The sequence below is a fragment of the Argopecten irradians genome, chromosome 3 (assembly GCF_041381155.1).
Source record: "Argopecten irradians isolate NY chromosome 3, Ai_NY, whole genome shotgun sequence".
Taxonomy (NCBI): Eukaryota; Metazoa; Mollusca; class Bivalvia; order Pectinida; family Pectinidae; genus Argopecten; species Argopecten irradians.
Window position 1 is genome coordinate 40,537,165 of NC_091136.1, and position 61,282 is coordinate 40,598,446.

General features: G+C 34.0%; 2 protein-coding genes across 2 annotated transcripts; both read left to right on the forward strand.

Moving 5' to 3' along the window:
* Window positions 1-11,433: 11,433 nt before the first annotated feature.
* Window positions 11,434-31,889, forward strand: LOC138318601 (ribosyldihydronicotinamide dehydrogenase [quinone]-like). Its single transcript, XM_069261105.1, is given in 4 exon segments — window positions 11,434-11,617; window positions 29,245-29,492; window positions 29,769-29,870; window positions 30,140-31,889. Coding segments are annotated over 4 exon segments (810 nt in total). The 3' UTR covers window positions 30,416-31,889.
* Window positions 31,890-34,614: 2,725 nt separating this feature from the next.
* On the forward strand, window positions 34,615-48,048 carry LOC138318596 (ribosyldihydronicotinamide dehydrogenase [quinone]-like). The gene is made up of 4 exons (XM_069261099.1): window positions 34,615-34,879; window positions 45,984-46,231; window positions 46,516-46,617; window positions 47,671-48,048. Exons 1-4 carry the CDS (start codon window positions 34,696-34,698, stop codon window positions 47,950-47,952), a joined length of 816 nt encoding a protein of 271 aa, XP_069117200.1. The 5' UTR covers window positions 34,615-34,695; the 3' UTR covers window positions 47,953-48,048.
* Window positions 48,049-61,282: the final 13,234 nt, after the last annotated feature.

A 61,282-nucleotide genomic window follows, 5' to 3' on the forward strand; every position in this document is an offset into this window, starting at 1 on the left:
TACGAGATATATTGTTATACATCCTAAGCTTCTAGTGGAATTCAAGACATATATATGTTGAAGTATAGGCAATAGTATAACGATAAAAGTTAATAATATCGTATGGTTTAACTCTGATTGTCGGTTGATGCCACGGATATCAAAAGGAGCATTGTTTTACAATACAAATATTTTATTCTCCCCAGCTGAAGAGTGATATGTGCCCTGGGGTCAACTCCCCGAACAATATTGTCCTCGCACAGGAGAGTTCTCGCACAGTATGCAAGAATCTAAATATAATTTTTACAGATAAATTTTGAAAGCAATTATAGTTAAAAGGACATAACTTTTTCAAATGTTCAAAAAAAAAATTAAGAAAATTCATGTGTATTGAATATTCTGGTAACATAATGAATTGGTATTTATTGTGTGGTTTAACAATGTGGTTATATTTGTATAAACAAACAAAAACTAGCACAAAAATACACACACACGAAGAATTATAGACAAGATACAAACAAACCTAAAACGATTCGAATCATACATATTTAAGCATTTCAACATAAACATCATACAAACATTGATTGGCATATTTTATATCTACTCAAAAATATCTTTCCAATTTATCCGTTTTTGATCAAATTTCTCAATACATCTATTTTTAATTGACAGATTTTTCCAACATCACATTTTGTGTACAAAAACACACTCAAAACTTCCATAACTAATTTTTTTTTGATACAGAAAAAATGTAAAACTTCATACAGAAAAACAAAATTAAGCGGTATTGAAAAAGTTTAATATTACTCCATGTGACTGTATTGTGTACAATCTTCCAAACTACCAACAGATACACGTAGAGAATATTTTATTGCTTTTCTTGAAATCTATTGTGCATATCAAGAGACTATTATCTTTATTGTACAGATTTCATATCATTAGTTATTTACAAAGCAGTCATTGCATATATCTCATAAAGGGAAGTTATGTTATTCATTCGTGTGTGTAACTAGTTTTGTATACAATTTAGTAGCATATAGTGAATCATTGTTTTACATACCATATTTATGCAATCATGAATTGAACATTAAAAAAATCAACAATAGTAAAATATATCGTTTGCATCTGTAATACCATTCGGGCCATTCTCAAAATGTACATTAATTTTCCTTTGTAACATTCCAGATTCAGCACTGTCTTACAATTTGTTGTATTTCAGATTATTATGTCACCTGTTCTGGATTCCTTTTTTTATGGCTATTGATGCCAGTGTTTATTGACAGTCAGTAGATTTAAAGTATGCATCATTCCATACCAGCTAGGGTTTCTTTTAAAGAAGCTTTCGATTGTCGTTGGTAAGGGATTACCCTGTATCTCTGGTATTTGTGTTGCTGTAACAGATATGACAGCCCTCATTGTATTATTTTGAATTATTGTTATTATATTATTTTTCTATGTAATTGCATCCTAGCAGCGCTTTGTTTACTTCACCTTACAAAAAGATGCTCCACCGCTGACAAATGGTATTTTTCACTATCAAGAAGCAGCAGCACACGATATATATAGTATTTTACTTCAGTTACAAAAGTTACTTCCTTTACACCATTACCACTATTGAAAAGTTTAAGCTACTAATTTTACCTCAAGTTTAAATATGAAAAATAAATCATCAAATAAAAATAATTAATTGCATCCTGAAAAACATCCGTGGCACCATATCCCATATGAAGTACTGATTGCGCATGCACCAAATGCAAAATGAATAAATTATCTTTATATGATTTAGTTTGTTAATTAGACATATATATATACACGATTAAACACCAATTATTGTTCAAATGATGAATATCTATATTTTGTATTTTGTATTGCATGTTGCTGACTCTAGACTCAAATATCTACATTTGAAATCAAATATGTTCTCTGTATTTCATTTGAACATCTTTACCCATGAAAGGATGATACCTTTCCATATAATGTTTTTTGTGTGATGAAATATCTTGATTCCTATTCATAGTCACAAGGATCAAAAAGCAAAAAACTCTTTGCAATAAGGAAGACACACAAAGATAAGAAATAAGGCATGTAGAATGTTAAGATAAACAGCTACCATATTTGTCATTTTTAATTGCAATTGTGTAAGGTGAAGTGTAGTCAGATAATCGCTAAGGCCCTTTGGGCCTCTAGTTTGAAGAATTTACATGTTGCGTGAGAAATAAATTATGTAACCTAGGTCGCTAGAAGTAAAAAGAGGCAACAAAACGCCTAGTCTGATTGACGCAAGCTATAAAGAAATAAGATCCCTTAGTCGCCTTAACTGGAGCGATGGTAACATTGATAGTCCCGTGTTGCAACAGGCAAGAGGTGCATAAAGTCACAATGGATTGTTTTACATAATGGTTATGCAGGTTTTGACCTGCAATATGGCTTTCTGTATACATGGACGTTAAAACACAATCACGAAATACGCAGCGGATCATTACCCTCTATTTAACAGTGTAATCTCAGTAATTTGACATTAAGGCAACAACAGGGGGTTAGACGAAACTAAAGAAAAAAACTTAGCATATCCAGTGATTCAGCAACTTAAGCTGTGTATGGTGAACCATTGATATCTTGAATATGTTTATTTTAGGGTATTCGTATGTGTAGTGTCTGTCTTACTTATTCTTTGCTTGTTTGTTTGTTTGTTTGATTAATTAACGTCCTATTAACAGCTATGGTCATGTGAGGACGGCCTTACATGTATGCTGTGTGTTGCGTGTATGTTGTTCGAGGTGCGTGTTTTGGGAGACTGCGGTATATTCATGTAGTGTCTTCTTGAATAGTGGAACTGTTGGCTTTTTTTATAGTGCTATATCACTGAAGCATTCCGCCGAAGACACCAAGCAACACAACCCACCCGGTCACATTATACTGACAACGAGCGAACCAGTTGTCCCACTCCCTGTATGCTGAGCGCTAAGCAGGAACAGAAACTACCACTTTTATAGACTTTGGTGTGTCTCGGCCAGGGGACAGAACCCAGAGCCTTCAAAAAATGATCAATGATTTTACTGTGACCTATATCATATAAAAGCCCCAATGGGTTTTTTATTTACCAGAGTCAATATAGGGTGCGCTGTACTCATAATAACGGTCCAATCGGAAGCATTATAGGCATATACGTATACATGGAATTAACTCGTGGGTGGATTTTCACGCTATATGTGACTCCTTTATGACTTATGAAAGTTCAGTACCATGTTTAAATATGTGTGCTAATGTGAACAAAGGGAATACATATTATTGCCTATTTAAAGACAGTGACCGCTACTCTTCCAAGCATTAAAATATGATCTGAATAAGTTCATCGGGAAAACAACTATAGATTTCGTCTTTGGTTTGTTTGTATTTCTTGTAGCGTCTGCTAAACACTAATAACGCGCTGGCCGATATAGAACATCGTACATGATACCATATTATCTACCTCAATGTAACACTCGAGCAAAGACAAGCAGATGACACGGGAGTAACTACTTTGCTTCCAAAATCAATATGGCTAAGCAAATAACGCAAAAATCTGCCCTCATCGTTTATGCCCATCAAGAGCCGAAATCTTTTAATGCAGCTCTGAAGGATACAGCAGTTGGCACTTTAAAAAGGTTAGGGTATACAGTGCAGGTGTCGGATTTATACGCTCAGGGATTCGACCCCCGGGCCACCAACGATGACTTTACAGGTTAGTAAGATGGGATGTGTATAGGATACTCTTAAATCATTTTGATTTTAATTCATATCAAAATGGATGATCATGTTTAGTCACTCTGATTTGTATTTGTTGTTTTTATCTTACAAAAAAGGTACTACACTATTTTGAATGATTGTATATCATCCTCCTTGGTTTTTCTTGTTAATCAAGCTCAGCTCAAAATGACACATAATAATGTATACTACAAGTATAGGCAAAATATTTTCTTTGACAACATAACCATGTACGAGATATATTGTTATACATCCTAAGCTTCTAGTGGAATTCAAGACATATATATGTTGAAGTATAGGCAATAGTATAACGATAAAAGTTAATAATATCGTATGGTTTAACTCTGATTGTCAGTTGATGCCACGGATATCAAAAGGAGCATTGTTTTGCAATACAAATGTTTTATTTCCCCCAGCTGAAGAGTGATATGTGCCCTGGGGTCAACTCCCCGAACAATATTGTCCTCGCACAGAAGAGTTCTCGCACAGTATAAAAGAATATAAATATATTTTTTACAGATAAATTTTGAAAGCAATTATAGTTAAAAGGACATAACTTTTTCAAATGTTTAAAAAAAAGTTTTAGAAAATTCATGTGTATTGAATATTCTGGTAACATAATGATTTGGTATTTATTGTGTGGTTTAACAATGTCGTTATATTTGTATAAACAAACAAAAACTAGCACAAAAATACACACACACGAAGAATAATTATAGACAAGATACAAACAAACCTAAAACGATTCGAATCATACATATTTAAGCATTTCAACATAAAAATCATACAAACATTGATTGGCATATTTCAAATCTACTCAAAAATATCTTTCGAATTTATCCGTTTTTGATCAAATTTCTCGATGCATCTATTTTTAATTGACAGAATTTTCCAACATCACATTTTGTGTACAAAAATACACTCAAACCTTCCATATTTAATTTTTTTCTTGATACAGAAAAAATGTAAAACTTCATACAGAAAAACAAAATTAAGCGGTATTGAAAAAGTTTAATATTACTCCATGTGACTGTATTGTGTACAATCTTCCAAACTACCAACAGATACACGTAGAGAATATTTTATTGCTTTTCTTGAAATCTATTGTGCATATCAAGAGACTATTATCTTTATTGTACAGATTTCATATCATTAGTTATTTACAAAGCAGTCATTGCATATATCTCATAAAGGGAAGTTATGTTATTCATTCGTGTGTGTGTAACTAGTTTTGTATAGAATTTAGTAGCATATAGTGAATCATTGTTTTACATACCATATTTTTGCAATCATGAATTGAACATTAAAAAAATCAACAATAGTAAAATATATCGTTTGCATCTGTAATACCATTCGGGCCATTCTCAAAATGTACATTAATTTTCCTTTGTAACATTCCAGATTCAGCACTGTCTTACAATTTGTTGTATTTCAGATTATTATGTCACCTGTTCTGGATTCCTTTTTTATGGCTATTGATGCCAGAGTTTATTGACAGTCAGTAGATTTAAAGTATGCATCATTCCATACCAGCTAGGGTTTCTTTTAAAGAAGCTTTTGATTGTCGTTGGTAAGGAATTACCCGTGTATCACTGGTATTTGTGTTGCTGTAACAGATATGACAGCCCTCATTGTATTATTTTGAATTATTGTTATTATATTATTTTTCTATGTAATTGCATCCTAGCAGCGCTTTGTTTACTTCACCTTACAAAAAGATGCTCCACCGCTGACAAATGGTATTTTTCACTATCAAGAAGCAGCAGCAGACGATATATATAGTATTTTACTTCAGTTACAAAAGTTACTCCCTTACACCATTACCGCCATTGAAAAGTTTAAGCTACTAATTTTACCTCAAGTTTAAATATGAAAAATAAATCATAAAATAAAAATAATTAATTGCATCCTGAAAAAAATCCGTGGCACCATATCCCATATGAAGTACTGATTGCGCATGCACCAAATGCAAAATAAATAAATTATCTTTATATTATTTAGTTTGTTAATTAGACATATATATATACACACGATTAAACACCAATTATTGTTCAAATGATGGATATCTATATTTTGTATTTTGTATTGCATGTTGCTGACTCTAGACTCAAATATCTACATTTGAAATCAAATATGTTCTCTGTATTTCATTTGAACATCTTTACCCATGAAAGGATGATACCTTTCCATATAATGTTTTTTGTGTGATGAAATATCTTGATTCCTATTCATAGTCACAAGGATCAAAAAGCAAAAACTCTTTGCAATAAGGAATACACACACAGATAATAAATAAGCCATGTAGAATGTTAAGATAAACAGCTACCATATTTGTCATTTTTAATAGCAATTGTGTAAGGTGAAGTGTAGTTAGATAATCGCTAAGGCCCTTTGGGCCTCTAGTTTGAAGAATTTACATGTTGCGTGAGAAATAAATTATGTAATCTAGGTCGCTAGAAGTAAAAAGAGACAACAAAACGCCTAGTCTGATTGACGCAAGCTATAATGAAATAAGATCCCTAAGTCGCCTTAACTGGAGCGATGGTAACATGGATAGTCCCCTGTTGCAACAGGCAAGGGGTGCATAAAGTCACAATGGATTGTTTTACATAATGGTTATGCAAGGTTTGACATGCAATATGGCTTTCTGTATACATGGACGTTAAACACAATCACGGAATACGCAGCGGATCATTACCCTCTATTTAACAGTGTAATCTCAGTAACTTGACATTAAGGCAACAACAGGGGGTTAGACAAAACTAAAGAAAAAACTTGGCATATCCAGTGATTCAGCAACTTAAGCTGTGTATGGTGAACCATTGATAACTTGCATATGTTTATTTTAGGGTACTCGTATGTGTAGTGTCTGTCTTACTTATTCTTTGCTTGTTTGTTTGTTTGTTTGATTAATTAACGTCCTATTAACAGCTATGGTCATGTGAGGACGGCCTCCCATGTATGCGGTGTGTTGCGTGTATGTTGTTCGAGGTGCGTGTTTTGGGAGACTGCGGTATATTCATGTAGTGTCTTCTTGTATAGTGGAACTGTTGCCTTTTTATAGTGCTATATCACTGAAGCATTCCACCGAAGACACCAAGCAACACACCCCACCCGGTCACATTATACTGACAACGAGCGAACCAGTTGTCCCACTCCCTGTATGCTGAGCGCTAAGCAGGAACAGAAACTACCACTTTTATAGACTTTGGTGTGTGTCTCGGCCAGGGGACAGAACCCAGAGCCTTCAAAAAAATGATCAATGATTTTACTGTGACCTATATCATATAAAAGCCCCAATGGGTTTTTTTATTTACCAGAGTCAATATAGGGGGCGCTGTACTCATAATAACGGTCCAATCGGAAGCATTATAGACATATACGTATACATGGAATTAACTCGTGGGTGGATTTTCACACTATATGTAACTCCTTTATGACTTATGAAAGTTCACTACCATGTTTCAATATGTATGCTAATGTGAACAAAGGGAATACATATTATTGCCTATTTAAAGACAGTAACCGCTACTCTTCCAAGCATTAAAATATGATCTGAATAAGTTCATCGGGAAAACAACTATAGATTTTGTCTTTGGTTTGTTTGTATTTCTTGTCGCGTCTGCTTAACACTAATAACGCGCTGGCCGATATAGAACATCGTACATGATACCGTATTATCTACCTCAATGTAACACTCGAGCAAAGACAAGCAGATGACACGGGAGTAACTACTTTGCTTCCAAAATCAATATGGCTAAGCAAATAACGCAAAAATCTGCCCTCATCGTTTATGCCCATCAAGAGCCGAAATCTTTTAATGCAGCTCTGAAGGATACAGCAGTTGGCACTTTAAAAAGGTTAGGGTATACAGTGCAGGTGTCGGATTTATACGCTCAGGGATTCGACCCCCGGGCCACCAACGATGACTTTACAGGTTAGTAAGATGGGATGTGTATCGGATACTCTTAAATCCTTTTGATTTTAATTCATATCAAAATGGATGATCATGTTTAGTCACTCTGATTTGTATTTGTTGTTTTTATCTTACAAAAAAGGTACTACACTATTTTGAATGATTGTATATCATCCTCCTTGGTTTTTCTTGTTAATCAAGCTCAGCTCAAAATGACACATAATAATGTATACTACAAGTATAGGCAAAATATTTTCTTTGACAACATAACCATGTACGAGATATATTGTTATACATCCTAAGCTTCTAGTGGAATTCAAGACATATATATGTTGAAGTATAGGCAATAGTATAACGATAAAAGTTAATAATATCGTATGGTTTAACTCTGATTGTCAGTTGATGCCACGGATATCAAAAGGAGCATTGTTTTGCAATACAAATATTTTATTCTCTCCAGCTGAAGAGTGATATGTGCCCTGGGGTCAACTCCGCGAACAATATTGTCCTCGCACAGAAGAGTTCTCGCACAGTATAAAAGAATCTAAATATAATTTTTACAGATAAATTTTGAAAGCAATTATAGTTAAAAGGACATAACTTTTTCAAATGTTTAAAAAAAGTTTAGAAAATTCATGTGTATTGAATATTCTGGTAACATAATGATTTGGTATTTATTGTGTGGTTTAACAATGCCGTTATATTTGTATAAACAAACAAAAACTAGCACAAAAATACACACACACGAAGAATTATAGACAAGATACAAACAAACCTAAAACGATTCGAATCATACATATTTAAGCATTTCAACATAAAAATCATACAAACATTGATTGGCATATTTCATATCTACTCAAAAATATCTTTCGAATTTATCCGTTTTGATCAAATTTCTCGATGCATCTATTTTTAATTGACAGATTTTTCCAACATCACATTTTGTGTACAAAAATACACTCAAACCTTCCATATTTAATTTTTTTCTTGATACAGAAAAAATGTAAAACTTCATACAGAAAAACAAAATTAAGCGGTATTGAAAAAGTTTAATATTACTCCATGTGACTGTATTGTGTACAATCTTCCAAACTACCAACAGATACACGTAGAGAATATTTTATTGCTTTTCTTGAAATCTATTGTGCATATCAAGAGACTATTATCTTTATTGTACAGATTTCATATCATTAGTTATTTACAAAGCAGTCATTGCATATATCTCATAAAGGGAAGTTATGTTATTCATTCGTGTGTGTGTAACTAGTTTTGTATACAATTTAGTAGCATATAGTGAATCATTGTTTTACATACCATATTTATGCAATCATGAATTGAACATTAAAAAAATCAACAATAGTAAAATATATCGTTTGCATCTGTAATACCATTCGGGCCATTCTCAAAATGTACATTAATTTTCCTTTGTAACATTCCAGATTCAGCACTGTCTTACAATTTGTTGTATTTCAGATTATTATGGCACCTGTTCTGGATTCCTTTTTTATGGCTATTGATGCCAGAGTTTATTGACAGTCAGTAGATTTAAAGTATGCATCATTCCATACCAGCTAGGGTTTCTTTTAAAGAAGCTTTCGATTGTCGTTGGTAAGGAATTACCCGTGTATCACTGGTATTTGTGTTGCTGTAACAGATATGACAGCCCTCATTGTATTATTTTGAATTATTGTTATTATATTATTTTTCTATGTAATTGCATCCTAGCAGCGCTTTGTTTACTTCACCTTACAAAAAGATGCTCCACCGCTGACAAATGGTATTTTTCACTATCAAGAAGCAGCAGCAGCAGACGATATATATAGTATTTTACTTCAGTTACAAAAGTTACTTCCTTTACACCATTACCACCATTGAAAAGTTTAAGCTACTAATTTTACCTCAAGTTTAAATATGAAAAATAAATCATAAAATAAAAATAATTAATTGCATCCTGAAAAAAATCCGTGGCACCATATCCCATATGAAGTACTGATTGCGCATGCACCAAATGCAAAATAAATAAATTATCTTTATATTATTTAGTTTGTTAATTAGACATATATATATACACACGATTAAACACCAATTATTGTTCAAATGATGGATATCTATATTTTGTATTTTGTATTGCATGTTGCTGACTCTAGACTCAAATATCTACATTTGAAATCAAATATGTTCTCTGTATTTCATTTGAACATCTTTACCCATGAAAGGATGATACCTTTCCATATAATGTTTTTTGTGTGATGAAATATCTTGATTCCTATTCATAGTCACAAGGATCAAAAAGCAAAAACTCTTTGCAATAAGGAAGACACACAAAGATAATAAATAAGCCATGTAGAATGTTAAGATAAACAGCTACCATATTTGTCATTTTTAATAGCAATTGTGTAAGATGAAGTGTAGTCATATAATCGCTAAGGCCCTTTGGGCTCTAGTTTGAAGAATTTACATGTTGCGTGAGAAATAAATTATGTAATCTAGGTCGCTAGAAGTAAAAAGAGACAACAAAACGCCTAGTCTGATTGACGCAAGCTATAATGAAATAAGATCCCTAAGTCGCCTTAACTGGAGCGATGGTAACATGGATAGTCCCCTGTTGCAACAGGCAAGGGGTGCATAAAGTCACAATGGATTGTTTTACATAATGGTTATGCAAGGTTTGACATGCAATATGGCTTTCTGTATACATGGACGTTAAACACAATCACGGAATACGCAGCGGATCATTACCCTCTATTTAACAGTGTAATCTCAGTAACTTGACATTAAGGCAACAACAGGGGGTTAGACAAAACTAAAGAAAAAACTTGGCATATCCAGTGATTCAGCAACTTAAGCTGTGTATGGTGAACCATTGATAACTTGCATATGTTTATTTTAGGGTACTCGTATGTGTAGTGTCTGTTTCCTGATATTGTTTGTTTGTTTGTTTGTTTGTTTGATTAATTAACGTCCTATTAACAGCTATGGTCATGTAAGGACGGCCTCCCATGTATGCGGTGTGTTGCGTGTATGTTGTGCGAGGTGCGTGTTTTGGGAGACTGCGGTATATTCATGTAGTGTCTTCTTGTATAGTGGAACTGTTGCCCTTTTTATAGTGCTATATCACTGAAGCATGCCGCCGAAGACACCAAGCAACACACCCCACCCGGTCACATTATACTGACAACGGGCGAACCAGTTGTCCCACTCCCTGTATGCTGAGCGCTAAGCAGGAACAGAAACTACCACTTTTATAGACTTTGGTGTGTGTCTCGGCCAGGGGACAGAACCCAGAGCCTTCAAAAAATGATCAATGATTTTACTGTGACCTATATCACATAAAAGCCCCGATGGGTTTTTTATTTACCAGAGTCAATATAGGGGGCGCTGTACTCATAATAACGGTCCAATCGGAAGCATTATAGACATATACGTATACATGGAATTAACTCGTGGGTGGATTTTCACGCTATATGTAACTCCTTTATGACTTATGAAAGTTCAGTACCATGTTTCAATATGTATGCTAATGTGAACAAAGGGAATACATATTATTGCCTATTTAAAGACAGTAACCGCTACTCTTCCAAGCATTAAAATATGATCTGAATAAGTTCATCGGGAAAACAACTATAGATTTTGTCTTTGGTTTGTTTGTATTTCTTGTCGCGTCTGCTTAACACTAATAACGCGCTGGCCGATATAGAACATCGTACATGATACCATATTATCTACCTCAATGTAACACTCGAGCAAAGACAAGCAGATGACACGGGAGTAACTACTTTGCTTCCAAAATCAATATGGCTAAGCAAATAACGCAAAAATCTGCCCTCATCGTTTATGCCCATCAAGAGCCGAAATCTTTTAATGCAGCTCTGAAGGATACAGCAGTTGGCACTTTAAAAAAGTTAGGGTATACAGTGCAGGTGTCGGATTTATACGCTCAGGGATTCGACCCCCGGGCCACCAAAGATGACTTTACAGGTTAGTAAGATGGGATGTGTATCGGATACTCTTAAATCCTTTTGATTTTAATTCATATCAAAATGGATGATCATGTTTAGTCACTCTGACTTGTATTTGTTGTTTTTATCTATCAAAAAAGGTACTACACTATTTTGAATGATTGTATATCATCCTCCTTGGTTTTTCTTATTAATCAAGCTCAGCTCAAAATGACACATAATTATGTATACTACAAGTATAGGCAAAATATTTTCTTTGACAACATAACCATGTACGAGATGTATTGTTATACATCCTAAGCTTCTCGTGGAATTCTAGACATATATATGTTGAAGTATAGGCAATAGTATAACGATAAAAGTTAATAATATCGTATGGTTTAACTCTGATTGTCGGTTGATGCCACGGATATCAAAAGGAGCATTGTTTTGCAATACAAATGTTTTATTTCCCCCAGCTGAAGAGTGATATGTGCCCTGGGGTCAACTCCCCGAACAATATTGTCCTCGCACAGAAGAGTTCTCGCACAGTATAAAAAGAATATAAATATATTTTTTACAGATAAATTTTGAAAGCAATTATAGTTAAAAGGACATAACTTTTTCAAATGTTTAAAAAAAGTTTAGAAAATTCATGTGTATTGAATATTCTGGTAACATAATGATTTGGTATTTATTGTGTGGTTTAACAATGTCGTTATATTTGTATAAAAACAAAAAAACACAAAACTAGCACAAAAATACACACACACACGAAGAATTATAGACAAGATACAAACAAACCTAAAACGATTCGAATCATACATATTTAAGCATTTCAACATAAAAATCATACAAACATTGATTGGCATATTTCAAATCTACTCAAAAATATCTTTCGAATTTATCCGTTTTTGATCAAATTTCTCGATGCATCTATTTTTAATTGACAGATTTTTCCAACATCACATTTTGTGTACAAAAATACAATCAAAACTTCCATATTTAATTTTTTTCTTGTACAGAAAAAATGTAAAACTTCATACAGAAAAACAAAATTAAGCGGTTTTGAAAAAGTTTAATATTACTCCATGTGACTGTATTGTGTACAATCTTCCAAACTACCAACAGATACACGTAGAGAATATTTTATTGCTTTTCTTGAAATCTATTGTGCATATCAAGAGACTATTATCTTTATTGTACAATTTTCATATCATTAGTTATTTACAAAGCAGTCATTGCATATATCTCATAAAGGGAAGTTATGTTATTCATTCTGTGTGTGTGTAACTAGTTTTGTATACAATTTAGTAGCATATAGTGAAATCATTGTTTTACATACCATATTTATAATGCAATCATGAATTGAACATTAAAAAAAATCAACAATAGTAAAAATATATCGTTTGCATCTGTAATACCATTCGGGCCATTCTCAAAATGTACATTAATTTTCCTTTGTAACATTCCAGATTCAGCACTGTCTTACAATTTGTTGTATTTCAAGATTATTATGTCACCTGTTCTGGATTCCTTTTTTATGGCTATTGAATGTTAGAGTTTATTGACAGTCAGTAGATTTAAAGTAATGCATCATTCCATACCAGCTAGGGTTTCTTTAAAGAAGCTTTCGATTGTCGTTGGTAAGGAATTACCCGTGTATCTCTGGTAATTTTGTGTTCGCTACGTAACAGATATGACAGCCCTCATTGTATTATTTTGAATTATTGTTTATTATATTATTTTTCTATGTAATTGCATCCTAGCAGCGCTTTGTTTACTTCAACCTTACAAAAAGATGCTCCACCGCTGACAAATGGTATTTTTCACTATCAAGAAGCAGCAGCAGACGATATATATAGTATTTTACTTCAGTTACAAAAGTTACTTCCTTTACACCATTACCACCATTGAAAAGTTTTAAGCTACTAATTTTACCTCAAGTTTAAATATGAAAAATAAATCATAAAATAAAAATAATTAATTGCATCCTGAAAAAAAATCCGTGGCACCATATCCCATATGAAGTACTGATTGCGCGCATGCACCAAATGCAAAATAAATAAATTATCTTTATATTATTTAGTTTGTTAATTAGACATATATATATACACGATTAAACACCAATTATTGTTCAAATGATGGATATCTATATTTTGTATTTTGTATTGCATGTTGCTGACTCTAGACTCAAATATCTACATTTGAAATCAAATATGTTCTCTGTATTTCATTTGAACATCTTTACCCATGAAAGGATGATACCTTTCCATATAATGTTTTTTGTGTGATGAAATATCTTGATTCCTATTTCATAGTCACAAGGATCAAAAAGCAAAAACTCTTTGCAATAAGGAAGACACACAAAGATAATAAATAAGCCATGTAGAATGTTAAGATAAACAGCTACCATATTTGTCATTTTTAATAGCAATTGTGTAAGAATGAAGTGTAGTCATATAATCGCTAAGGCCCTTTGGGCTTCTAGTTTGAAGAATTTACATGTTGCGTGAGAAATAAATTATGTAATCTAGGTCGCTAGAAGTAAAAAGAGACAACAAAACGCCTAGTCTGATTGACGCAAGCTATAATGAAATAAGATCCCTAAGTCGCCTTAACTGGAGCGATGGTAACATTGATAGTCCCCTGTTGCAACAGGCAAGGGGTGCATAAAGTCACAATGGATTGTTTTACATAATGGTTATGCAAGGTTTGACATGCAATATGGCTTTCTGTATACATGGACGTTAAACACAATCACGAAATACGCAGCGGATCATTACCCTCTATTTAACAGTGTAATCTCAGTAACTTGACATTAAGGCAACAACAGGGGGTTAGACAAAACTAAAGAAAAAACTTGGCATATCCAGTGATTCAGCAACTTAAGCTGTGTATGGTGAACCATTGATAACTTGCATATGTTTATTTTAGGGTACTCGTATGTGTAGTGTCTGTCTTACTTATTCTTTGCTTGTTTGTTTGTTTGTTTGATTAATTAACGTCCTATTAACAGCTATGGTCATGTAAGGACGGCCTCCCATGTATGCGGTGTGTTGCGTGTATGTTGTTCGAGGTGCGTGTTTTGGGAGACTGCGGTATATTCATGTAGTGTCTTCTTGTATACTGGAACTGTTGCCTTTTTATAGTGCTATATCACTGAAGCATTCCACCGAAGACACCAAGCAACACACCCCACCCGGTCACATTATACTGACAACGAGCGAACCAGTTGTCCCACTCCCTGTATGCTGAGCGCTAAGCAGGAGCAGAAACTACCACTTTTATAGACTTTGGTGTGTCTCGGCCAGGGGACAGAAACCAGAGCCTTCAAAAAATGATCAATGATTTTACTGTAACCTATATCACATAAAAGCCCCGATGGGTTTTTTTATTTACCAGAGTCAATATAGGGGGCGCTGTACTCATAATAACGGTCCAATCGGAAGCATTATAGACATATACGTATACATGGAATTAACTCGTGGGTGGATTTTCACACTATATGTAACTCCTTTATGACTTATGAAAGTTCACTACCATGTTTCAATATGTATGCTAATGTGAACAAAGGGAATACATATTATTGCCTATTTAAAGACAGTAACCGCTACTCTTCCAAGCATTAAAATATGATCTGAATAAGTTCATCGGGAAAACAACTATAGATTTTGTCTTTGGTTTGTTTGTATTTCTTGTCGCGTCTGCTTAACACTTATAACGCGCTGGCCGATATAGAACATCGTACATGATTCCATATTATCTACCTCATATGTAACACTCGAGCAAAGACAAGCAGAGACACGGGGGGTAACTACTTTGCTTCCAAAATCAATATGGCTAAGCAAATAACGCAAAAATCTGGCCTCATCGTTTTATGCCCATCAAGAGCCGAAATCTTTCAATGCAGCTCTGAAGGATACAGCAGTTGGCACTTTAAAAAAGTTAGGGTATACAGTGCTGGTGTCGGATTTATACGCCAGGGATTCGACCCCCGGGCCACCAAAGATGACTTTACAGGTTAGTAAGATGGGATGTGTATCGGATACTCTTATATCATTTTGATTTTAATTCATATCAAAATGGATAGATCATGTTTTAGTCACTCTGATTTTGTATTTGTTGTTTTTATCTTACAGAAAAAGTGTTCTACACAATATTTGAAATGGATTTGTATATCATCCTCCGCATGTTTTTTTCTTGTTAATCCAAAGCCTCCAGCTCAATAAATGGTACACAATAAATAAGGTTATACTACAGTATAGGCATAAATAATTTCGTTTTGACAACAAACCCATGTGCCCAGATGTAATTGTTATACATCCTAAGCTTCTCATGGAATTCAAGACATATAAATGTTGAAGTATATAGGCACTAAGTTATAACGATAAAAGTTTAATAATATCGTATGGATTAACTCTGATTGTCAGTTGATGCCACGGATATACAAAAAGGATCATTGTTTTTGCAATACAAATGATTTTTATTTCCCCCAGCTGAAGAGTGATATGTGCCCTGGGGTCAACTCCCCGAACAATATTTTGTCCTCGCACAGAAGAGTTCTCGCACAGTATAAAAGAATCTAAATATATATTTTTTACAGATAAATTTTGTGAAAGCAATTATAGTTAAAAGGACATAACTTTTCAATATGTTTAAAAAAAGTTTAGAAAATTCGTGTGTATTGAATATTCTGGTAACATAATGATTTGGTATTTTATTGTGTGGTTTAACAATGCCGTTATATTTGTATAAACAAACAAAAACTAGCACAAAAATACACACACACGAAGAATTATAGACAAGATAAAACAAACCTAAAACGATTCGAATCATACATATTTAAGCATTTCAACATATAAAAATCATACAAACATTGATTGGCATATTTCAAATCTACTCAAAAATATCTTTCGAATTTATCCGTTTTTGATCAAATTTCTCGATGCATCTATTTTTAATTGACAGATTTTTCCAACATCACATTTTGTGTACAAAAATACACTCAAAACTTCCATATTTAATTTTTTTCTTGATACAGAAAAAATGTAAAACTTCATACAGAAAAACAAAATTAAGCGGTATTGAAAAAGTTTAATATTACTCCATGTGACTGTATTGTGTACAATCTTCCAAACTATCAACAGATACACGTAGAGAATATTTTATTGCTTTTCTTGAAATCTATTGTGCATATCAAGAGACTATTATCTTTATTGTACAGATTTCATATCATTAGTTATTTACAAAGCAGTCATTGCATATATCTCATAAAGGGAAGTTATGTTATTCATTCGTGTGTGTGTAACTAGTTTTGTATACAATTTAGTAGCATATAGTGAATCATTGTTTTACATACCATATTTATGCAATCATGAATTGAACATTAAAAAAATCAACAATAGTAAAATATATCGTTTGCATCTGTAATACCATTCGGGCCATTCTCAAAATGTACATTAATTTTCCTTTGTAACATTCCAGATTCAGCACTGTCTTACAATTTGTTGTATTTCAGATTATTATGTCACCTGTTCTGGATTCCTTTTTTATGGCTATTGATGCCAGAGGGTTTATTGACAGTCAGTAGATTTAAAGTATGCATCATTCCATACCAGCTAGGGTTTCTTTTAAAGAAGCTTTCGATTGTCGTTGGTAAGGAATTACCCGTGTATCTCTGGTATTTGTGTTGCTGTAACAGATATGACAGCCCTCATTGTATTATTTTGAATTATTGTTATTATATTATTTTTCTATGTAATTGCATCCTAGCAGCGCTTTGTTTACTTCACCTTACAAAAAGATGCTCCACCGCTGACAAATGGTATTTTTCACTATCAAGAAGCAGCAGCAGACGATATATATAGTATTTTACTTCAGTTACAAAAGTTACTTCCTTTACACCATTACCACCATTGAAAAGTTTAAGCTACTAATTTTACCTCAAGTTTAAATATGAAAAATAAATCATAAAATAAAAATAATTAATTGCATCCTGAAAAAAAATCCGTGGCACCATATCCCATATGAAGTACTGATTGCGCATGCACCAAATGCAAAATAAATAAATTATCTTTATATTATTTAGTTTGTTAATTAGACATATATATATACACACGATTAAACACCAATTATTGTTCAAATGATGGATATCTATATTTTGTATTTTGTATTGCATGTTGCTGACTCTAGACTCAAATATCTACATTTGAAATCAAATATGTTCTCTGTATTTCATTTGAACATCTTTACCCATGAAAGGATGATACCTTTCCATATAATGTTTTTTGTGTGATGAAATATCTTGATTCCTATTCATAGTCACAAGGATCAAAAAGCAAAAACTCTTTGCAATAAGGAAGACACACAAAGATAATAAATAAGCCATGTAGAATGTTAAGATAAACAGCTACCATATTTGTCATTTTTAATAGCAATTGTGTAAGGTGAAGTGTAGTCAGATAATCGCTAAGGCCCTTTGGGCCTCTAGTTTGAAGAATTTACATGTTGCGTGAGAAATAAATTATGTAATCTAGGTCGCTAGAAGTAAAAAGAGACAACAAAACGCCTAGTCTGATTGACGCAAGCTATAATGAAATAAGATCCCTTAGTCGCCTTAACTGGAGCGATGGTAACATGGATAGTCCCCTGTTGCAACAGGCAAGGGGTGCATAAAGTCACAATGGATTGTTTTACATAATGGTTATGCAGGTTTTGACATGCAATATGGCTTTCTGTATACATGGACGTTAAAACACAATCACGAAATACGCAGCGGATCATTACCCTCTATTTAACAGTGTAATCTCAGTAATTTGACATTAAGGCAACAACAGGGGGTTAGACGAAACTAAAGAAAAAAACTTGGCATATCCAGTGATTCAGCAACTTAAGCTGTGTATGGTGAACCATTGATAACTTGAATATGTTTATTTTAGGGTACTCGTATGTGTAGTGTCTGTCTTACTTATTCTTTGCTTGTTTGTTTGTTTGTTTGATTAATTAACGTCCTATTAACAGCTATGGTCATGTGAGGACGGCCTCCCATGTATGCTGTGTGTTGCGTGTATGTTGTTCGAGGTGCGTGTTTTGGGAGACTGCGGTATATTCATGTAGTGTCTTCTTGTATAGTGGAACTGTTGCCTTTTTTATAGTGCTATATCACTGAAGCATTCCGCCGAAGACACCAAGCAACACACCCCACCCGGTCACATTATACTGACAACGAGCGAACCAGTTGTCCCACTCCCTGTATGCTGAGCGCTAAGCAGGAACAGAAACTACCACTTTTATAGACTTTGGTGTGTCTCGGCCAGGGGACAGAACCCAGAGCCTTCAAAAAATGATCAATGATTTTACTGTAACCTATATCACATAAAAGCCCCGATGGGTTTTTTTTATTTACCAGAGTCAATATAGGGGGCGCTGTACTCATAATAACGGTCCAATCGGAAGCATTATAGACATATACGTATACATGGAATTAACTCGTGGGTGGATTTTCACGCTATATGTAACTCCTTTATGACTTATGAAAGTTCAGTACCATGTTTCAATATGTATGCTAATGTGAACAAAGGGAATACATATTATTGCCTATTTAAAGACAGTAACCGCTACTCTTCCAAGCATTAAAATATGATCTGAATAAGTTCATCGGGAAAACAACTATAGATTTTGTCTTTGGTTTGTTTGTATTTCTTGTCGCGTCTGCTTAACACTAATAACGCGCTGGCCGATATAGAACATCGTACATAATACCATATTATCTACCTCAATGTAACACTCGAGCAAAGACAAGCAGATGACACGGGAGTAACTACTTTGCTTCCAAAATCAATATGGCTAAGCAAATAACGCAAAAATCTGCCCTCATCGTTTATGCCCATCAAGAGCCGAAATCTTTTAATGCAGCTCTGAAGGATACAGCAGTTGGCACTTTAAAAAGGTTAGGGTATACAGTGCAGGTGTCGGATTTATACGCTCAGGGATTCGACCCCCGGGCCACCAAAGATGACTTTACAGGTTAGTAAGATGGGATGTGTATCGGATACTCTTAAATCCTTTTGATTTTAATTCATATCAAAATGGATGATCATGTTTAGTCACTCTGACTTGTATTTGTTTTTTTTATCTATTAAAAAAGGTACTACACTATTTTGAATGATTGTATATCATCCTTGGTTTTTCTTATTAATCAAGCTTAGCTCAAAATGACACATAATTATGTATACTACAAGTATAGGCAAAATATTTTCTTTGACAACATAACCATGTACGAGATGTATTGTTATACATCCTAAGCTTCTCGTGGAATTCTAGACATATATATATTGAAGTATAGGCAATAGTACAACGATAAAAGTTAATAATATCGTATGGTTTAACTCTGATTGTCGGTTGATGCCACGGATATCAAAAGGAGCATTGTTTTGCAATACAAATATTTTATTCTCCCCAGCTGAAGAGTGATATGTGCCCTGGGGTCAACTCCGCGAAAAATATTGTCCTCGTACAGGAGAGTTCTCGCACAGTATGCAAGAATCTAAATATAATTTTTACAGATAAACTTTAAAAGGACATAACTTTTTCAAATGTTCAAAAAAAAAATTAAGAAAATTCATGTGTATTGAATATTCTGGTAACATAATGAATTGGTATTTATTGTGTGGTTTAACAATGTGGTTATATTTGTATAAACAAACAAAAACTAGCACAAAAACACACACACACACACACATACACGCACACACACACACGAATAATTATAGACAATACACAAATAAACCTAAAAGGATTCAAATCATACATATTTAAGCATTTCAACATAAACATCATACAAACATTGATTGGCATATTTTAAATCTACTCAAAAATATCTTTCCAATTTATCCGTTTTTGATCAAATTTCTCAATACATCTATTTTTAATTGACAGTTTTTTCCAACATCACATTTTGTGTACAAAAACACACTCAAACCTTCCATATTTAATTTTTTTTCTTGATACAGAAAAAATGTAAAACTTCATATAAAGAATAACAAAGTTAAGCGGTATTGAAATAGTTTTAGTCTCGCCACAGAGTACTGTTTCTAATTTAAGTTCCACAACATTATTAGTTTTTTCATTTATTTTTCCTTTCATACCTTGTCAAAATTGACATTACAAAAAAACCGTGTTCAATGGTTTCAACTTCTATATTACAAATATTACATATATTATTTCAGTAATATTTATCGTTTTAAGTAATTATTCAAAGGTTTAAATTCAGATTCTTACATATTTTCTTGATGCAACCGCATATACTTCGGTAAAGAAAAAAAAATCTGATTCTATACAGAATCTTTGAAATCATTAAAAGAAAGAAATTTATTCTCTTGGTCTAATAAATCACAAACATTTTGAACACCCTTATCAAGCCATCTTTTGTTAAAAAAGATGTATTATCAATGCAAATAATAGGGTTGTAACATAAAGAAAGTCTTAAAAAAGAAGAAGTTCTGACATATACTGCTTCAGATACCTTAACCAATGCATGGTAAAACATACTTCCAAAATGCAATATTTGTTCTATAATTTTTGATAAAATCAGTTCCTATATACGATACGTATGATATTGGGAAATGTTGTGCTTCAAAAAATATTAATCCAGCATTTTCTATTATTTTTAATAGCCTTCGCATCCATGTAGATTTCAAACTATATATCAATTCGGAAATATCAACCATTTTAAGACCACCATTTTCTTAATTTGATATTAAAGTGTTTTTTTTTTGTATTTTAATAACTGGTTAATTGCAAAATGAAATTATTAAGTCAATGCCTGTTGACTTTTATGAAAACAATGCTTTCCATTGTTTAATACAAAATGCTCTTATGCCCATGGGCACACTGGTGACGCTTAAAATTAGCTATAAAGTGTACCTGTATAGACAAATCGTTTGTATTCTTTATTTCTTTGAGCCTTACAGTTCATCAGAAAACTAATTATAAAAGATTTTTATAGACCAATACTAAACACTGTTCATCTATCTTCAGTTTTAGTTGAACTACAGCAGACAAGTTGAACTTTACACTTTCTAAACTTAGTATACTGGCTGCTAAATTCAACTTCATAAAGTATAATGTAATTGAAAAGTAATCGAAATGTAATTACGATTACACAGTAAATTTTTACTGTAATCGATTACGATTACGATTACAAGTAATCGAAATATCTTCGATTACTGATTACTGTCGATTACTTTGAGAAAATTTAATTAATTACAATCAATTATGATTACACGATTACGATTACCCCATGCCTGAAATGGATATATGCAAATGTATAATAATTGATTTCAAAACTACAATTCTTTCAACAGGAGTAAGGATGACCAAGGATATGTTTATATTAGTTTGCACTTTTAATTTATACTAGTCAAAAAAGAAGATTTATTGACATATAATATGAGAAGAAGCCACCGAAGACCTTACGCATCCTGCACTGGCCTAGTGTTAACGTCATCTCCCATAATTCATCGGACGGTACCCATACAAATGTTTACATACACAGTCAATTTCTCAACGCCAAGGTATGATAACCTGTATAAATCGGTTTTAAACAGTATAATTAGTGAAACCCAAAAGGTTTTTTTTTTATAAAATGTAGGTTTTATTAGTGAATGCAGTAGGATTATAAATGATTTAATTTGTAAAACAGAAAAAGAGAATATCCCTGGCCTACTCCTACTCATTGATTTCGAAAAAGCCTTTGATTCTCTGGAATTTAATTTTACCTTCAAAACTGTATCTTTTTTATGGTTTTGGTCCTTCCTTTATAAACTGGATTAAAAGTTTTTATAACGAGAATTCATGTTGTGTGGCAAATAATGGACATTGTTCCTATTTTTTTTAAATATCACGTGGAGTAAGGCAGGGCGATCCTATCAGTCCATACATTTTCATTCTACGTGTAAAATTTTAAGTGCTACAATTAAGTTCCATCCTGATATTAAGGGTATCAAAATAAATGAGTCTGAATATTTAATCAATCAATTTGCAGATGACACTTCCTTTAATTATCAGAAGATCCAAACTCATTGAATGTTGAAAGATTTTGGTTATGTGTCAGGTCTTAAGATAAGTATTGAAACAAGAGGCCCATGGGCCTTAACGGTCATCGGACTCATGGCACAAAACAACAGTCACAGTAAAAAGGAGTGGCTAACAATTAATATAAGCAATGCAAGGAACTCCTTTTTTGAATATGTAAGTTTCTGAAATAGGTAAAGGTCTTTTGTTAAACAAACTTGGTAGCCCTTCATCCATATATGGTTTTAACCCATTCAAGGATGAAGGAGGAGTCATATTTTAAAGCCAAATTTCAGCAAAGCTCCCATTTTGGACCCCTGACGTTCTATTCCTCATGGGTCTTACCTCGTCCTTTATGAAATATCTTCCCCCTTCTGAGCCCCGCCCCTCTGTCCCCTAGGGTCTGACCTAACTTGTTTATATTAAATATGATTGTCCTTCCCCATTGATGTTTCACACAAAATATGGATGCATTAATCCACTCAAGGGTTAAGAAGGAGTAGGCTTTTAAAGCAAAATTTAATTAAAATTCCCCATTCTGAGCCTCGCCCCTCTGTCCCAGGGGTCGGACCTAACTTGTTTATATAAAATATGACAGTCCTTCCTCTACGATCTTTTACCCAAAATATGGATGAAATCCACTTCAAGGGTTAAGGAGGAGTAGGATTTTAAAGCTAAAACAAGTACATGTACTCATTGTAATGGACAATAATACATAATCCCCCAAATGACCCTCTCCCTCCCCCCATCTCCACCTGCAACAAATTAAGAATGCAGTTGCACAGTGTATGAACATTTTGAAAGAAATTTTGGGGTACTTTTACATTCAATGAATCGCAGACGAAAATTTGAAAACAGGAGGTTTGCCCAGCAAAACTCTTTCAAAATTTTTATCATACTGATAAGTATCACTTTATAACCCTTTATACTAAATTTCATTGAAATCAGATCCGAAATATAAAAACAGAAAGAATGGAAAAGATTGGAATACCAAAATCTTTACCAAAATGTTTGCATGTTGTGCGCCATCCCTTAAAACCTCTACAGACTAATTTTTGCTGAGATCAGAGACCCAAACCTGAAAACAGGACGTGGGCTCGCAGCCATCTTGGAATACTAAAATCTTTATGAAAATATTTGCATGTTGTTCGCCATCCCTTTATACGTCTAAGACCAATTTTCATTTGAGATCGGGGACCGAAACCTGAAAACAGGAAGTGGGCCAGCGGCCATCTTGGAATACCAAAATCTTTATGAAAATGTTTGCATGTTGTTCACCATCCCTTAAAACCCCTATAGACCAATTTTCATTGAGATCAGAGACTGAAGACTGAAAACAGGAAGTGGGCCAGCGGCCATTTTGGAATACTGAAATCTTAATATAAAATATGATTATCCTTCCCTAATGATGTTTCACACCAAATATGGATGAAATTAACTCAAGAGTTGAGGAGAGTAGGATTTTAAAGCAAAAATTAAGAAAATTCCCCCTTTTGGGACGCAACTCCTCAGTCCCTAGGGGTTGGAGCAAGCTCATTTATGTAAAATATGATTGCCCTTTGCCAATGATAATTTACACCAAATATGGATGAAATCCACTCAAGAGTTAAGGAGGAGTAGGAATTTAAAATTAAAATTAGATTTTTTTCTACTTTGGGACCCCATCCCTCAGCCCCTAGGGGTCGGACCAGACCCATTTAAATAAAAAAAAATTGTCTTTCCCCAATGATGTTTCATACCAAATGTGGATGAAATCCATCTAAGGATGAAGGAGGAGTATGATTTTAAAGCTTAGATTAAAAAAATTTACCCTTTGGGGGCTCCGCCCCTCTGCCCCTAGGTGTAGGACCTTTCTCATTTATATAAGATATGATTGTACTTCTCAAATGATGTTTCAAACCAAATATGGATGAAATCTATCCAAGGAAAAAAGAGGAGTAGGATTTCAAAGCTACAATTAAGAAAATTTGCCCTTTTGGGGCTCCACCCCTCAGCCCCTAGGGAACAGAGCAGGCTCATTTATATCAAATATAATTGTCCTTTCCCAATAATGTTTCACACCAAAAATGGATGAAATCCATCCAAGGATGAAGGAGGAGTAGGATTTTAAAGCTAAATTAAGAAAATTTGCCCTTTTGGGGCCCCACCCCTCAGCCCCTGGGGTCGGACCAACCTGATTTAAATAAAATATGATTGTCCTTCCCCAATAATGTTTCACACCAAATATGGATGAAATCCACTCAAGAGTTAAGGAGGAGTAGGAATTTAAAATTAAAATTAGTCTTTTTTCTACATTTGGGACCCCATCCCTCAGCCCCTAGGGGTCGGACCAGACCCATTTAAATATAAAATGATTGTCTTTCCCCAATGATGTTTCATACCAAATATGGATGAAATCCATCTAAGGATGAAGGAGGAGTAGGATTTTAAAGCTTAGATTAAAGAAAATTTACCCTTTGGGGGCTCCGCCCCTCTGCCCCTAGGTGTAGGACCTATTTCATTTATATAAGATATGATTATACTTCTCAAATGATGTTTTCACACCAAATATTGATGAAATCCATCCAAGGATGAAGGAGGAGTAGGATTTTAAAAAGCTAAAATTAAGAAAATCTGCGCTTTTGGGGCCCCCCCCTCAGCCCCTAGGGGTAGGACCAAGCTCATTTATTAAAAAAATATGATTGCCCTTCCCCGATGATGTTTCACACCAAATATGGGATGAAATCCGCTTATCGGTTAAGGAGGAGTAGCGTTTTAAAGGAAAAAGTTTACTGGCGGCGGAAGGCGGGACGACGACGGACGAATCCCGATGACTATAGGTCATCCTGCACCTTAGGGTCAGATGACCTAACGACCCAAGCAATATGGATTGGGGCGAAAAGGGTTGTTGCGAGGAAATACTGCAGGAAAGAAACTTAAGGTGGAATCACCAAGGAAAAAATTAAATTGCTAGGAATCTTCAATTATATTCCATGACAATATTGATTGGTTTTTGGAAATATTGCATACATCGGAAAAGTACCTGTCATAAAAAGTTTAGCTTTGCCCATTTTTATCCAATCTTTGACAGTCTTACCAAACCCTCCTTCAGATATTGTCCGAGAATTACAGAAATGTTTTTTTTTTTTTAAAAATATATTTGGGATTGCAAGATAGATAAAGTTAAACGTAAAGTCATGTATGGCGATTTTAATGATGGGGGCATACACGTACCTCAGGTTTCAACCTTTTGTCATGCTTTGAATATGTGCTGGATTTAAAAATTGTTAGACCCATTGAACTGTTTTCCGTGGAAGACATTAATTTTAGATAGTATTGAATCATTTGGAGGAGACAAGGTATTCGGACTAAATAAGAAGGGATTTTAGAAGTTAGTAAATATGTACATTGTAAATCAATTTTGGAAAGAAATATTTATGACATGGGCAGAGTTAAATGGTGATGATCCTCCCACAACCCCAGCCATGGTTGCATCACAACTATTATGGTTAAACAATTCTATTAAGATTGATAACAAAAATTTTATTAACAAACGTTGGTGTAAAATAAGGAATTTTTTTTCATTAAGGATTTAGTAGAAAATAACGTTTTTTAACTTTTGAAAAATTATGTGGAAAATATAAATAGATAATTTTATTGAGTTCTATGGAGTAATCAATTCAATATCATTGCAATGGAAGAAAAAAATGCTTCAACAGAATGCTGAAAATGAGTCAAATCAAAACATAGTTATCAAATATTTAAAAAAAAAGTATGTTAAAGTTACAAAGTATTTTTATTATCATCTGTTAAAATTTATACTCGAACCTCCATAAAAAATTCAAAATTCATTGCAAGAAATTTTGAATGTCAACAACCTTTTTTTAAGATTTTTTATGTTATGAAGATATAACACAAAAATCTGAGTGTACTCTAAATAAACCGCGAATTAATCCTTATAATTCAGTTTATTATAGATAATCTCTTCAATATTAAAAAATCATTTCGGGACTCTTTTGTCTATGAAATCATTACGCCTCCATCTCAGCCAATCAGAAGCAACATTACGAACGGCGACGCCATCTTTTCCTTTATGGGCTGATAAAGTAATTTTTAAGCCAATGAAAATGCTCGTAACAAGCAAAATTGAATTATAAAGCCTTAAAGTTGGTAGCTTGTGTTCTAAGTCTGGAACAGGTAACTATGCAGGTTCAATGGGCCTTCTGTCTTTCTTCTTCCTTCATCAGAACATTTATTTTCTTTCTCACTTGATTTTTTATAATTCCTTTTCATTTCTTATCAGCTTTGTTTCATTTAAAATTATCTTGGAATCTGTAATGAAAACTGATAATAATAAACCAATATGTGTAGCTGTTCTTTGTATTTATATATGTGCTCTATTTTTTTCTAATATTAAACGGGTCCATTAGCAAACCCTGATCATTTACAATACCTTAACGAAGGTAAGCATGCGTACGAACATTCTACCCTTAAAGACGAGATAATAGCAGAGGTCAACAAACTCCGTCGGGCTGATCTGGTGATCTTCCAGTTTCCCATGTACTGGTTCTCCGTTCCAGCTATTTTAAAGCGCTCGTTCGATAGGGTTCTAATTGCCGGCTTCGCCTTTGCATTACCTAACAATATATTCGATAACGGATTACTGAAAGTAAGTATTGTATATAGTACAATACATTATCCCTGCACTCTGTGTTCGTCCTCGTCTTTATTTGCCTGTATGCTGCCTTGCTTGCTCCATTTCCGGTCCTGCAGGAAGGCACTAGAACTGTGCAAGTCCTGCTGTTTCCATTCCATATCATGATTACGAATCCGTCGAATTGTGTCCGACAATTCCAACTTCAAACGCCGGTGCGAAGAGATGAAACGCCACCTTCTCTCAAGAGGATACAAATTGCATCTGATCGACCAAGAAATCGACAAGGTCCGCGCCCTAGATAGATCTCCTCGTATACCAAACCAGAATTGCCACTCAACGTGTTCCATGTGTGGTAACATTCTATCCTAACTTACCACATCTCCCTTCTATCCTTAGGAACCACTGGAAATTCATTGAGTCATCAACAAAACTTAGGCGTATTTTCCCAGAACCACCGCTACAAGCCTACCGCAGACCAAAAATGTAAAAGACCTTGTAGTGAGCAGCAAACTTCCTCCTCTTGCTCCTGCTGCACATACGGGTTCATTCCAGACATGCAACAATAAACGGTGCATGATGTGTCCATACACAGCATCCACAGACACATTTGAATGTGCTATCAACAACAGAGCATACAACATTCGACAGGCCCTGACGTGCAAATCCAGCAATGTCATTTACCTCCTCTCGTGTAGGAAATGCATAATGCAATACGGGAAACCGGTGGTCCACTCAACGTCAGAATCAACAATCACCGCTGGTCTATCAAACAGAACAAACCTGACTATCCGGTTGCCAGACATTTCAACTTACCCATCCATAGTTGGAAAGACATGCAGGTGATTGCTATTGAGCACTGTTTCTACTGGACACAAACCAAGCGTCGATCGAGAGAGAGATTCTGGATTACCTATCTACAGACCCGCTATCCCAAAGGCATGAACGAACGTTAAATATACTTATCGACATCAATTAATCACTTGCTTTTCAATTAATTATCCCTACTTCCAGCATTTTCCCGTTCTGTTCTACGCGTTTTTGATCATTTACATATGCTGCCCAGCAAAAGGCGACTAAATTTGGGACTTTGCTTCTTTGTCAACACACTGAGAAGATAGGCGACTTAATTTGCATCCTATACCAATGAGCACTATATATGTATAAATTTCGACACACATTTGACGTCACACGTGGCACGCTTTCCAGTTATCGCTCATATTTTAGCGTTCTGCCGAACAGCATAGATACATTTTTGTAGATCCGGCCTTCGGCTGCCACTGCCGAAGGGTGAATTGCGCTCCATTGTGCTATATAGTTCATTATTTGTCTACTTTGTCCCGCATTACTGTTCGTATCCTATTATGTAATCTTGTTCGTTTTGTTTGTCTTGATAAAGGGGCAGATAGCCTCGAAAATTTGACAATTTTGTTTTGTCCACACGGTTGGAATTACTTCCTTGTCCCATATTTACCAGTTGAAGTAATTCGTATCCAACAGACTTACGTTTAATTGGATCCCGTGTCATCTGGAAAATCCTGTTGATATTACTTCTTTGACCTTTGTAATAGTAGTAACATACTAATAGTAAATACACTGGTTTAAAGTGCCATCTCATTGAAATAGCATGGTCATAATAAAGTTTTTACCTGTCATCCAACACCCTTTAAGCTGCTGTCCTGCAGGTAGGATGTTATTCCTTCTGCCCCATTACATGATCGTAAAAGGCGACCTAATTTAATCCTTGGTTGCATCATGCATCCTTCCATTTTTATGTTTCCTTTTCTGTCTTATTCCTCCATCAGAACTTTTTTTTTGTTCTTACTTGATTTATCATAATTGCTTTTCCATTCTTTTCAGCTACAGATCTTTTGGGGTGTATAATGGAAATTAAGCATAATAAACCAAAATGTATTGTGCTTTGTATTTATACTTCTTTTTTCACTAATATTTAACAGGTCCATGAGCAAACCCTGATCATTTACAATACCAGTACGAAGGTAAGCATGCGTACGAACATTCTACCCTTAAAGACGAGATAAAAGCAGAGGTCAACAAACTTCGTCGGGCTGATCTTGTCATCTTCCAGTTCCCTGTGCATTGGCTCTCCGTTCCAGCTATTTTGAAGGGCTGGTTCGATAAGATTCTTATCGCCGGCTTCGCTTTCGAATTTCCTAACAATACGTACGACAACGGATTACTGAAGGTAAGTTTTTTTGTATAGTTAAGCAATTATCTCTACTCACTCTCTGTCGAAAAATGGTTCATATTTGATAGGGAACATAATTTTACTTTTTAAGATGGTTTATGTTTTTTGCCATTTCTGAAACAATTTCTTTCCAAGTAGATCATGCTGTAGATCTTGATATTCGTAGTGTATTTCATGATGATAATAAAAAATAGCAAAATTAGAGTAACTAGTGATTATGTCATTTTTTCACCTTACCGCTGATTTTAGAACATATCCATACTATATTTAAAGGGCAAAAGAGCCATTCTGTCCATGACAACATCAGGATCTGAGACGATGTATTCGGATCGCGGCATTCATGGAGACCTCCGTGTGATGTTATGGCCTATTCATGTGGGTATATTCCATAGTTTAATTTGATATATAAACCAAAGCAAAAGAATTGATTAAAATAACGATGGTGTGCTTAATGCGACACAGAAAGTACGAAACGGTATAATTGTGTCTTTCAAAAACCGGCTAAATAACACAATCATTTTCATAAACATAGAGCTTGAGCATAGAGCGATAACAGGGGATGATGCTGGTTATTTTTATACAATGCATGTAAAATATGACATGTGATAAACAAACACTACCTTGTCCTTTTCTCTTTGTTTCAGTACGGGACATTACGTTTCTGTGGATTTGACGTAATGCAGCCACAGGTTTCATTCTCTCCTGGTTTTTCACCCGAGAGTAAAAGAAAGGAAATGCTGGATAATTGGTCCAAAAGACTGGAGGGATTACACAAAGAAGCCCCACAAAGTTTTGTATCTACTGACAACTTTGATCCGCAGAAATGGTTCGTGATGAAGGACGAGTTTATAGAAAAGGAAGCTAACAACGATATAGCGCCATCTGTGGGACACCATCTTGGAAAGAAAATGTCGTCTTGAAAATGAACTGATTCTTTCATAGAATGTAATGCATCATACATCTACTTGTGTGTGATATTTTCATGTATTAAAAATATAAATCTTCCACGTGGGTATAAGACACTGCTACCTTTCATCGTGTAGTCAAAATGGCTATTTACACAATGGAAGATGAACACCTGCTGAGGAAATTACATTGTATATATATATATATAATCAAACAATTGTTTTAATTGAATTTTAATCTACTAGTCATTGCAATTAGTTACATCCATAAGTTTTCTTTATGATTAACATGGAAGCACAAATATTTCCTGTTTAACAAGGATATCTACCAAAGCCTATGTGTTTTCGTATCGTATCGAATGAACATACAATATAATTTAAATGTACACACATGAAGATATCTGCATAGGTAGTTGATTTTAGCATATTTTATTGCTTATAACAAACGGATTGGGAACAAGTTATGACAACTTATAAAAGCCCTCTCCACAACTATTATATAACAAAATTGGTGAAAGCGACATACACATGAAATATTATATTGTAATCAAAAAATATATAGAGAGAGGTAGAAAACAAAAGATATAGCGAAAGTAAGAAGTAGGAAAACAGAAAGAAAAGATTAAGACATAACCAAACTAATTTGTAGAACTATAAAGTTACAGTACACACTGATTATATACCCACTGTAGCTATTGCATGGCACGTACTAACTACACAGTCATTTTCCATCGTCAGATCAATTGTCCATAAAACACATTCCATAGATCCATCCACTGTTCACTCCAGTTCATTCTTGGTATCATATCTATGTGCCACACAAGAAAATTAAATTCAATTCAGCTAAAATTCAATCTTTTGAACCAGAAAACTAAGATAATCAGGACATACATAACAAGAGGGAGTAGTAAAGATAAGGGAGATATTTCGACGAGGTTCAGTTAACCTGTTCACGCAGAAGTGAATTTAGAAACGGTTACTGGCACGAATACATGTCTGAACAATTTCAAAAATATGTTCATTTGCAATAATTGGCAAACCAGCATTTCCAGACAAAATATGATTTAGGGATAAAGGGTTATATGGTATCAACTTGGTTAGCATTTCATGTCTTATATTTCTCATAGGTAGTTGGACGTTCTACATTTTGAGTCGATGTGGTTGCAATTTCAATGCATGGAGGTCTTTAGTTTTGTTACAATAAGATAGAGACGAAGAATAAGCGAATCTTGTATCAGAGTCAATTATCATCAGCTAGGAACAATCATAGCGATTATAATGTCAGGTTAGATTTGATGAAATCAGAGAATGTTTCAGTATGAAAAAAAAATGCATCCAATTCATTCAAGTTTCACACCCACTCTAGCTAAGAGGATGGCAAAATAACATCGACTTGGTTTGTGAGAAGGAAATGTTTGTTTAGCAAAATTTGTCATTACTTGGCGATTTCATTAACGATATAAAAATATATATAGCAATGACCCAAATAAAAAACATAACCATTTTGTTGCTCGCAAAGTTTTTTATGGACATCGGGTCTCCCCGCTTGTCTTTCAAATTCACTCGACTTTATTGCGCTTAAATAACGATGTGTTTTCATAAAGTGTAGTATGATCACTCTACCCAACCGGATGTGGGTAACTGTAGTTACGCTCTACAAATAAATTTTGTTTTGCAACTTTTCGCGGATTCACAGAGTTTGCAAACAAAAAGAACCCCATGAAATTAAAAAACATAGCGACATCGATGCTTCAATAATTTTAAATTAACCCCCTCCCCTCATCGAGATGCGGTTGTCCGTATGTCTCTCTGTCTGTCTGTCTGTCCATCTGTCCGTTTTTTCTTGCTATCACAACTTCTCAGAAAGTACCTAAAGGATCTGCCATATGTAGATTCCCTTAGGACCTTAGTTGTGCATATTTAATTTTGAAACCGAAAGAAAACCATCTTGAATTTTGATAATTAAAGTTTGTTACCACTATTTCGCAAAAGGTGAAATTTCAATTTTTTTTTACAAAAATGCCTTGCTAAGGGGCAATAAATTAAATTTGAAGCAGTAAAATATTTATAAATAGTCATTTTGCCCATTTTGGTAAGGTTTTCTCCTATTCTTTTCAAAATAGCTAATTGTTTGGAAGCCTTTTTGCATAGTTTGGAAATGTGGTTGTCGAACTTCAAAAATGAATCAATTTCGACACCTAATAAGCTTACAGAGTCATTGCATTCAATGTTCTGGTCTCCAATACAAAATGACTTTATGTTATCATGCGACTTCTTTCCGAAACATATTGCCTGGAATTTACTAGGGTTTGCTTTCATTCCATTTCTGGAGAATCAGGCAATCAAAAATTTGCTTTCATTTTCCAGGATACTTTTTAGTTGGACTGGACAGTTGCTGATGTAGGATAACGTGTTGCCATCAGCATAGTTATACAATACACAGTTTGTTAAAAAGCTAAAAAAAATGTCATTAAGAAAAAATATTAAAAATCAGTGGGCCGACTATGGACCCCTGAGGGACTCCGAGCAGCTTCCAGTCACTGACCCTGGGACCGAGCCGAATCCGCTGCTTTCTGTCACTGAGGTAGCTGCTAATAAGACTGATTGCAGCCTCATACAATCCATAGACTTGCAGTTTCCCCAGCAGCAGATTGTGGGGGATGCAGTCAAACGCCTTGGACAGATCCATCAGTATTGCACCAACACAATGATAGTTGTCCAAGCTTGACGCCAATTCCCCAGAAGCCGCAATAGAGTGGACTGGCACCCAAAGCCAGGCCTGAAAGCTGCCAAGTAAGGGTTGAAATAAGAGTTGAAAAAGTCACTAAGTTGATAATGCATGACCTTCTCAAAACCTTGGAAAGTGTAGGTAAGATACTAACAGGTCTACAGTTTTCTTTTTTCAAAGGGTCGTTTTTTTTATAAATAGGTTTAACCTGTGCCTGTTTTAATTTTTCCGGGAAAGTTTGACTAGAAATGCAGTAGTTAAAAAATGCGGATACTGGAGAGCTCATGGCCTGGGATTCGGCTTTAAGTATCTTAGCTGAGATCCAATCAACCCCTGTAGATTTCCTAGTATCCAGACTAAAAAGGAGTTTTGTTACCTGTGCATCACTGACCCTTCCAAATGCGAAAGATCTTTCATCTGCAATATATAAGCTGCAATATATAAGCTGTTTGATATGGTTGGGTGGTCCGAGAAATTTTGTTTTTCGTCAAGGTCTGTCCCGATATAATTTGCTATATTAATAAAGTAGTTATTAAAAACATTACAGATTTTTGTTTGATCAGAAATGGCTCCCTCTTCTTCTAGTACAATGTTCTGTTCACTTTTACATTTATTTGATAAAAAGGGTTTCACTGTTGGCCAAAATTCTTTAGAGTTTGGGCCTCCACTACATCTCTCGAAAAAATAATTACGGATGGAGAGTCTCTTGATTTTGACAACATGGTTTCTCTGTTGTCTATAAGTTTCCCAATTTTCTAAACTTCCTGTACTTATTATGAAGCATACGCTTTTTGTATATAGCTTTTCTTAAAGTACTGTTTAAAATGGAGGCTTATTTACATTAGGCTTCTTCTCTTTCACCGGTATATGTTCATCAATAACATCTTTAAGTAAACATTCATGAGTCCAGTAAACATCATCAGCATCATCAAAGGTGAAGGCAACATTGAAGGGTATATTGCCTAAATCATGGTTAAATCTTGCCTCGTCAAAGTTTTTATAGCTACGAAATTTGTGTTTTTCCTCTTGGATTCTAAGAGCTGTCCCCTTAATGACTATGCCTATAAAGTTGTGCCAATCAGTTATGCATGTAGTGAAATAAAGGGGGTTAAAACATAAGTTAGGCTGGTTTGTCAAAATGACATCCATAATAGCTCCACTAGTACATAGAAATTCTTACTGATTCTCTTACATGTATGTATTTTAAGTATACCCTGTTAAAGGTATAACTTTTAATTTATAGGTCTTTTTAATCAGATCAACTTCAATTTACTTCAAACTGTGATATGATTTCCTAACATAATGAAATAGCTCTCCCTTCCGCAAGTCTCTTCATTTTATCTGCGACATTCCTTCGGGTGTCGTCCCCCTAGTACGACTGAAGAAAGACATTCTATTCGCGTCTGCTTTAGATTGATAATGCGTTGGCCGATATAGAACATCGTACATTCTACCACAATATCTACCTCAAAGTAACACTCAAGCACAGTCAACCAGGTGAAACGGCAGTATCTACCTTGCTACCCATTTAGGCACAGCTGGTATGTGCTAGTAGTAGAAAATCAATATGGCTAAGCAAACAACGCAAAAATCTGCCCTCATCGTTTATGCCCATCAAGAGCCGAAGTCTTTTAATGCAGCTCTGAAGGATACAGCAGTAGATACCCTGACAAAGTTAGGGTACACAGTGCATGTGTCGGATTTATACGCTCAGGGATTCGACCCCCGGGCCACCAAAGATGACTTTACAGGTTAGTAAGATGGGATGTGTATCGGATACTCTTAAATCATTTTGATTTTAATTCATATCAATATTGGATTATATTGTAACCTCACTCTGATTTATATTTGTTGTGTCGTTCAAAGAAAAAAGGTACTATAACTTTTTACATGAGTGTACATCATTCTTCTTTGTTAATCAAACTCAACTCAAAATGACACATAATGATATATGCTTCATGTTAAGTATTTTATTGACTGTAACTTTTGATTGAGAACATAAACATGTACCAGATGTATTAGAATGCATTCTCAGCTTATCGATGAATTCAAGACTTAATTTCCAAATGTAAGTATAGACAATAGTATAACAATAAAAGCTAATAATATCGTATGGTTTACCTATCATTAACGACGTATCCACACTGCTACTATTCACTTATAGATGAGATAGTCATGGACAACGCCGTGTCAAATTGCTCGCTATTGATTATGCCACCTCACACCTTATTTTACTAAAATCCCTCATAATCGGAACAGTAACTCAACCAGCGAGTACACAATAATATCGGGAAAAAAATTGGTTCTTATTTTGGGTTTTTGTTTCATGTTGTTTGTTGATTTTTAATTTAATTGGCGGATGTTGACAGATCGAGGATTAGGGCCACGTGTTTAAAAAACTAAATTCTTTTTTTTTTCGTGTTAGCAATTCGAGATTTCGAGATACTAACTCTAAATTTCGAGATACTAACTCTAAATTTCGAGATACTAACTCGAAATTTCGGCTTACTTACTCGAAGTTTCGGCTTATTAAATCGAAATTTCGGCTTACTAACTCGAAATTACAATTGCGACGTACTGACTGAATCCATTTACTCCAGTGTTACACGATGGACGAACTCAAAAATGCACTAATTCTGTGATAAGGGCCACATTTAGGTTTCATTGATTTGTGTGCTATTATATAATATTGAGTTGATGATATACAAATAAAACGTATTTCATGAAGGTAAATATATTTGGTATTTTTGTGGGAACTAGAGCTTAAGAGATTATACGCTGGCAGATGAGAAGTGTTCGCATATTCGTAGTAATTTGGTTTAATGTGTATACACATAGTGTTCAGAGCTGCTTAGGGGTTATTTAGAAAACGAGTTAAACCTGCCAGACGGATTAAGAATTATTTAGAATTGATTCAGCTGTAGGGGTAAACGGTACAGGGTTAACCACTCCCACTTAACTACTTGTTTGACCAAGGGAAATAGTTTTATGCTGTATGTTGTCAATTACGTCGAAATTTCGAGTAATGTATCGAAATGTCGAGTTAATAACATAAAAACGAATTTAGTTTTTTATTCATCTGGCCCTTATCCTCCTCTGTACTATAGATCTGATGTGATAAAGTAAATAATGACACTCAAAAATATTGTAGCTTGCAAGTGTATTTTTATCAAGAGCTCAAATGAGACGTTAAATCGATTTTTTAAACCATAATGTAAGTTTTGCGTTTTAAATAAGACATTGGCAGAAAATATGTGTTCACTATTTCACCTTAATAAAGAATAGATAAAAAAGTTATCTGAAACATTAATAGATAAAATGTCAATCCCGCCATAATTGTGGCAAAAGTGTAGAGTTTAAATATTCTAATAAAATTCTATAACAAAAATGACAGAAAACTATCTAGTCCTACGGTATATTGTTTCAATACTGTGGGCGGTTTTGACCAGGTACTACTCTCTTCCTTCCTTTAATAAAACATGTCTACATGAATTATCATTGGTGTTTATTGGATGGAAAGTAAAACAAATCCAACACTTTACACACACGCTTTAGATATACACTTGTGACCAATTGGAATCCAGCTGCCCACCCGTCGCATTTCAGAACCTTTGTTCACGTGTATGTGACCCTATTAAGTCCTGGCCGTGATAACCGAAGGCTAAAACTATGGAAATCCAGAAGTACTGTACAGCGGTACCGCTTATTATTTAGAAAAACTTGTAACGGTAAATAGTTTGGATCCCTTTGATCTCCCACACAGCTCGGCGACGATCAGTTTGCAAAACTTTTCTGATTTGCCAACAATCAGGGAACAGTATCGGTGTGAGTGCAACACTTTGATTGACTAACAATTTTGATTGTAGGACCAACGTTTTTACGGTAAAATCCATATCTTTTTTTTTTGCTTTTCAATTGTTTGGATGATATTCAAATGTTCGCATTCGCTAAACGCAGCGTGCAGTTTGTAACCAACTTCCTTTTATACGTAGCATAAAATAGGAAAATAATATTTTACTACCATATACATATAACAATTATTGAAAATTTGCCTCAGATTTTAAATTAATTAAAGAATCTAATACACCAGACGAAAATGCTTTATAAAAGAAAATAACTTTTGAACAGTTTATTAAAGATAGTTCAACCAATCATTTTTGTTGATCAGAAAATTTGCGAATATGGAACTTTCGGAATATCAAAAACATGATGGAATTTTAACATTTTCTAACAAATTACATTCAAATATCCAATATTTTGACAGTAATGTTGCATGTCTGCCAAGGATATTTCATGCAGAACTTCCTACTTACAATGTAAAATAGATATGTATATTGTCCCTGTATGTTTGGTTACAGATTTCAGCCTGCAAAATGCATTTTAAACTGGATTAAAATCTAGGCTATTAAGCAGAAATTCAAATAGTGTTTAAATGTCCGCCATAAGGAAGAGAGAACAGCAAATCATTAATTTTTCTGGTATCGGGCAATTATATATTTGGTACAAATAAGGACGTAGATCACTTCTAAAGTCATGTTACAAACTATTAAATTGGAAAAAAAATGCGACGAACAGTGGCCCCGCCTTCTTTCCAAAATATTTGTCAATCAAAGTGTTACACTCACGAAGATACTGTTCCCTGATTGGTTGGTTTAATAAGACAAATGTCCTTGTGCATTATTATATGCACAGGCCATAACCATCCTATCTCATAATGTCTGAACTTGTGAATAATTTTATATATTTAATAATTATATGTTAGTTGGATATTTATTAATAAGTAAATATAAGAGTAAAGTTTAAAGAATCGAAAATTGTTTAAAAATTGGTTTATTAACACACAAATACAGAATTATTGTTCAACTGGGTTCAATCGGAATCAAGGATTATATTATATTCAGATTGGATCCTACGGTCAAAACAGAGACTTAAATTTTATAAATGTTAAATCGTTTAGACTTTCCAACGAAATGATGAATATCTTTAAGCATTTGCTTATTTGTATTAATATCACAACTATTGCATCCATATAAAAATGTATCAACGCTAATGTGGTTATGTGTATTATTGTATCTGTTGATGTTTTGGAATAATTCATTGCGAATATTAATGTAAAGGGGACATTCCAAAAAATAATGAGAAACTGTCTCAGATGAATCAGAACAACTGCATGATGGGTTATCAGTTAGATGATCATGATATAAATCAGACTTTAAATCACTACAACTACAGGTATTTCTAAGTTGAGTAAGTATGATATTTGCCCTCCTTTCCCCTTCAGATTTAAAAGTATCTACAGAAATCATATCAGTAACTTTAGTTTTATCTAATAGATGTTTGAAACTTGCAAGAGAAGGAGAGTTAAAAAGATCTTCATCTGAGGTATTAACTGTGCGGCACATGAATGGAAAGAAGCTATCATAGTAATTGTTAGTCCTACAAATTGGGGGATTAAACTGTCTTGTGTGACGACGAGAGCAGTGATTATTGTTAGGATTATTGATAAAGGGTATTAGAATATCTTGTAAATACTGAGGGGATATATTGTGCATTATTTTATGATATATTTATGTTTTTCTCTTCTGGCAGCCACAGATTCCCAACCAGTATAAAGTTTATTATGAGAAGTGCCTGATCTTAAGCCTGTAATTATTCTTGCTGCTTCTAGTTGAATTGATTCTAAAAATTCTGAAGGTTGTTGAGTACAGTAATCCCAAACAATGTCAGTGTATTCTAAAATTGGCCTAATAAATGCTGTAAATAAAGAAATTAATTTTCCGACTCACTTTAGTTTCAATGAATTTATAGAGATATAATTGACAGATGTCGCAGATGTCATATTAGACTGAGGACAACAGGAAAAAGACCAGGCGCATTATTATGATAACCCTATTACGTAACAGAAAGGACAGTTTAGCTGAACTGATACACCTACAAATGTATACGAGAAATGTTGACATGTACTGAAAAGCTGGACACCTGACTCTTTAATTATAAACATTGAACACATGAACAATAATACTAGCTAACTGTGATGTCTGAGACATATGTTTCACAAAGAGTCTTTTGAGTAAACTTATGTCAGTTGAATTTGATCAAATCCAATTTTACCACTTACGTGTTTTTTTCAGAATATTCCATATGATATTTTTTTTGTCAAAATTCAATATAACATTGTATACATATAAAGTGGAGTGAAATTGCTTTACGTGTTTTCTGAAGAGATATTCCCATCTATACATACATAAGGCATACAAAACAATAGTTTTACAGACCACCAATTTTGTGTTGTAAACGAAGTTTAGAACGCATTCATTCATTTTTGTCTGTTCATTTGAATGATTTTCACAGCTTAATTCCTCCAACCTAAAACCCGTGTGAAACCTACCTATAATTGACGGTGATGATGGCATTACCCTATATCTATAGCTAGTTAATAACCAGACGTATAGTGGTACGTTTGTACTACTGCTGATAAACACGTTTCTATGACAGAGTTGTTTAAGCCTTTAGATATCCTCTTAAGTTTCTAGGTGATAGGAGAGTATAGGAAGTGAACTTCTATCTGCAATATATAAAATCCGAGTGAACATACTAACAAATCAAGGCGATAGTAAGTGCGGTTAATTTGCGGTCAATAATGTGGCTTCTGGCTATTATCTAATTTACAAATCAACAAATAATGTTAGACTTCTTTGGTATATTCTCGCCATTCATGAAGTATTCTCGGTCTACATGAAACTAAAGAAAAAATGGTTGGGTTTTCATTTATGTACAATATTTTCTATAATATTTTCCCTTTTTGTCTCTCGATGTTATGCTAAAACTTACACAAAGTCATTGAAGGATAACATAGAACTGTCCAAACAATGTCAGTTGATGCCACGGATAGCAAAAGGAGGATTTATTGACATATGATACTTATTACGACAAGAAGCCGCCGAAGACCTTACGCATCCTGCACTGGCATAGTATTAACTTCATCCCCATATAATTTATCGGACGATACCCATACAAATGTTTACATGCAGTGTCCGTTAAAAGACGGTATCGGGAGTTGTAGGATGAAATGAGTGTTGAGTGCTACTCTATTTGTATGTGTCGAATCAGGGCTTGTAATGTTTTCTCTTCTTTGTCTGTTGCATTGCTCAATTAGTTTAATTACTTTCTTCATTTTTTTCCGAATGACTAGATTGCTTGCTTCCCTTTTTTCTTCGATCGGTTTGACGTTGCGCATAATGTTCGGTCGCTTTTATGTAACGTCATTGAATGTAAAAACGTCATTTTTTATAACGTGACGACCGCGATTGACGTCATTTCCGACATTCGACAAACCTGCAAGACAAAAAGAATTCAATTTTTCGAATACTTTTTTGAATTTTCAGTAGAAATTTCGCACACGTATATTTGAGCAAAACGTATTGTTTATTCTGAATAGAAAGCATTATTACTAATATAAAGTCATTTTCCAACGTCGTGAACTTGCGTGATAGAGCAGTCAATCAAAAAATTGCATTTTGTGTCATTTTTGAAAGTCAAAGGTTTTGTTCGATAAAAAAGTAAAACGACGTCGCAGACTATATTTTCTCACATGTTATTAAAATAGACAAAACCGTATTTTTACATAATCAATTCATGTCTCTATGTCATGAATTAGTACCGCTTTGTGCTGTGTGTATTTGTGATTTTTCACTTTTTTATCTTTTCCCTTCGCATCTGTTGATCGGCAAGTCTGCAAACAAAGTCCATCATTTTGAAGTATGACGTCACAATTCATTATAACATCAGGACGTCATAATAGTGCATTTTCGGGGAATCTCTGTGTCAAATTTTACCGCCATGTGGTGTTCAGTTTGACCACAGTGGCACTTTGACTGAAACCGCATAGAGATGCGTGTTACACCTGTCTTAAGAAATAGATGCAGAACCCAAAAAATGATTTATTCCGCTCTAATTGAATAGATTACCAGCAATGCTAATGTGGGCATCCCATTGAGGATGCCCATCACTTCTTCTTTGCATGTAATAATTACGCTGACCAGAGAAAATTCAATTATTTCGAACATTAAACAACTTCATTCCTTTAGACCTGCAGCTACTACTCTCTCTGTCTCTCTCTAAAATCTTGTAAATATGTATATTTTTTCCCTTTTGTATTCTTTTTTATTTAATTAATTATGATTCTGTAGGGAGAGGGCTTCATATAAGTTGGAAAACTTGTGCCCAATCCCATTGTATATAAAATTACACAATAAAATATGTTAAAATCCAACATCTGTCGCGCCAAAAAAGTCATTTTCTCGCCAAAAACGCATGAAAAGAAGAAAAATATTGCAGACACTTTGATAAAAATCCGGGGTTTTATTACATAAATTATATAAGGGCACGGTCGGGACCATGCGATCAGTTCGATGAATGGGGGGTATTCGAAGAATGCGAGTTCGAGTTAGAGGGGTTATACTATATTTCTAAGTTGAGTAAGTATGATATTTGCCCTCCTTTCCCCTTCAGATTTAAAAGTATCTACATAGATCATATCAGTAACTTTATTTTTTATCTAATAGATGTTTGAAACTTGCAAGAGAAGGAGAGTTAAAACATTTTCATCTGAGGTATTAAATGTGCAGCACATGAATGGAAAGAAGCTATCATAGTAGTTGTTAGTCCTACAAATTGGGGGATTAAACTGTCTTGTGTGACGGAGAGAGTAGTAATTATCGTTAGGATTATTAATAAAGGGTATTAGAATATCTTGTAAATACTGAGGGGATATATTGTGCATTAATTTATACATCATGATATATTTATGTTTTTCTCTTCTGGCAGCCAGAGATTCCCAACCAATTTCAGTATAAAGTTTATTATGAGAAGTGCCTGATCTTAAGCCTGTAATTATTCTTGCTGCTTCTAGTTGAATTGATTCTAAAAATTCTGAAGATTTTTTAGTACAGTTATCCCAAACAATGTCAGTGTATTCTAAAATTGGCCAAATAAATGTTGTATATAAAGAAGTTAATGTTTTTCGACTCACTTTAGTTTCAATAAAATTATAGAGATATAATTGACAAATGTCGAAGATGTCATATTAGACTGAGGACAACAGGAAAAAGACCAGGCGCATTAGTATGATAACCCTATTACGTAACAGAAAGGACAGTTTAGCTGAACTGATACACCTATACGAGAAATGTTGACATGTACTGAAAAGCTGGACACCCGGAACTTTAATTATATACATTGAACATATGAACAATAATACTAGCTAACTGTGATGTCTGAGACATATATTTCACAAAGAGTCTTTTGAGTAAACTTATGTCAGTTGAATTTGATCAAAGCCAATTTTACCACTTACGGTTTTTTTTCAGAATATTCCATATGATATTTTTTTTGTCAAAATTCAATATACATTGTATACATATACAGTGCAGTGAAATTGCTTTACGTGCTCTCTGAAGAGATATTCCCATTTATTCACATAAGGCATACAAAACATTAATTTTACAGTCCACGAATTTTGTGTTGTAAACGAAGTTTAGAACGCATTCATTCATTTTTGTCTGTTCATTTGAATGATTTTCACAGCTTAATTCCTCCAACCTAAAACCCGTGTGAAACCTACCTATAATTGACGGTGATGATGGCATTACCCTATATCTATAGCTAGTTAATAACTAGACGTATAGTGGTACGTTTGTACTACTGCTGATAAACACGTTTCTATGACAGAGTTGTTTAAGCCTTTAGATATCCTCTTAAGTTTCTAGGTGATAGGAGAGTATAGGAAGTGAACTTCTATCTGCAATATATAAAATCCGAGTGAACATACTAACAAATCAAGGCGATAGTAAGTGCGGTTAATTTGCGGTCAATAATGTGGCTTCTGGCTATTATCTAATTTACAAATCAACAAATAATGTTAGACTTCTTTGGTATATTCTCGCCATTCATGAAGTATTCTCGGTCTACATGAAACTAAAGAAAAAATGGTTGGGTTTTCATTTATGTACAATATTTTCTATAATATTTTCCCTTTTTGTCTCTCGATGTTATGCTAAAACTTACACAAAGTCATTGAAGGATAACATAGAACTGTCCAAACAATGTCAGTTGATGCCACGGATAGCAAAAGGAGGATTTATTGACATATGATACTTATTACGACAAGAAGCCGCCGAAGACCTTACGCATCCTGCACTGGCATAGTATTAACGTCATCCCCTTATAATTTATCGGACGATACCCATACAAATGTTTACATGCAGTGTCCGTTAAAAGACGGTATCGGGAGTTGTAGGATGAAATGAGTGTTGAGTGCTACTCTATTTGTATGTGTCGAATCAGGGCTTGTAATGTTTTCTCTTCTTTGTCTGTAGCATTGCTCAATTAGTTTAATTACTTTCTTCATTTTTTTCCGAATGACTAGATTGCTTGCTTCCCTTTTTTCTTCGATCGGTTTGACTTTGCGCACAATGTTCGGTCGCTTTTATGTAACGTCATTGAATGTAAAAAACGTCATTTTTTATAACGTGACGACCGCAATTGACGTCATTTCCGACATTCGACAAACCTGCAAGACAAAGAAAAAACGCAATTTTTCGAATACTTTTTTGAATTTTCAGTAGAAATTTCGCACACGTATATTTGAGGAAAAATGTATTTTTTATTCTGAATTGAAAGCATTATTACTAATATAAAGTCATTTTTCAACGTCGTGAACTTGCGTGATGAAGCAGTCAATCAAAAAATTGCATTTTGTGTCATTTTTGAAAGTCAAAGGTTTTGTTCGATAAAAAAGTAAAACGACGTCGCAGACCATATTTTCTCACATGTTATTAAAATAGACGAAAAACGTATTTTTATATCAACAATTCATGTCTCTATGTCATGAATTAGTACCGCTTTGTGCTGTGTGTATTTGTAGTTTTTCACGTTTTTTATCTTTTCTCTTCGCATCTGTTGATCGGCAAGTCTGCAAACAAAGTCCATCATTTTGAAGTATGACGTCACAATTCATTATAACATCAGGACGTCATAATAGTGCATTTTCGGGGAATCTCTGTGTCAAATTTTACCGCCATGTGGTGTTCAGTTTGACCCCAGTGGCACTTTGACTAAAACCGCATAGAGATGCGTGTTACATCTGTCTTAAGAAATAGATGCAGTACCCTAAAAATGATTTATTCCGCTCTAATTTAATAGACTACCAGCAATGCCAATGTGGGCATCCCATTGAGGATGCCCATCACTTTACATGTGATAATTACGCTGACCAGAAAATTCAGTTATTTCGAACATTAAACAACTTCATTCCTTTAGACCTGCAGCTACTACTACTACTACTCTCTCTCTCTCTCTCTCTCTCTCTCTCTCTCACTCTCTCTCTCTCTCTCTCTCTCTCTCTCTCTCTCTCTCTCTCTCTCTCTCTCAAATCTTGTAAATATGTATATTTTTGCCCTTTTTGTATTCTTTTTTATATTATTAATTATAACTCTGTAGAGAGAGGGCTTCATATAAGTTGGAAAACTTGTGCCCAATCCCCAATCCCATTTTATATAAAATTACACAATAAAATATGTTAAAATCAAACATCTGTCGCGCCAAAACAGTCATTTTCTCGCCAAAAACGCATGAATAGAAGAAAAAAATATTGCTGACACTTTGATAGAATTCTTGCCGTTATTGAATAAATATATCTATTCCATTAATATAATTGCACCTATATTATTTAAAGATGCTCCACCGCCGACAGAGCATAAATGATATTCATCATTTGAACAATAATTGGTGTTTAATCGTGTGTATATATATGCCTAATTAACACAAAAATTAATATAAAATAATTTATTTCGCCTTTGATGCGTGCACAATCAGTACTTCATTCCATATAGGATATAGTGCCACGGAATTTTTTCGGGATGCAATTAATTATTTTTTATATTTTTATCTTGAAGTAAAATTAGAAGCTCAAACTTTTCAATAGTGGTAATGGTGTAAAGTAAGTATTTTTAGTAACTGAAGAAAAATACTTAATCGTCTGCTCCTGTTTTTGATAGTGAAAAAATACTATTTGTCGGCGGTGGAGCATCTTTAACTGTTCAACGCTTTTTCCAGTGAATTCCGGTGTGACGTAAAAGTGACCAAATATTATGCGTTATGTCTCTACGTGCGTTCCTCATGTACTTTCTGTATTCGTCCTCTTTGTTTGCCTGTATGCTATCTTGTTTACTTCATTCCCGGTCATGCAGGTATGGCATAAGAACTGTGCAAGTCCTGCTGTTCCCATTGCATATCGTAAAAGGCGACTAAATATGGGATTTTATCTTCTCTTCCTAATTGTATTTCTTTTTCCTAAAGTCTCCCTGGACACTGCCTCACTTTTGGCTATACCATTATGTATGTTTTATGATTGTGTGTATGTGAGGAAAGGGTTACTGTGGTATAGTTATTTTGTTTCCCTTTGTAATAGTAGTAACATACAAATAGTAAATACTCTGGTTTAAAGTGCCATCTCATTGAAACAGCATGGTCATAATAAAGTTTTTACCTGTCATCCAACACCCTTTAAGCTGCTGTCCTGCAGGTAGGGTGTTTTTCCTTCTGCCCCATTACATGATCGTAAAAGGCGACTTAATTTAACCCTTGGTTACATCATGCATCCTTGCGTTTTTATGTTTCATTTCTGTCTTATTCCTCCATCAGAACATGTATTTTCTTTCCTACTTGATTTATCATAACTGCTTTTCAGTTCTTGTCAGCTACAGATCTTTTGGAGAGTAGAATGGAAATTAAGAATAATAAACCAAAATGTATTGTGCTTGGTATTTATACTTCTTTTTTTCTAATATTTAACAGGTCCATTAGCAAACCCTGATCATTTACAATATCAGAACGAGATTAAGCATGCGTACGAACATTCTACCCTAAATGACGAGATAAAAGCAGAGGTCAACAAACTCCGTCGAGCTGATCTTATCATTTTCCAGTTTCCCATGTACTGGTTCTCCGTTCCAGCTATTTTGAAGGGCTGGTTCGATAGGGTTCTAATTGCCGGCTTCGCCTTTGCATTTCCTAACAATATATTCGACAACGGATTACTGAAAGTAAGTATTGTATATAGTACAACACATTATCCCTGTACACTATCTGCCACATACATTGATTCCTATATAATGGGGGCATTAATTTCATATGGTTATATTCTTCGATCTGTCTGGAATATATTCTGACCAAGGAATCACGTTGTAGGTCTTGCTATTGATTGTTTATTTCATGATAATTTTGAAAATGTCAAAACTAGAATTATTAATGATTGTACACAATGTTTGATGACAAAATGTGGTCACCTAACCGCTGCTTTTAGAACATATTAATACTGTATTTAAAGGGTAAAAGAGCCATTCTGTCCCTGACAACATCAGGATCCGAGACGATGTATTCGGATCGCGGCATTAGTGGAGACATCCGTGTGACATTATGGCCTATTCATGTGAGTATAAAAACTGAATCATAGACTAATCGAAAGAATGTTTAAGCGATTGAAATATCGATTTTGTAATTAATGGCTTGAATTAATGAAAAATTGTGGAGTTATGTTTCGGTTTAAAATATTTATTTTTTAAAGCTTTTACATTGACGTACAGGAAGTACGTGCTGGGTCCAGTTTCATGAATATTCCTTAACTTTAAAGGCCCATTACCTCTCCGGAGCAAAATATAAAGGTTTCTTAAAAAACATTGATAACACCAGAAAATGCTTACCGATGATCTAAAATAAGGTTACGACACCGAACATATGCAAGATTGCCTGCGTAATGTATGAAAACAGTGGAGAGTCAATTCGCTGTTTTGCCGTCTGGCGCAGTGATAGTCAACTACCGCGCGGTATTTAGGACGACGGCGGGAAACATAATACGACCCGCGTTATGAAAATAAACATTTTATTTATTTTAATCAAATCGTTCAGAAGGTGATGATAAATGTAGTATTAACGGTGAGTTAATAATTTTTAGGACTCTACAAAATTATCGATCTTGTTTTACATTCCCATTTTAAAAATTAAAAGCCGTTTCGGAAAGGTAGTTGGCCTTTAAGAAATTCCTAAAATTAAAATTCTCCATAGGAAAGCATTACATTTTAAGGAAGGCTCCTTAACTTAAGAATTTTTCTTCAACTTTTGTAATTCTTTCCTATGGAGAATTTAAAGTTAATGAATTCGTTAAAGTTAAGAAATAAATGTTCATGAAACTGGGCCCAGGTATAATTATGTCTTTCAAAAAATGGGAAAAATATCCAAATAATCCTAGATCCTAGGTAATGTAATCCGCATTCTCCCTCCACCACCTATAGGGTGTTAAACATAACGGCCAAAGTCGCAGCATTCAATTCTATAGATTGTAAATACATGGATAATTGAATCCAACATTTTCCCCGGTCATGACTTATGTAAATCTTCTATGAGTTGAGAGATTCAATGAGAATTAGGTACCGATATATAGCATTTGATAAACAAAACCTACATTGTCATATTCTCCATGTTTCAGTACGGGACATTACGTTTCTGTGGATTTGACGTAATGCAGCCACAGGTTTCATTCTCTCCTGGTTTTTCACCCGAGAGTAAAAGAAAGGAAATGCTGGATAATTGGTCTAAAAGGCTAGAGGGATTACAAAAAGAAGCCCCACAAAGTTTTGTATCTACTGACAGTTTTGATCCGCAGAAATGGTTCGTGATGAAGGACGAGTTTATAGAAAAGGAAGCTGACAACAATATAGCGCCATCAGTGGGACACCATCTTGGAAAGAAATTGTCTTCAAAAAAATGAACTGATTTTTTCATAGAATGTAATGCATAATACCTCTATTTGTGTGTGATATTTTCATGTATTAATATATTGATGTATTAAAAATTATAAACCTTCCCCGTTGGTTAGCCTTTGTGTTATGAAAGACTGCTACCTTTCATCGTGTTGTCAAAATGGAAGACAAAACAACTGCTGAGGCAATCAAACATTTATTTTAATTGAACTTTAAAAACTTGTTATTGAAATTATTCACGTTTAGTGTCTTTATGATTAAAATCATGATTACCACGCAAGTACAACAATGTCCAGTTCAACAAGTATATTATCAAAGCATATGGTTTTAGTTTCGAGTGAACATACAATATAACAAACATATGAAGGTGTCTGCATAGGGAGAGTTGGACGACACGCCACGATACATAACAAGCATCTACATTTTGATTCGATACGTTAGCTATGCATGCACGTCTTTAGTTTTGTTTACGATAATATAAATGTAGAGTCACAATTGAAGTCCATGTATGTCATTGTTTTTATTTTTATCTCTAGCTCCCCCTCCTTTTACAATGTTCGGACTCCATTTAAAAAACGATAAAAATCGAACATTTCTGATGCATGGCCTTCTTGAATTTGGCAAATTTAGTTGATTTTATCATATACATGTTTGTAAATGTGTAGATACTCGCTGTTTTCAAGGGTTTCTTATGATAATAATATGAATTCAAATCAATAATAATAATTAGCTTTATTTAAAATGATACATATAAGTTATAGCAACAACATATCACAGTCAAAACAGTATCATTATAACAACAGCACAAGGAACTATGAATGCTAACATAGCAAAGTGTAAAAATCCCCTGAGTATACTCTAATAAAGCATATAAAATATACAATTTTAAAAATATTTGATATAAAAAGCATATTTAAGAGTTCATAAAAGTAAGGAATAAGTTTGTCTCGAAAAATAGTTTTTATAAAGTTTAAATAATGTATCAAGGTCTTATACAACCTGTTTTCAGATTAAGCGGCTTAAATGTTTTTTAAATACATGACATTGAATAATTTTACTTTATTTTCAAAAAGCATATATCAAAATCGGAAGTGTATTTTCTTTTATTGATATATAAATTAAAGTTAGAATGATATTTTACCCTCAAAATCGTTCCTATACTGAAAAATTAAACTTCTATGTTTAATAATTTAGGAGTATATATGTAGAGGAAAACCCTTTCGCACATACAGGGATATATCTGCTGATGGTAAAACTGACGGGGTTGCAAATCTCTCTGAAACATGTTTCTGATAATTGTTATATAATTTTAATTATGCTTGATAGTAAAATTTGTATATCTTTTTGGTGATATCGTATCGCTCCACTAAACAGATACATGTTATAAAGTACGTCATCAATATCTACTGAAGGGATTCAATCACTAATCTCACTCAATAGATAAATATTTTAGGCCATGGGCTAGGTGGGTCCCACATGCACCCCACCCCCCACCCCCCACCCCTCCGGTTGGGATGAACTTCCGGTTATGACGTCATCAAGATGGCCGCCATCTCGAATTTCACAAAAAATTGCAAAATAGTCATAACATTAACATTTTTCAACCGAAGTAGACAAATGAGGTATCAAAATGACCACAATAGAACAATAAATACATATCAGGACCAAAACATCCAATATATGTAGTGATTTCTACGCAGGAAATGAAAAAATCTGATTTTAAGCTCAAAAACTGGTGATTTTTCAGCAAATTTTTCATATTTGGCTTGGCGCAGCAAAAATGTTTCCCAACAGCAAACTATTATTTCTAATAAGTTTTTGACCACTTATCAATTAGTTTAAGCAACAAAAACAACAAAAACCAATGTTAACATTGTATAAGTTCCGGTTATGACGTCATTAAGATGGCCACCATCTCGAATTTCACTAAAAAATGAAGAATAGTCATAACACTGATATTTTTCAACTAAAGTAGACAAATGAGGTATCAAAATGACCACAATAGAACGACAAATACATATCAGGTCCAAATAATCCAATATATGTAGTGATTTGAACGCAGGAAATGAAAAAAAATTACGATTTTAAGCTCAAAAATGATAATTTTTCAGCATTTTTTTCATATTTGGCTTGACACAGCAAAATGGTTTCCCAACAACAAATTATTATTCGTAATCAGTTATCGGTTAAAACAACAACAATAACAAAAATATATAGAAATGCCAAAGAAAATTGTTGTTATACAATCATTTGGTTTACAAAACATCACCGGATGCGGCACATGATTGTTATTTTTTTCCAAACCGCTGACACTACAGTTTCCTGGTGTCTTGGAATTTCCTGAATATAACATTGGCTATTGACGATTTATGTCTTAACAAATTTGAATTTAAAGTTGACTGAATACCTAAATGGGACTTCAAAATAATCCATTTTCATGTTCGAAATATTGTAGACTAGTAGCCTCTCAAACTGAATTATTACAGCAAAACGCCAACTAATAGCTATTGGATATTAATTTAAAATTGCGTAAATACCATGACACTTTTCGAAACGTGTTGTGTCTTTTAGAATGAGAACACCCATTGTTTATTTCCTGTGTATAACGAAAGGAAATATAAGATGGTTACTACAGTGTCACATATTTCTTTCACTAGTTCTTAATGATAATCACTTTCGTTGTGCGTGCTTTCTGGCCAGAGTGTCGTCTTCGACCTCGATGACATGGTGTGACATTACGATACCCGGTTACCATCGTGGTTCTAACTTGCCAACCGTCCATGGTCAGAGTTAACATCAGAAACATCGGATTCAGGGATGTGGGAGCTCTTCCTGTTTCCAACCTAGTTTCACCTAGATTTACATCTCGTATATGACGTTCCAGACTTGCCCGGCATGATGGAAAAGACACCAGATCCACACTCTGCGGAGGGTTGAGTTGGTTCTCCTTAATTCGTATGAAGCACAATTCTTCATTCTTGTTAACCTCAGTGACCATAGGTAGCACAGGTGGATTCTTTGAGGTCATAAATGAGGTCTGCAGTGAAGTTTCACTCTCTGCCAAGTCTGGAAAGCACTGTAGAGAACTTTTTACTGGGGAGTCTTCAATGGTCTCTTTACCCATACACCAGATGTGACACAACCAGCACCTTCAAGGGAGTGGGAAAAGTCAGACCAATGAAAAAACATTTAACATTTATGGCCTCATTAATGACCTCCAATACATCACCTGTGCCATTTATGGTTGCACGAGGGTTAACAAGATTGATGAATAGTACTTCATACGAATTATGGAGCTATGTGCTAAGGAGAACCAATTCCACCATTGTAAGAATGTGGATCTGGTGTAATTTCCATTATGCCGGAGAAGTCTGAAACAGCATATACGTAGGATATGTTAGAATCTGAAAGAGATCCCACATCCCTGAACCTGTTGTTGGGTCATAAAAGATGACAGGCTAGAACAACACTGGTAATGTAGTGTCACACCAGCCCATCTACATCGAAGACGACGCTCTGACTTTCGACGAATTGGATACTGATATCTCGATTACTCTGATTCGGACTGCATGTACCAGCTACCAGATATGCCGAGTCTCTTCAGTGGATAGTGCAGTGAGACGAGAAAACACGCACATTGATAATGGTTATCATTGAGAACCAGTGAAAGACATACGTGACATTGTAGTAACCATCTGACATTTTGCTTATGCTATGTATAGGAAATAAACAATGAATCTGCTCATTTTCAAAGAAACAAACGTTTTGGAAACTGTTAATGATATTAACGGAAACACAGGCTTAGCTTTGGTTACATTTGTTACGCTATCAGTAGGTGTTGTGCTGTAATAATTATTTTTGAGAGGATGCTAATCTACAAAATTGAGGGTATAACAATAATTCTTTTTTGCATTTCTGTATATTTTTGTTGTTGTTGTTATTGTTTTTACTGATTGATAGGAGTTTAGATAACTGATTACGAGTAATAATTTGTTGTTGGGAGACATTTTTGCTGTGTCAAGCCAAGTAAGAAAAATTTGCTGAAAAATCACCATTTTTGAGCTTAAATCTTATTTTTTTCATTTAATGCGTACAAATCACTACATATATTGGATTATTTGGACCTGATATGTATTTGTCGTTCTATTGTGGTCATTTTGATACCTCATTTGTCTTTTAGTTGAAAAATATCAGTGTTATGACTATTCTTCATTTTTTAGTGAAATTCGAGATGGTGGCCATCTTAATGACGTCATAACCGGAACTTACACAATGTTAACATTGGTTTTTGTTGTTGTTGTTTCCACTGATTGATAAGTGGTCAAAAAACTTATAAGAAATAATAGTTTGCTGTTGGGAAACATTTTTGCTGCGTCAAGCCAAATATGAAAACTTTGCTGAAAAATCACCATTTTGAGCTTAAAATCAGATTTTTTCATTTCCTGCGTAGAAAACACTACATATATTGGATGTTTTGGTCCTGATATGTATTTATTGTTCTATTGTGGTCATTTTGATACCTCATTTGTCTACTTCGGTTGAAAAATGTTAATGTTATGACTATTTTTCAATTTTTAGTGAAATTCGAGTTGGCGGCCATCTTGATAACGTCATAACCGGAAGTTCATCCCAACTTATGCAATGTTAACATTTTAATTTGTGATCAGTGGGTCATAAGGGTTCAGAAAAATATTGGTTCGGAGGTTTGGGGGGTGCATGTGGGACCCTCCTAGCCCATGGCCTATTTGGTATGTGGAGCAATGCGCATAAATAAAATGTTGTTGCATACCATAAATACTTCATTTGGAATTACCTCACAGAAATAGATACTGATATCAATAAGAAAAAAAAGATAACAATACACATATCCATATAATAGCTATTTTCTGATTTTCCACTATAATTATTGGTCAATGGGTGGTCACGTGAGGTTCGATATATAGCATATAGACTAGTGTTTTCATTTGTAGTATATATATCCATTTAGTGACGTTATAATCGGTTTGATGATGAGCTTGTCAACTCTATTGCCCAATGTTGAGAGTTCTTCAAGGTGCCGTCCTATGGCCATTGTCCTTCTTATAATTGTAATGCTCATCAGATAATCCTTTATTGCACAAGAAGCTACATATCTTATGTAAAAATAAAGCGCTTTTGATTCTGTTCATATGGTGTTAGGATAGATTACCATAATATGAACCTCAACAAATGTCCATAAGTGATACACATGACATAATGAAAAACTAAGATGAGTTAAATATCTTATTAGTTAAACATTATGATAAATTAAATATTAATATTTAACATCAATGTAATGCCCAAAGTTTGTGAAGTATACCTTCAATATTTACACATATGTCAAATATATAAATTGATATAAGATAACAAACATTGATAAATATTAATATTTTGAATTGCGAGCAGTGTCATAGCTGATCATTAGGGGCTATGGAATATGGTTCAACCAAAATTCAATAATTATTTGATGTACATATAATTTATAGGGATAATTTTTGGGGAATTTTCTTTCCCAATCGGATATTATCCCCTTCCCCATCTATATCCCCAAACATACTTTTTTTCTGTCCGTCATTTCATTCTGCAATTCACATTAAATATCACTTTTCAGGCACATTCAATTCATTTAATGTTTTAGATATAATGTTCAAGGAAATTACCTGATTTTTTATGAGTTTTGTATGGTTCATTGAAAGATCAAGATAATAATATAATGTCATTTCTGAATAGCATTGGCCTACATTCACACGACGTGTATGAATACTGGGGCAAAACACACGACTATACATTTGATCAAATGGTCTAGTCTTTGATTTAGAAGACGTTAAGTGTCTTCAAGGGCGAATGAGTTTAATGTCATTAAAGTAAGTGGAATTATATGATTCTGTGTTGTGGTAAAGATTGATTGGGTCCACTGGTAAGTTTAGTGTCCATTGATGTACTCACATTCCCCAAACTCATCAACGAGTATAACTGTGATTGTCCTGAAAAAATTCAAAACAGACATCGTGACAGGTTCCATCACTTTAATTCTTAGCTTCAGATGCCCCTATAAACACACAGAAAATCTTCTCATGTGGTTCTATCAGTAAACATTAAATTTTGTAATAAATTAGGATGTCTGATTTTACAATAATTTAAATAAGAAAAATAGTCATTTTTAACACAATTGTCTGTATTTCATATTTAATAATACTAATAAATCAGTCCATTATCCACTTTAATTATATTTGAGGTATGGCTTATTTTTAGTAAGCAAGGCACTACAGGTAAGTTGGTTTGGAAAACATTTTTTTTCATATCCCTAGTTGATATATCTGATTTGGCTAAAAGGGAAAAGATCTATTTCACAGAGGGAATGAAAAAAAAACCTTGGGAATGCAACACAATTACGGGACGTCATCAATACATGCGGCACACTTTGTCGATGACGTCATTAATTGATGCATATTAACGTCAAAAAATCATCTCAAAACTAAAATTTCTTCGTTTGTTTTCTGATCATGTGACGTGGACAGTAATTTCTACACCATAAGACAGAGATATTCGTACTTCTAGTGAGAGTAACATTTCTCTTTCTCCAGTTCACTGATTTGTGGCCGCTTTTAACAGTGAGAGATTACTGGGTTTTGACAAAGTGGTATTATTAATCTATCTATCGTGTAAGATTTAGGCTGATCAGCATATATTTTGAGTTATCTCTGTCAACACGTTAAATTTACATATCAGTTTCATGTGCATAACATGAAAATGGAGACAACGTTACGACATACATACATTACAGATGCTGGTAGACTCACATGCTACATATGATAAATATAAATATCAAGAAAACAGTGACAAAGTAAAGAACAGGTAAAATAGACTCATATGGAATGAGAAAACATTTTAAGAATAACAGAATGTAGCGATAAGGCCTATATTCAAAAATGATTGAAATTCAATGGGTTAACCGTGTCTTTGAAAGCTCAAATGGACAAGGAACCTGTCTTGTATATCCCGTATTTAATCGAATTATTTAAGATCTTTCATATTCTCATATAGTATACAAGATCTATTAAACCTGTTATTTTTCATCTAGTCCAACACGAGCAAAAGCTGAAATACCAGTTGATGTGGACCTCTTTATTTTTACATTAAATGATTGAATGAAAATTCCATCGCTTATCGAGCACCTAAAACACCTTGATAAATAAGTTTTGAAACTAGCCAAACCTGCCTATAAGATCGCTAAAATCAGAAAGTGGTTTTATTACACGAGTGGTCTTTATAAAGAGGTGGTCGCTAAGGTAGGTTTTCTGTAATATGGATAACACTTAATAATGAGATTATCACCAATAACTACCAACCTTGCTCCGTGTCTGATGGTGGGGCACCACACAAATCTGGAGCTCCGTGATGGACTCACGGTATCTGGGACATTGCATTCGTGTGCCTGTGTTGATAACTGTTTGCCATCTGGGTGTCTACAATAGATAGACAATAAGAGTAGTTTTAATTGATTGCTCTTATGTTTGCAGGAAATATTCTTTTAATAGTTTTAATCAGTTTAACTTCAATTTTCAGTTCATGTTAAATTCTCTATAATCGTAAATTTAAATCAGTGTCTTAGGGTGCGTAAATCATCGACGTGCATGAAAATCATTTTTGTGGTTATGAGATGCTTCACGTTGAATATTTACGACGTATCTATCAGTTATTTTCACATCCAAACTTTTGTAACGCTACTTTGCTGCAGGAGGAATCAGAGCTCTCACTGTATTTGTAAAATTTCTAATTCGAACTTTTAAGATTATGGATTACCAAACGTTTTAATTTTGAATTAATTGGTTTACCCCCCCCCCCAAAAAAAAAATCCACAGTGACCTCTTTTTAATTGACTCTTGTGCCTTCTAAAGCTTATATTAGTAAGAGTTATGGACTTTGTTTTATGTTCAGATCAGGAGTAGACACTGAAGTAACTCTATCAAAAACGTGAGCAAACGAATTAGTATTTTTCTTCAGTCACAAAAGATAGTTATTTTACACCATTACCACCATTGAACAGTTTAAAGTCTAAAGAACTGATTAAGCAAAATAAATTATTTTATGTTATTTTATGTGTTAATTAGACAAATATATACAATTGATCACCAATTATTCTTAAAATGATGAGTATCGTTTATTCTTTGTTGGCGTTGGATCATCTTTAACTAGATCAGCGATTTAATGGCTATAAGTAACCTTCCTGTACAAATATCCACTGGAAATGCGATTTCCATAATAACAAATGTTTAAATGATAAACCAACATTTGCTTTTGTTTGTCATAGTCATGGTTACACACAAAATCTGAGAAATCATTAATCTATTTCTAATACCAAATACTTCCACAAATTTGTTAGTAATCCCCGATGTTCAGACTGAAGGATCAGTAACAATATTCATTACTGGATTCGATCCTTTATCTATTATGATATAATAAGGTATTTTTCGTACCTGTAATTACCCTGGAGCCGGATAGTGACTACATGCCTCTCACCACATCTTAATTATAAAAAAACCTATTTTTTCTGAACCCTTATGACCTATTGATTACGATATCAACGGGTAACATTCCACAAACTGGGTTGGACTTTCGGTGAAGACATTTATAATTTAAGAAAATGGATGAAAACAACCATACCAAGCCCCAGTAAAAATCCTACCACAAACGAAGAGTCAATCAAAAATGGTCATGAAGGTGTTCTTACCTTCAAAATATTAGGTTTTCTTTTCTTACCCGTGCATTTTAAATTGTGAATGTTTTGCTATTTTTGTTCAACAAAGTGTGAATTGCCATATATTAAATGACTAATGACGTTGAAGTATGTCGATAAACGTAGTTGCCAGGTAGCTGTAAAACAAATTATATTAACAAAATCTGTAAAAAAAAAAAAAAAAAAAAAAAAAAATTATTGGAACGAACTATCCATGCTTAAAACACATTCTAGATAGGTTGCCAGATATGGAAATCGTTCCATTTCAAAACTTGTTTTCATTTTGACAATATACATAAATAAATAAATAAATAATTTATATATATCAAATCAACACATGATAATACATAAAAACCACAATAGAAACCTAAATCGCTATCAAATGCGTCCAGCCACAATTGACTTATTAGACACATGGGTTTTGGCCTTAGCATGTTCAGTGACAGTAGCAATACACATCTCAATCCTAAAGCTAGAGTAATTAAATTATTTTTGATCAGTTGATTTAGATGAATACTCAATAAATTAATATGTTAGAAAAAAGTGTACACTATTTCATAAATCTGTTATTTCGTATATTCGTAATAATCGATGTTTTAACGACTACGCCAAATATTCTCTTTTTCTCGCTTCGGTGATATCAAGTGACAATTTACATACTTTCATTCATATACTGTATGTAATTCTGATAAATTCCTAAAACTGTTTTTAATACCAAATACTTCCTTAACAGGTCCCGTTTGTAATACCTATGATTGATCAGTAACAATAATCAATATTCAATCAGTTAATAAGTCCCGTATGTCATACGTGTGATTGATCAGTAACAATATTCACTACGTAAATAAGTCCCGTATGTCATACGTATGATTGATCAGTAACAATATTCACTACGTAAATAAGTCCCGTATGTCATACCTATGATTGATAAGTAACAATATTCACTTCGTTAATAAGTCCCGAATGTGATACGTATGATTGATCAGTAACAATATTCACTACGTAAATAAGTCCCGTATGTCATACCTATGATTGATAAGTAACAATATTCACTTCGTTAATAAGTCCCGAATGTGATACGTATGATTGATCAGTAACAATATTCACTACGTAAATAAGTCCCGAATGTCATACCTATGATTGATCAGTAACAATATTCACTTCGTTAATAAGTCCCGTATGTCATACGTATGATTGATCAGTAACAATATTCACTACGTAAATAAGTCCCGTATGTCATACGTATGATTGATCAGTAACAATATTCACTACGTAAATAAGTCCCGTACGTCATACCTATGATTGATAAGTAAAAATATTCACTTCGTTAATAAGTCCCGTTTGTAATACCTATGATTGATCAGTAACAATATTCACTTCGTAAATAAGTTCCGTATGTCATACGTATGATTGATCAGTAACAATATTCACTACGTAAATAAGTCCCGTATGTCATACCTATTACTGATAAGTAACAATATTCACTACGTAAATAAGTCCCGAATGTAATACGTATGATTGATAAGTTACAATATTCACTTCGTTAATAAGTCCCGAATGTAATACGTATGATTGATCAGTAACAATATTCACTACGTAAATAAGTCCTGTATGTCATACGTATGATTGATCAGTAACAATATTCACTACGTAAATAAGTCCCGTATGTCATACCTATGATTGATAAGTAAAAATATTCACTTCGTTAATAAGTCCCGTTTGTAATACCTATGATTGATCAGTAACAATATCCACTACGTAAATAAGTCCTGTATGTCATACGTATGATTGATCAGTAACAATATTCACTACGTAAATAAGTCCCGTATGTCATACCTATGATTGATAAGTAAAAATATTCACTTCGTTAATAAGTCCCGAATGTAATACCTATGATTGATAAGTAACAATATTCACTACGTAAATAAGTTCCGTATGTCATACGTATGATTGATCAGTAACAATATTCACTACGTAAATAAGTCCCGTATGTCATACCTATGACTGATAAGTAACAATATTCACTACGTAAATAAGTCCCGAATGTAATACCTATGATTGATAAGTAACAATATTCACTACGTAAATAAGTCCCGTATGTCATACCTATGACTGATAAGTAAAAATATTCACTACATAAATAAGTCCCGTATGTCATACGTATGATTGATCAGTAACAATATTCACTACGTAAATAAGTCCCGTATGTCATACCTATGATTGATAAGTAACAATATTCACTTCGTTAATAAGTCCCGAATGTGATACGTATGATTGATCAGTAACAATATTCACTTCGTTAATAAGTCCCGAATGTCATACGTATGATTGATCAGTAACAATATTCACTTCGTTAATAAGTCCCGAATGTGATACCTATGATTGATCAGTAACAATATTCACTACGTAAATAAGTCCCGTATGTCATACGTATGATTGATCAGTAACAATATTCACTACGTAAATAAGTCCCGTATGTCATACCTATGATTGATAAGTAACAATATTCACTTCGTTAATAAGTCCCGAATGTAATACGTATGATTGAACAGTAACAAAATTCACTACTGGAATCGATCCTTTATTTATTGAGTATATTATAATACGGAGTTTCATTTAACGTAAAAAGATAGTGACTACTTGTACATGTTTTTCTGAACCCTTATAATATTTGTTTACGAAATCATTAGGTAGCATTCAATAAACTGGGATGAACTTCCAGTAAGGACATTCATAATTTAGAAAAATAGCAGGAAACACATTAAAAAGGGGAATTTTAATTTATGAGGATTCACTTTAGCATGAGTAATCGGTTGATTTCAGAATTTATAAGGATTATTGTTTCAGAATCTACAATTAGAAGACATAAAGATTGATGGTATGCTGTTGTGGTGAAAATATATATATATTTTTATAAAGAAATTTAAGTGGGTATGCCAACCCACATTCAAAAGTATACCGAGATTTACAGACTTTCACGATTACTAGGAATAAGCTGTATTCAGTAGGCGATGTTCAAATTGGCCATCAGCGTCGATATCATTTCAGTCGTTTTCCGATGTAGAAATCACTTACTGTGCTTTGTGTTGATATTCTTATCTGTATATAGATGATAGTATACAATTATCGACCTATTTTCAAAGGATACGGTGAGTATCAACCCGAGTAAGTGATATATCCCGAGGCCGGAGGCCGAGGGTTATATCATTTTCGAGGGTTGATAACTCACCGTATCCACCTGAAAATAGGTCGATAACTGTTTTAAAATATGACACTGCCATTACATGATATTACCCCGGCTCTTCAAAACGACTTAACTACAAAAAAAAAAAAAAAAAAAAAACAGGACGATAATTGCAAACTTTCTGTTTACAAAAGAAGTTACATGTAGTATATGGTAAATATCCAAATGCTTCTTGCTAACGGTTTAGACTGGTAGACCCGGAATATTGTATCAACTGCTGCCCGTCTGGCATTCTTGAACGTTTTTCATAAATTGAAGTTTGCAGTTGATCATCGTTGAACATGCCTTCCGCCATATATATAATGTTGCCGACTATAATAATGAAGTCACAATATATTATCCCGACGTCATTAAATGAGTGAAACTCCCGTTACGCTATATTTGGGTACGACTCGACGTCAAAAGTGATTATGACGTCACAGCTCAAGGGAGTTTTTCTCGATCTATTTTTGACACAGGTTATGAACTCGCGAGTCCAGTAACCTCGAGTGGTTTTTGCCGCCGATTTCGGGGTTGATATCGCAGTTGATGAATACTTCTGAGAAACGTATTAACCAATAAAACTACAGCAAAAGCACCAGTCATATAATAAAGTATAATATATAATATCTGATTAACATAACGAATCTCGTATGGTTTAATATGTAGATATGTAAAGCGGGCCAACTACCGAGTTTGTGTTCAAGATGGGGCGAATACAATGTAGGTGATATCACACATTTCTAAAGTGAAATACCCTAGCTATTAGATTGAATGATATCATCTATTCGAATTGCAGATTCCACTGATCAATGAATCAATCTAAATTATATGAATGGGTCCCAGAAAAACAAGATATGCAATCCTGAATATTTTATAATTTTTATTTATAACTCGAAATTAAATTTCCTGGCAACGAACTGTATTCATTACATTCATTTTTTTTATCTCTTGTCATCCTTGAGGGTATTGCACAAAGATGGCTTCAATAACCCATAGTAAACAAAGCATTCGAATGTCGAAAACAAATTCTGCAATGGACATCATGGCAACCAAAACAACGTTGTGCTCATATATCATAAATATTCTTCATATTTTGTCTTTCACATTTAGTCTTCCATAACGGCATGGTGTATGAGTAATATTTAGTCTGGTTGGAACCACAAGTGTGTATATGAATTATTAATGTGTATATATGAATATTCGAATGTGTGATATCGTCTATTCGAATAGGTGTTATCATCAAATGGTATTGATAGTAAAACGGCATCACATTGTTGCTGAATTGTGTAACCTTTAAGTAGAATATCATATTTCAAGACAATCTTCTCGAGAAAATATTTACTACACTTGCACAAAT

What these genes read in the sequence shown, in the direction of transcription:
- LOC138318596 (XM_069261099.1), top strand. Translation starts at nt 34,696, where the DNA reads ATGGCTAAGCAAACAACGCAAAAATCTGCCCTCATCGTTTATGCCCAT. An exon ending in CACCAAAGATGACTTTACAG is followed by an intron (nt 34,880 to 45,983) that starts GTTAGTAAGATG and finishes AATATTTAACAG; the next exon opens with GTCCATTAGCAAACCCTGAT. An exon ending in TCGACAACGGATTACTGAAA is followed by an intron (nt 46,232 to 46,515) that starts GTAAGTATTGTA and finishes CTGTATTTAAAG; the next exon opens with GGTAAAAGAGCCATTCTGTC.